General features: G+C 36.7%; 1 protein-coding gene and 2 long non-coding RNA genes across 7 annotated transcripts; 1 reads left to right on the top strand and 2 right to left on the bottom strand.

Moving 5' to 3' along the window:
* Positions 1-552: 552 nt before the first annotated feature.
* Positions 553-3,209, bottom strand: LOC139140691 (cyclin-dependent kinase 5 activator 1-like). The gene has a single exon (XM_070710072.1). The coding sequence runs from the start codon at positions 2,942-2,944 to the stop codon at positions 2,039-2,041; it is 906 nt and encodes a 301-aa protein (XP_070566173.1). The 5' UTR covers positions 2,945-3,209; the 3' UTR covers positions 553-2,038.
* A 2,309-nt stretch (positions 3,210-5,518) lies between these two features.
* LOC139140692 (uncharacterized) lies at positions 5,519-20,922 on the top strand. Of its 5 annotated transcripts, none has more exons than XR_011554046.1 (5): positions 5,519-6,091; positions 11,908-12,069; positions 14,482-14,577; positions 18,948-19,078; positions 20,853-20,922. It is a non-coding gene; the product is annotated as an uncharacterized lncRNA (long non-coding RNA). The 5 variants fall into 5 exon arrangements; XR_011554045.1 differs by lacking the exon at positions 20,853-20,922 and adding an exon at positions 19,484-20,716; XR_011554044.1 differs by lacking the exon at positions 20,853-20,922 and having other exon boundaries at positions 5,535-6,091; positions 18,948-20,716.
* Positions 20,923-28,770: 7,848 nt separating this feature from the next.
* Positions 28,771-30,748, bottom strand: LOC139140690 (uncharacterized). Its single transcript, XR_011554042.1, has 2 exons — positions 30,160-30,748; positions 28,771-29,688 (listed from the first exon to the last, which is right to left on the bottom strand). It is a non-coding gene; the product is annotated as an uncharacterized lncRNA (long non-coding RNA).
* Positions 30,749-60,948: the final 30,200 nt, after the last annotated feature.

Raw genomic sequence — 60,948 nt, 5'->3', positions numbered from 1 at the left:
GCCACTTAAGTTTGTCCGATTTTACCTTGCTGGCGAGATGATTACACACTGTGTAACACGATATGAATACATGATGAGAGAGGCTACACATAGGTTATACGCAATGCACGACAGTGACACTGTCCGCACCACTGTGGTTTCCAGAGGATATGCAAAAATAGCCAGTCCTTCCATCTCTATGGATTCACGCTATCTTTAAACCCACGTATCCTACAAATGAACGGAAGCCACTCGAGTTGGGCTTCCTCTTTGCCAATTAAACAAAAATGTGGGCTGCCCGCAAATATACCAGCTAATTTGCAATGAAATTGTCTATGAGGCCTTGATGTCTGAATCGTGATTTTATTGTACACAATATTTATTGATCTGATATTTTTACGAGAACATGTTGAAACACGAAGTGGAAAGAGTGGCGTTTGTTTTAGTTTCTGGGAATCAAGTTAAAAATAAGATTTTTTATGTAACATGACGTCTGCTACATTATACGGTACGCGTACCAGTGCCCCGCCTCAACTGAGGTTATATTCACACTGAAGAAAATACCGAACACGGTTTTACATTGATATCAAGCCAGCTCAAAGACCAGCAAATTTATTCATATCCAGTCTTCATTTTCATTTGTCTTTGATACGAAAAAAAATTAAGTAGTCGAGTGTAAAACGAGACAAAGTTACAAACTGACATGTGTAATATGATGACATCCATATCCAATGGCTGGACTATGACATATCGGAACGAAATGATACATTGTAGCACGAGGTGAACCTGACCTCTTGTGAATGATTAGCATATCCGGCAATTAACAAAATCAATTACTACATAGTAAATGTGTTTTTTGTAAATCAATGGTATAAACGGACACATATAGATTTTTTTCTCATAATTACGTCTCTCTTTTAAACATTGCACTTGTTTGTTAGAACTGAAAAATATTACAGAACTGATACTCAACACAAAAATAAAGCAGTGGATTGATTATGACTGAGGTGGCAAATAGAGAACACGGATGTCTGTTCTTGTGATATTGTTTACGTTGCAATTGCAAGTGTTACAGGATCACTTCACAATAATCACTGCTGTTGTGAAATACCCAACGATGCCCCCCTCTTCCTGTAATACCGACGGGGAAGATGCCATCGTCACGAAAGCTCGGCGTCTTGGCCTGCCAGTTGGCACGGTTGTGCCGCGTGATATATTCTCATGTTTGGAGCACCGTTGTACTCTCGGTTTCCGCGCAGACGGAAAGCGAAATTTTCGGATGTGAAAAGAAACGTCAAATTCATGTGGATGTCCGGCAGACATTGACAATTCTCAAGGCGTAAGTGTATGTGCAGTCGTGACGTTGGCACCTCCCCCTTTCGTGTGCTAGTGACGCACTCGATTGGCAGTGGCAAATAATTCGAATGCTTCCCGAATAAAAATTTGGGGGTGTGAAAGTTAAAACGGAATGCATGTTTTCTCGAGAAGCTGATCGTGTCTCACGAATGAAAACACAACGTATTTGAAACGTCTTCAATTTAAAAAAAAAGGTTAAGCTTTCAATATATATAATAACAACAAAATGATGAACATGTAACAAAAATAGAAATTCTGTACAAAAAATTTAAAGTCCTGTCACTGAATTTCGAGATACAATAAATAATGTCTATACAGCATCGTTTTGTTTATATTTGTTTTGTTTTTTTTGTGACGTAAATGCCAGACGTATTTCTCATCGATGGAAAAGTTCACACACTTGCCATGGACGAGCGAAATTCAATCTAGCTGGGGAAATATCTGCTAACTAATGCGCGCCATATTGGGCGGGAACGACGTCGAACGAAAGAGAAAATGTCAACATCAAGCACGTATCGATTGTCGCAATCTCAATGTCTCGGAACATACTGAAGTCCTCTGATGTCGCGTTTTCTTTCCGTTTCAGGGGTGTTTCCGATGGCGTCCATTATTTTGATGCAGAGGATTGCAAACTTAACCCCTTTTCAGTCCGTGTGTGTGTGTATCTTACTCTATTCTGTGTAACTACGGGTCTTGGTTATCATTATGAATAGGATTTCAGTTCGGCAAATACTTCAGAGAAATACGTACTCTCCTTGTTAATCCGTAACATATTGGCACTACAGTCATTAATGATTTTTAAGCTTCTGTCCCAGAACCTGTCTTTGTCGTCTTCAACGAGGAATGGCTTCAGCGGGTAACTAATCTCGTTGCCCATGTAACTATAGGATAAGTATAAGCACGTCAGCACAACGGCTTGAAGCTCTGATTCGGAGGAAATTTTGTCATCGACCAAGTCCCGACACAGCATGTACACGAAGACAAGGTTTGCTGGTGTGATGAACGCAATGTCCTGCCATCCTTGCAGCAGCAGAGACCTGTCCACCGAACGCAGCCACATAATGGCATCGTTACCCTCGAAATCCCGCAAACAGGAACATCGGCGGCTGAGGAAATTTCCCAGACATTTCAGCAGTTCCCCGGTCGACGCCTGGATGGTTTTCTTGGCGTTGGGAGTTTTCACCGCGCTGCCACTTTGTGATTTCTTGATGACGTTGTTGTTGTTGCCCTTGGAAGATTTGTCACAGTGCGAATTGAGATTGAAACAGGAATATGACTTTTTGATGCTGGAGATCACCCCGTTGCTTGTGGCGTTGTTATAGTTATTCTGTTGCTCGATGATGTTCGTATTTTTGGTCCGAAGTACGTTGTTGTTGTTGTTGCTCGGTTTATTCTTCTTGCTCGAAGCACTGAACATTTTCCAGCTCAGCGCGCTGATGAACATAGCCGAATGTTTCCTCATAGGTTTCTCTATCGATGGTTTGGTAGTCGTGTTTATATTATTGTTCTTGCAGTTGTAAAGAGCGTTCAGATTCGCCATGCTTACCGTGCAGTCTTCGTGAAGCGCCGATTTACGTGGCTTGGGAGAAAGAGATAGTACCGTACCCATGGTGAGAATTTGCAAAGAACAGATGTTCAGCCCCTGCACCAGGAAAGAACGAAGAGAAGTTACCCGAAAGGAGTGGAAAAGACCGCTGACGGTTGAGTCTCGTCCGCCTTCACATCGGCGTCTGAGGCGACACTGTTGTTCGGTAGGAAGCGGCGGCTGTAAGTAACCCCAAATGCCGCTTGATAAGAAACGCTAGCACTGCATCGTTCGGTTACTCGTTCTCCAGGAAATTGTGGCGACTATTCAAATGCTTGCACACTGCTCTTTTTAAACGAGTCACATTGTCATCTCATTACCTATTCGCCGGCTGCATTAGATTTTCACAGATAACTCCTTATATGGTATATTTATGTTAATAATAGGCCAAATAAGGAAACTGTATCTCCTTATATGAAAACACTTATGTCATATTGCGCCAATCAAATTCCACTTTCATTTTCACCTGCATTGTACGACAGCAATTTGATTGTGGGGCGCGCGGAAGGTGATAAAGTGATCGTAGAATGCGGGTGTATTTCGCCGGCAAAAGCCGGGTCTTGAAAAAATGGAAAAGGCACCGAAATTTAAGCAACAATTCTCCAAGGGAATATCCTTGTTATGATGAATGCAAATATTCAAAAAACATTTTGAACTTTGAAGGTGGTGATAGGGGTAGCTAAAAAAGCGCGCTCGGATCGACGGCAGACAAATTCCCTTTTGCGCGCAGATCATGGTCGGCCAAGCGAAACGAAGGATGGTAATTGTCGAGAGTTTACCGGTGCGGACAAGAATTAAGCTGGGGTGTAATTGCAGTGTAGATATATTATTTCTCGGGTGAAAAATACTGGTTATTCCAAGCATAAAATGCATATAGGTTTAAGGATATTAATTTCAATCGCATTCGCATGAGTCAAACTCTCATGTTCCGAACCATCCCTCAGCAGGAATTTTTATGCGAATTTTGATCTTCCGGCATGTTCTTGCGGACGCAACCTGCGTTCTTCCTCAGCGTCGCTCGAGGTTGGACATCGTTGACCGAGAGAGAGGATGTGAAAACATCCCGGAAAACACTGATACGACATAATATAAAATGATTCAAACAGAAATACAAAGGAAACTAGAAGAATTTATACACACACAAATTAAATAGCAAATGGGTACATAATTTAACACACATTGCACATTACAAATACACGTACGACGAAAACAGTTCAGATTTTCGATCGGATTCGAACTCACAACGTACCGCACCCCAGTCACTTAACGAAGACATCACAGTCACAACCAACTATGCAAGCGCACGTGTGCCTCGTATGAGTGCATATGAAAGAAATAAGTGATTCAAATATACAATGTAGGCCTAAATATAAATGCATATATGTAAATGTATGTATGCATGCATGTACATGTGTGTATGTGTACACATATACAGACACGCACACTGTCTCTAAATCACTTATTTGTACAGCCAAAGCAAAGGCACGTATCAACTCGAATAGACGGTAACTTAAAACATTCATTGACGGGTAAATAAGTTCAACACAAATACTGTCAGATCATTTACACATGCCAACTTCCTTACATGAAATGTCTTTGTGAGATTTAAACAGATGTAATTTCTCCTAAAACATGAATTGATGCTCTCATGGGTATTGCCCGGACGTGATGGTAGAGTGCCGGTTGCTATAGTGACCAGCATGATGGAAGATGGGAAATACATATTAAAGGGCATCTCCTTTCGTTTATTATTAATGATGAAAATAAACCTTGAAACCGTTCACGTACTGTTTCTTTACAAAGCTGTGGAGCATGGAATTGTCCATAAGAGTGAAGCTTTGGGTTTTTTTCATCACTTTTGGCGACATAAAAGAGGACGACTGCTTGCTATGTTCCTAAATCTGAAAATCATTGCCATGGTAACTTGTCCATTCGTTTATTACTTTGTTTGCTTTGACATTAAAACTTCACGAATGACGTATGTGACAGGGACTGAAATACCTGAAGTTGACATATGACAAGGAAAATCATGCAAGACAACACCAATCCAGCACTGTGGTCGCGTAGTCAAGACCAGCTTGGAGACTGGAGACGTGGAGACTGTTTTTGTAAATTTTCTTCATTTTAGAGTTTGATTTTTAAACAAACTTATGCCACCCTTCTTTAGTTTATCATTTGTGAAAAGGATCACCAACATGAGATCTGCTTCTAATCAGTCCACAAAATTGTTACACTTCAACCAAGGATTGCCAGTGTAGAATCGACAGGTTTTTGTCACCTGGAAAACATTAAGGGTATCCAGCCAATCCTAAATAAATTTTAAACTTCATATTGCCTGCTTCAGTAGTTCGTAGGGACGGACAATGCATTAGCGCTACTGCAGCAAATACATGTATGCGCCAAGGGAGTGCAGAACCCCGGTGCAGAACGTGATCTGGACCACGTAAATGTATTTACAAGAATATCATTTTTACGGGACAAAATGACCTTGCAGTATAAGCTAAGACATACTGATGACATAGCTGGCATAGTATGCTTGTAGCATAGATAATTCAAAGTACAGTACACACAGCCTACACTTGGAAGATTTTTAACCTTCGCCAGCTTATCAAGGTGTTTCTTCGGGCAGGTTAGGGAGCCTTACTACGCCGACCTGTATAATATTTAACCGGACCGGACGGACGACGGGCACTCGACTCAATGCAAGCGAAACCATCACTGATGCAACCAGGTTATTCGTCTGACATTGTCGTGTCTTGTGCACAGGCTCTTGACTCTGTTAGTGTTTACTCATGCAGGCGAACCGCCAGCCGTCACTGATGTAATCATAGACCCTCGAGAAAACGGCTTTGGCGGTTATACACACCTTTATTCTATTGCATCAGTGACGGATGGCGGTTCGCCTGCATTGAGTCCAAGAGCCTGTGCACTGCGGTCTTGTGCATTCGCTATACATCGTCACCATCTAGTCGAATTTACAAAGCCTGCTATAAACGTCTGGTCTTCATCAACTCAGGTCGTCGGACCGAATGAACACCCCTAGCTAGCGAAGTTGCAAGCTTGCATATTCTGCTGCCCTCGGCAGTATATGCCCCACAAAAATGATACCTTAGTGCAGTACAGATGAATAACATATGCCAACCAATTAATGCTTGATTTCCTCAGTGAAAGGTGGGTAGTAAAACTAGTATTCATAGCCTATGCAAAGTGGTAATCAAGATAATGGCACCTTTTTTTCAATGTATGCAAGTTAAAATGTTGGTAATGTCTTCTCTAACGAAGATTCACTGGTTTCAAATCAAGCCATATCAGCTACTTATACTGGGCTGCAAATATTTCAAGAGAAAGAGATCAAGATTAAATTTGGAGGAAAACTGCATTAAAGAGAATATGTCAATGTTAAAATTAAATGGCCAGAAATGCTAACTTTTGATAATTTTTTCACCATTTTTGTTTTGAACCACAATTCCTTGTTCTGCATCCCAATTTAAAGCGCAGTGGTCGTCGCGCTGCGCATGCTCCTGAGGGGGTCCCCCCTGTTGTCAACATATCCAAGAATGCCGCACTATACGTTACGCGTTGATTATAATGTTTGCGATATTGCCGCTTGTTAAAATGGCGGCTGATCTGTCACAAGCATACCAATTTACCAAATCTAGTAATTACACGCCGGATTGAGATCACATTTGATCATGATTTTCTTGGAATCAGTTGAATGGGGCTCGGCTACTGTTATCGCTCAAGTCATGTAGCTAAACACTTACCTGTACGCCTGTGTATGCCAACAGACTATTAATGACCGGGCGCTAGTCTACGACATCGCTAGCAAGAACGAGAGCTTTCATTTCAATAGGCCCAACAGGAGTATAATGGACAATAACGCAAGCTACAGAAATATACAGCTGTCAGAGCAATGCCCCCTGCAGCAAGAAGCATTTGTTCCGTGGTCTGCATGAACGTCCGTGTCAAGAGAACCCGGTATATGGCGCGCTACACTCGGCTGTGGAGAATCCAACTCCACTACAAAGTTAACCCCTTTCGGGGATGCAAACGAGAATTCCGAGCACAGATATCAAGTCAAGCGAAGGACCTTTCATAGGTCTTCTTGTTATGTGGGGGTTATCTCAATTGAAAGGGGATTCAGACCTACCCAGCTATCAGGAGGTACAACAACGAAGTTTCCGTAGCACCGGTAGGCCAACACTAGCTAGCCGTTGGATCTCTGCAATGACCGTGCACAGGATCTCTCAATACGTCCCTATGTGTAGCCCTGCAATTTTCCTGCCAAATGCCGCGCAAACCCGCTCGTTTTGTCTATTGTTTCCTGTCATTTGACTATTTCTTGCCAGGTATTACTAGAAGAAGTTAGAAATGGTGATCAACAGTAGGTCGTGGGCCAAGTCGTCGCGGGGCCGGTACGTTGTGGGACCGGATTCTCTTATATCCGTATGTCAACGTGGTGACCGTCTCCCTTATCGAAGGAACAGCATCTCCCGTGCCCTACTTTGGCTTGCCGATCATGCTCTTGAGTGTAATTTTTGTGTTAGGCGTTGTGCATGTTGCTAGTCTACATATATAGACAATGTTGATCATTTAAGTGATGTATTTTTACTGTACAGTACATAGCATTGTGTACAACCAGCGTGACCGTGCGCGATCAAACCCATTTGTTCACTATGACTACGTGCAGTAAACTCAACGACATACTATGAGCTGAGTGTAGTTTCTCAATGTTCGTAGCCTTACATGAGTTTATAAATAGAAATACACCACTCAGAAGTTCGTTTCCGATCTTAATATTTTACTATTGCATGATGTTGAGTCTTACAAAGTCGTTAACAAAGTGGGGGACCGCTCCCATCTCACTCAGATTGAAGTTGAGAAGACTTGTGTTTACAAAAATTCATGTTTATCAACAAAAAATCGCGCACGCGCAGCGCGACGACCACTGCGCTTTAAGTATCGATATACATGGTGTTCAGCTTCTCAACTCAGCCTATACGTGTGTAAACTGTATTGTTTATATTGTTAAAAAGTGAATTCTGCTCCAGACTAGCATTCAAATGTAAAAAATAACAATGCATTTTTATAGACACAGCAAAGGTAACAAGTGAAATAGTGGGTGTGTCAACATTCTGTGGGGGAGTAGAATAAGAAGTCGCAATTGATACATATAAAAAAATAATGAAAAATTCATCAAAAGTTAGCATTGGTGGCCCTTTAATCTTGCTTTCATAGCAGTTTAAGTGCCACAGTTGTATGTTCACATAACAAGGTTCAGTGCACCTGGCAAACAGGTGTGTCAGATGGCAGAAGTACAATTCAACAAATAAACTTTACTATAGGGTACAGTGAAACCTGTCTATTAAGGACACCTTCAGGAATGGGAAAAGTCCTTCAAAGAGAAATAAACATCAGAAAATTGAGCGATTGTGCCCGTTTTCTGGAGAACGTCAAAAATGGTAAACTTAACACATACATGTATATAAATTCTTAACTGGAATTTGCGCCATTGTATCTGTAATCATGTGACAGTGAAAAACAAAAACCTCAGCTTGAGATCTCACTGCCACTGAACTGCAAACAGCCCCAATATGAAAGAAAGCAATGTGAGCACAAAAAGGAAATATGAACCATTTTCGAAAAGAAGCATTTGCTGCTCTGGTTAATGGTAACATTTTTCACATCAAGATGTTGTTGGGAATTTCTGGAAGAAAGCTGCATGGTTTGATATTGGAACCAGGCAACAGTAAACTTCAAACTGCTTTCAGATTCATTTCAGTGTCATATTGCAGTCATTACGATAATTTTCAGGGGTTTTTACATGATTGCAAGTACAGTAACAAGTGTTAAATACTCATCCCTCCTTCAGGCTTATCCACTCCCACCTCTGCACACTGATTCACCCCAGGGACTCTGCTCAGCTCAGAATTCTGTACAGATTTACCCTAGTCCAAGTTCAAAAAGTACAAGGCACAAGTTAACACTACAATATTTCTTTTAAGTGGGGCCAAAAGTCATTTTTGGCCAAGTGATCTCACACTCTGCTTTTTTTATATATCCCGAAATGTACAGTACTAAGTCAAAAATACTGTCAAAAGTCCACTGTACACACAAAAAGTCACTTCAGGAAGTTTGTGAAGATTATATCAAAAAAAGTTCCTTGGTCAAAATATGTACGTGAGGTGGAAAGTTTTGGGGAGGGGGTGATCAAAGTTGAAGTACATAACTGTATACCTTTCCAAAGGGAATTCATGCCCATCCAGTTTAGGTCCGCGCACCCCTCAAAAAAAAATGAAAAACAGTCGGAGTAACCAAACTCTGACTGTGAAAAGGTCTAGAGAAATCAGTTGCAAGCGTGTGCTATGAAAACACAATGAATGAAATCAAGAATAAAGTGCTAAACTATCGGCAAAATTACATAAGAGACACAGAGAGTGAGGAGAATTTGTGTCATGAAGTTGCCTTTAGGTAAGTAATCAAGGAGCTATTGTCCAGTGTCCTGAAAAGGGGTGACCCTTACAATAACAAGAGTTACAAAAATATACAACCTATTATAAGTTGAATCAGACAAGGATATGGTCGCATTCTAAGACTACGTCATTGATGTTATATGTAGCTTAAATTGTATGTTTTCAAAAGGTGCATCAATCATTTGCATACCCTCCAGTTTATATAATCGTAACAGTTTAAAAGAGAGGATGGATCTGGAAGTAGCTCAAGGATAAACTTTTACAAACGTTCCAAGAGAATGGTACGTCTCCTGTGCCTCGAGGGTTTAAGTCCTGTGTTATGGGCTATGTTTTTATAACATGCCACTGTTTTTTCACGCCAAATGTTCATTTTCAAATGACAACCATATGCTTTATCTCCCATGTTAGATGAAAATACGTTGAAAAATAGAATAATTTCATCATCAAATGGCAAATTGATATTTGAATGACCATAGGGCTATGTCATCAACTTAAACTTACTCTGAATCCTATGGGATGTGCAACATTCAATATATGACGCATGTACGTCGGTTTGTCCATTTACAGATTGAATACTGTGTATCTTAACATGCTTTGGAGCATAGAACCAGAGACTGAACTTGACATTCAAACAAAAACAGTGAGAAAAATCATCAAATTAATTACAGCGAAAGGCCTTTTAAATGTTAGGCATGTTGCACTAAATGATATTATGGGATGGAAAAATCATGAATACCATTTGTTGTTAGGAAAGTGAATAAATGCATGTATGCCAAAATTTGGTGGGTGGGTATTAAATATTAGTATAGATGTATCGTAAGATGTATCGTAACACCTTTGTTTAAATTATAATATCTCACATAGACCAGGTAATATATCTCACATAGACAAGGTTGAGATAGGTTAACTGGAGTCTCATTTATGAAACATGTGTACAGTGATACCCAATAAACAACTGGAGTATAATGAAACGTGTAACATATATCCGATAAACAACGAGAATCTCATTTACGAAATATTTGTACATATCCGATAAACAACTGGAGGCTCATGCATTTATGAAGCAATGTGTACATACCTGATGTGAATCTTGGTGTGTAGTTAAATCAGAAAACCTGGTGTCTGTCATGGTCATCAAAAAAACATGGCACAACATCCTTCAAGATTCAAGGTTGAAATCACAAATATAACACATATTGAAGCTCATTGCATCTATATATAAACAGAATTTTATGGATTGTTTATCATGTGTATACACTACTGACTCAAGGTTAAAAACATCCATAAAATGCAATTCCAATGTCACCGTGACGGTGTTTTTCCTAAAAAACGAAACAAGACCAGTATTTTTCTCTTTGAATTCTTCAAAGATATCGATAGAATACTTTGTGTGTCTTCCAGGAAGTTACAATCAAGCCTCCCACTTCAAGTATGGTATAAATGTATTGTTAATATGGACACAATGAAATTAAAACGCTATTGTGCACTCTCAAGAGTGTCAAAATTTAATGGTAGTATTAAATGGTTTTTAATTTGTTGTAGAATGGAGTATGAGGACCGGTTATAAAACATAAATTTTGCAACTGGTGTCAAGAAAAATGAGGAAGTTTCCTCATTTACAAGAAAAGGTGGTTGGTCATGCAAAAATAATTGTCCAGATGTCGATACAAATGTCAAAATGGCTGATAATTATCTCAAGTGCAGAAATGATTTGTGGGTATTACTTTTATATGTCACACTAATGAGACTAGAATCAACATATCCGTGACTGCCATGAAAATAGAACAAGGAATTAAAGAGGAGACCATCAGCAGTTGCACTGTACAGCTTAATTTGGTACTCCTTCATGTGACATTAGCTTTACCTTTGGTATCATTAAACTTAGAGTTGTTGACAAACTATAGCCACAGCAGAACTTCATCGACTACTAGTTGAACTTCAGCTTCAATGCTTTTACCTGTTGTACAAGATGCAATAGTTGCTGCATTATGCAAAGCTGAGTACACAGCAATTTGTTCTGGGATAATTTGGAAAGCACATTTTTGTTTCAGGTACAGGGCTCTGCTAAGTGTACAACATATCAATACAATTTTTAACCAAAGATAATTGGATCACGGAAGTGAAAAAGAGGATCTTTTATTACATCCATGCCTGAATACAATTACAGACTGAGGTATATGGTCAACTTTGGCCAAATGAATTGGCACTGCAGGGTCTCAAAGGCATATGTTCAAGCGTCAGATTGTCTTGCCAGAAAATTTACCTACTAGATTACAATTTCAATGGAAAACAAAAGGCCATGACACCTTCATACTCCTCTTACAGACTAGAACAAACTCGATCCCTGGGATCGATTCCCCTACCTTTAAAATTTCCTATATAGTCAGGCTAGTCGCAACTTACATCCATAATCACTTTATTGCATGACAACACACTTCAGAAAGTATAGCAAGAACATTAACAATACTAAACATTGCATCAAACACTAATTGTTGTCAATGTCTTTACCTGCAGCTGGTGGGGGAAACAGTGTGTTTGTATACCCAAAAAGTATTTCCTGCACCCACCCTTCAGCAAAAGGTCACCTTGATATAGTTCTAATACATTTTTGTGCAACCTTAGATGACCACTATACACCAAGGCTTGACTGGGAGTCACGTTTTCAGAACATGACAAGTAAGTTTGAACATGGAGGGTTTATTGGTTATTTATGTATGTAGGATTCTCTCTAAGCTTCCGTGTATAATCCCAAAGAACTGGAAATCTGCTCTTCCAGTACCATACCCTTGCAAACAACCACCTGCAGCCGGAGTTCTTGGACGGATGCCCAACAACTTGCCGGGCAGACTTGAATAAGGGATGTGGTGAAATATGCCAATAAAGAGAGAGCTGAGGCCATTACAGGGAAAATTGTTTCCTGAAAAATTCATAATGTCTCAAGCAATGTGCATGGAGACGCCTTTGGGTTATTCTAAAATATTGATAAAAGTCATAAGAAATATTCTGGCCCAAGATAATTTGAATAAGTTTGATTTGAATGATTTATTTGACCAATGGATATAAGAATATGAAAAAGAATGCTCAGCAGCTCAGCAGAGCATGATATATTTTAGGGAAATCTATCATGTGTTTTAGGTTTATATTGTTCAGGAAAAGTATATAATATTTGTAAAGAATAAGAGAGTGTTTAAAATATATTATATGTAGGAAATTTGAAAAACACTGTTAATTGGAAGGGATATTATAAAAGAGGCAAGGTATCGATGTATTTGTCAGATTGATCCGAAAATTTAGGTAAAATACTGTTTAAAAACTTAGAGACAACATACTGGCTGTTATAATAACAAATGAAAACAGTGAACCAATGAAAATTATTATGTGTTTCCTGTGCCCCTTAACTTGAAGGAATAAGGTGGGTGGGTTAGGTAGGTAAATAGTTATCAGGTCTGGGGAAACTTTTCCAAAACGCATCTGTGGGCTATATTGTGAGCAATCTGAGTTCTCTGGGAAAGTGATTGAATTTTTCATAAGTCTAAATTTACACTACTTGAAGAGCATGCTTGTTCATTGAAGTAGAAATTGCGCCAGAAGTTTTTTCCACTTCTCACAGGATTTACTCATTATGAAAACAAACTTGAGATTGAGAGTTACAACCCCTGATGTTACACATGTCAGGCTGCCACAGGTATATATATGCATGTACAAAAGATCATGAATTATCAAGGGACAACGTCTTTTATATATTGTTTTATGATGTTTTTATCATTTTTTTACCCTGGAAACTGCAGCCAAAATATGTTGTAATACAAAGTATTGATCCAATCTAAAACTCACTGTGTACACTCTGCAGTCTTTATTGCTGACAAATGAATCATGGTCCAGGCTAAAATTTCATTTTCAAAAATAACATTAGACATAAATAGATGCCTGCATGGGGCTGTGTTGACAAATTGAACACAGGCACTGCAACAAACAATCAAGGAACTGTGTTATACAAACAGAACAAACATAGTGGATATACATTTGATGATTATAGGAAAAAAAATTTGCTATAGTCATGGTTTAATGTGGAGATTGAGGATCGAGGCACAGAGACCAAGTCAAGGCCATTGATTTTAATGCAGTCCATTTCATCATATCTTCAATCATAGGCTATGACGTAACACATTAAACATACATTTCTTTGGCCCTCACTGATTATCACTATCAAATCTACTGGTACTTGCATCATATCTCCTGTGAGTCATCAACAGTCTGCATATCAACACTGTCAATGTCAATACAGCCACTCCAGCTCATTACTACGCTCAAGTTCACATTGCAAAACTACCATCCACACACCACTTTAAAAAAAAAAGAGGTTGCTGCTAGGTACCAGCCAGCAGATAAAGATTTAAGAGTGTCATTTAATTTCTGTAAATTTGGATGACTCAAAGCTCAATAAAGATTTCATGCTGGGTTAGTGTGGTGCTTCAGGTACGATGTGCGGCAAGATCCCACAAGTGATCCAGTGTCAACTCCCAAGTCACTCAGGGACAATGCCTTGTTGTACTTGCCGTGGCAGTTAACACACTACCCTCCCTTGATGTCCTTCAAATCTGCAACTGGCTTCATCCAAAAGGCCAATATGATGCCTGGTATGCCATCACCCCAGGATTTTGGCCAAACTTTGTCTCTGTGTTGTTTCTTTGTGTTTTATATAATAATAAAAGTTAAAGCCAATGAAGCTTTAATATTTCAAATAAGGCACTTTAAATAAAATTCTTTGTTTGCCGTCCACATGCTGGTAGGTTTTCAGAGAAAATTAAGAAAACAAACACAATGTTAACACTATTACAAACAAAAATATTATTTTCAAAAGAAATCAAATAAAAGGTGAGCTTACACTTGTGTTTTTTATCTGTGTTTGTTTTTTTCTCTGGCTGGCTATTAGGTTTTTCAAAAATCCAAGGACGACAAACAATGAATTTTCTTTAAATGGCCTAATATTTAAAAACCAAGCAGGAGCTTTGCTACATTGTGCTTTGTAATACTCAAATCATCCATCGGGGAAACAAAACTAACTTTTGGTACTTTTTTGAATTTCAGAAAACACTACACTTCAGCAAGGTGAAACTTGGAATTCTGTCCTGTGTCCAAAAGTTTCAGTTGATTTCATCGAAATTGAAATCTCTACTTATCTGGGTATAGGTATCTTTACTGAACTCGGGTTGATAAATGGAACATGCATGAGAGAGGTGGGGGGGGGGGGGGCAGTGTGCTCAGGTGCTTGCAAAATAGATGAGGCGAATGATGAGAAAAATGATGCTATGCATCACTGAGGTAGGTTTCCATGGGAACCACTGCTCGCTAAAAATTGTTGAACACCTCCAGCCAGGTTTGAAATGCATTGTGGGAATAAGCCAAGGAGAGGAAATGTACAGCACCTAGAAACTCGATAGATCCTGGAAGCAATGAGTGTTGATTGAATAGAGTTCATTTGCAGGCAAGGATCAAAGAGAAAGACAAAACACGAGATGTCAGGGAAAATCAGTACTTTGCTTCTACGACAAGAAGAATCGATCCAGGGTACCTGTAATTCATTTGCTGCCAACAGTAACCATGATTATCTGACAATTTTTCTCAAAATGAAGTCAAAATTGCATGTATAGATAAGGTAATGCACAACGGAAAAATTCAAAAAACAGAATGTGTAACCTCATGCAGGTATTGATGAATCAGTTTACATGACAATGCAGTGAATTTGTCTATGCAATTTTATATGTGGCCAACCCGAGTTTACAATTTGTGCCTGCAGCGTGCATCTATAACATAGCAGCTGCAGTACCTTCGGTATAGTCTGCATATTAAATATTGTAATATCATCAGTCAATTCTATGTACTGCCTACATGTAGCTTGCAATGGTCTCTGAACAATTATGAAAAAGTGAAAGATAAAAAAACCCACACATTTACATGCAAATGGGTGTTGTCTGAAGTTTAATCATCTCTATAGGACTTTGCTACTGAGCATGTATATTGCAGGTATAAAGTTGTAAGTCAATTTTTTGTGTTTATGTTCATTATACAGCTGATTGAAACATGTGTTGTTCACATCAGGCTGAAAACATATAATCCATATATACATTTTCTGCCTGAATAAACTGGCCAGGTTTTTTTCCCCACTTCCATGGTGTAATTACTTCCGTCAACATTGCAGACATTGAGTGTATTGCTTTTTTAGAACTCCCAAAGTTCAGTCAACAAGACCTTTAATTGAAATTGAGAGGTGAATATAACTTGGGGCTGTTATCAGGAACACGATATTCCCTGGAATCGTGGATGTGTATAAACAGAAATTCAATCTTGCCAGAGAGAGGTTGGGTTGTGCGAATACAGTGGCGCTGGTTGAAAGTAGAATGTTGTTTTTTTTTGTTTTTTATATATTAACAAAGAACAAAAGAAGATCACTCAAGTGCGCCCTTGTTGATTTCATGTTGTATTAGCCTGAAGCCAAAGATAGTTTTTAACTCAAAACATATCAGCCAGACAGTGAGAGTGCGATTGTCAAGGCAGAAAATATTGGAGTACGTGACAAACAGCATGCATTGCATCTCCATCATGAAAACAACTCTGAAAGATGATAATAATCATTATAATCAAATGACTACACTCAGTAATATGGAAACCGTTTTCTCCAGTGCTGTCAATTTTCAAAATCTATAAAAACGAAAAAGAAAATAAGAAATAGAGAAATCAAATATTTAGTGGGAGTCAAATACCAATTAAATGAATTATGGAAAATATTTTAATTTTAATGTATAAAGGAAAAATAAAATAGATGCTTCTGAAAAGTTATCGTTCTCAAAAAATTTTAAATTACTGAATTGAATGGCCAAGACTTAGTACAAGTCTTTGAATAAACTGTTTTGTGAATGCGAAGTAATATTGCAATGTAACAGAGAATATATGTCATAAGGTTGCAGCTCAAACCGACCCGACACTTTTACCGCTACACATGCGCAGATGCCAAGCCATTCATACAACTGGGTAAAAAAATGTTACAATAGTGTTGGGTTCATCAAGGTCAAAGCATTTCATATAAAAAATAACATAATTTGCCAAAATGCGTTATATTTTAACAAAACCAAAAACTTGAACTAAGTCTAAATTTACCTTTCACTAATTGCTTGGACCTACGGCAAGGTGAAGTACACCTGGGAAATTTAAAGAACCTCACTGCGTAGAAATTGCTGACGCAATTCATTGTTCCCTATGCATACCAAGTAGCTGCACAGCCAAGAATAACTTAAAACCGCTCCATTGAGCATGTTGCCTGCGTCAAGTATTCTATTTTCACCTCTTCATGTATATTAGCAGATATGTGACAGGTTTTTCAAAATACGACCCATTCTGTGTGATTTACGTACACAGTTATTTTACTTCAATGATATTTTTAAACTCTTAGCGTTTTAAGTAATGCAAAGATTATCTGTGGGTCACACACTTGGGAATAGGTTCGGGTTTGAAAGACACAATGGCCAGAAACAGGCTTTGTGTTGTACATGTGTCTGAGAATGACCAAATCAAGTCTTGTCTTTATGAATATCACAGGTCCATGTATACTTTGTAGTATGAGTAATCATTAGGATTAATAAAGGACACGCCTAATTAATGACACGCCCAATGTATAATTTGTTTAAACGGGACCTTCCCCCATAAAAGCCGGATTATAGTAAATCTATATGCAAATGTGAAAATTTAGCCACACTACTGGGTGATCAGGTAACATGCTGTGCTGTGCTTGGTTCCAAAATCCTATAATTTTGCCATGTTTCAGGCGTTCTGTCATTGAATCTTGCATGTGATGTCTGTGAATACATAGCAACTGAACTTGAGTAAAAAATAAACTGAAAAATGTTCAATTTTTTATTGGCGAATGTGTATGTTTCAAAATGTGTTCCCTACGACCATTTGAGCCCTCTTTGCATATGTCACAAAAGTGCCCATCATGGTTATTCAAATTTCTCATATGGTCAAAGCGATGCTGTGAGAATTCAAAAACTCCCGCCCAGAGTATGCAAGCTGTGTCATCAGTAATCCCGCTATTGGTGCGCCCACGGTCCCGAACTTCCCGTTTATTAGGAGAGGAGTTGATGGGTGGAGCTACACCATACACGTGATTCCCAACATTATCAAAGAGGTGGTAGTCAGGTTCGGTTTCTTATTTGTTAATAAGTTGATTTTGTCAAAAACTAAAGAGTTGTTTCTTTTGAGAAATATCTTCACTTTTGATCAGAAAATTATCTTCTCCAATATCGTCGGTCAATCGTAACTTTCAAATCTTGATTGATCTCATTCAAGTTTTGATAAATGCTAGGTTATCTTGAAATTTGACTTGTTAACCCTTTGAGTGCTGTAATTTTTCCCACCAAATTTCAGTGCAACATTTTACCAATTTTTATGAATTTTTCTGTAGTTTTTTTGATAATTTTGGATCAAATGGACATCACATTTTATTTGCTACAGTTTTTCACCAAAATTTTGGCAAAAATCTTTAAAAAAATTGACTGGGGCACTTTTTATATAGGTGACAAAAATTGACTTTAGCGCTCAAAGGGTTAAACTTTTATTGTCAATTTGTAATAAGTTTATTTCTTACTATTTAGATTGATACTATATAGTTTAGTTCTGGCATAGCCATGGTAGGTGTAATTGTGATTTTTTTTCAACAGTATATTTCAGAAGGCTAATTCTGATACTTGATACATTGAAATCCTTCCAAGTCTAATGCAGAGGTGACATATATATACTCTCTATCATCATCTAACACGGTATGAATCTTCCAAAAGAGAAACTTGTGAGTACATGAATGTGGATGCCCATTGTGACATATCAGTTATTAACTCGCTGTTGCATGTTTACATCGAAGGGAATATTCCACAGTTTTTTTCTAGCCCTCACATATAGCACACTCTGGAAAATAAACTGGTACTTTATAATATTTTTTTTAAATATGTTTACCAGTTTTGATATTTTCAACTTATCAAAACAGATAATCACGCAATAGCAAAATATTCTCATAAAACTTGTGAGAAATTCATGTTTGCATCACCATAAGTTTGATTTGATTCGACATGTAAAGCTGTTTATTTACTTTTGCTTTATCTATTCATTGAAGCATTCTGTATTGGTAATAGTCCACCACACTAACAATAGACTGTTGTTACACATCAGATATTGTTACCACACACATGGTGTACTGCTGGAGTTTCACACTCTGTGTTTATTTATGGCTTGTGTATTTCCTTTCACTGAAGTGAGAACAAGTGTTTCTTTCATGGTAAGAAACAAACGCTGGGGAGAACTTGTAGGTTTGAATTTCTTGGCCTGTAATTTGAGAAAGGTGTCATTATCCATGGTGTCAATGCCCTTTGTCAGTTGCAAGACTTTAATAATGATTATGATTTATAAATCTACGACTGTATACATATTATAGTGCAACAGCAATACAACTCAAAATTCCACAATTTGAGAATAAAAAGGAAAATGAGCTGAAAAATACATTATTTCAGATTTGCAGTGGTGGCTTTTTGCTCTTTCCGCACTGATTTCAGAAAAGCGACAGAAGTATGAAAGAACTCACATCTGGCAAAAAGAAAAAGTGACATTCCTTTGTACTGAGCTGCAGAAATGTTCAAATTATGTAAGTTTTTTATCACTTTTTTAAGTTGAATTTTAGTCATCGGTTGAAGACCTCATGTTCATGTATCAAGTTCACAAATATATATCTTGTAAAAATATGTGTATCAGTATTAAATGTGAAAAATCAGTGAGCTCTCTATTCAAGGTGAATGATTTTTTTTTTTGCATGATTTCTTCAAAGTTGAAAATTCAATTGAAGGAATCACTGTGAATTACAGGAAATATGACATATCTTGGTCGTGGAAGTTTAAATCATTATATTCAAACTTGTCAAATGGAGCCAATATGCTAGTATCATAGTATATTTGACTGTCTGAGTATATAGTCAATCACTAGCTGGGAAACTTCCATGTAATAGAGTATAGTCACGTCGTATTTTGTCATAAATATATTTTTTTCTTTTCAGAAGCACTATTATTTTCACTGGTGGGTTTCTGACAGGAAATTGTTTACAATAGAATGACAGTTTCAGTCAATTAGTGACGAGAAATCAAGGAAAGTTCCTGGTAACAGCAAAATTGCAGTGCCATCATTTCCTTAAATCTCACAGGGAGTTGTTCATCCTGCTGCTATTGTTTTCGACATATTCATGACATGCTTTTCCCGGAGGTGAAGGAGAAAGAGACTAACAATCTCAGTAAAACGCACATATGTGACAATGTTGTGAGGATCGCCTGGAAGATGAGTTTTTCAAACCAGAAGAAAAATGGCAGCTAGATAGGCGATCCATGATGCAAGACAGAGATCTTTTGAAATTAATTTGAGAGATTATGCTCAGAATTTGTTTTCTTTTGTTTATTTAAACCTTCATTCTTATGTCTGTAAACAAAATCTACAAATATAGTAAAACCTGTATAAAATGAACCGTTCAGTGATTGAGAAAAGTATTAAATTTGGAGAGGTGTTTGGTTATATAGAGGTCCTTTTATCATAGAGTCCTATTGGAATGGGACTGGGAAACAAGTCCAGTTTAGACAGGGTTCAGACAGGTTTCACTGTATCAAGATCTCAATACTTGATCACGCTCATGTGATTAGCCCATCAAATCAGCGATGAAGCACTTTGCTACTTAATTATTGCCATAAAAGAACTCAGACTGGGTGAACCTTAATCCAAATTCAAAAAAGTAAAGTATTTTACACTGAAGTATGGTTTTAGTGAATGTTTCATTTCAGAATAACTGTGTGAATATGTGAAAACAAACCTAGGGTAATAATTGATGAGAATTAATGTGGGTCTATAATTAAGCAAAAGTCATTAAAACAATGGTGATGATTGTTCTTCAGGTCATGTATGACTGGGATATCAATCGGTGACATAATCTGATGTCTGTGACCAACCAGCCACAACAGAAGTATTAAGGAGTGGTCAAAGGCTTGATATTCCACATCCTCTTCTGCATTAATGCATCGCTACCACTTTCCTGTGGTTGCTAGCTGACACCCAGTGTTTCATCTAGAGAGGGAGATGGGGAATTCCCACTGTGTTGACACATAGGCACCCCCTGGTAATTTGTCAAGGGGGGACCAATCCCTAATGAAATGGTGCCAGTCATGCACACCGTAGAGATGCAAGTAGCTAGGACACATGAACTGGTGAAATCATCCCCTAAATTGTCTAGTAAAGGGGATAATCCCCCTGTTGATGCCATCCTGGATGAAACACTGGACACGGGTCAAGGACTTGCCAAACAGTTTTTGAAGTCTTCTAAAGTTCAGTGAATCTACACAGCTGCTCTGCATTAAAGCACATTTTTCTATACTTTAACTTTCCAGATCTCGCATTCCAGCAGAAAGTTTTTCCAAGTTTTACACATATTAGGAAAATGCTCTTGATCACTGTCTACCGGTATGTAGTATTTTACCATTTAAACCTGAAAGCAAAGTTGTTCAATTTCTGGAAACCCTGAATTATTTGGTGGACAGACGTGAAAAATGAGATTAAAACATCTTGCTTTACCAACTGTAACTCCCATGTTGGTGTGATTAAATATATATTAGTGACAAATTGGCCAAAGTAGAAGAAACTATGTAATTGTAAGTTTTGTGACAAAAATTATATTTTTAGTCTTCAGAGTTATTTGTTTTTAAATTTCATGCAAGTTCAATACTGTCAACATCTTGTTTATCATTTTAACATTTTTCATCAAATTGAAAGTTACGGAGAACACGTTTTGAAATCAAGATGTCATCACTGTTGGAAGTTTTGTATAAGTGCTTGGATGTGTTTGAAAATACACAAATGGTTGTTTTTATAGGAATTGGCTGCCTCAGAAAGCTTATAACAAACATGATGTATAGCATCTGCTGGTGTATATGCCTGACACTATATTTGACAAACAACAAACTGCTAATGGTATATACATGGAGAAAATACATATATTAACCTAGATTTGAAATAAGGGTGGGGTTTTAGGCATCTTATGGTAAACTTTCAGTGAACTTTGAACTTGGTCATATTCAAATTTTACTTAATGTACATTGAGCTGTCTATCTTGACCAATCACAATCTCTCTTTTCAGATCTTGCAGATCGAGTAGCAGAAAATATGCTACATTATGAAACTGAAGTTCGTTCACCTCATGAGATCCAGGTATTCACCTTAAAGTTCAGAATACATTCAAAAAAGTTTCTTTTGCTCTCATTTTCCAGCTTACATCGGCTGCAGAAATGAATCTCCGAACGCTGTCATTTGATGACCTCACAGCGGTTATTGACAGGGAAAATCTCACTCGATACTTTCCTTAAAGGTTGATACACTGCAATGTGTTTGTTATGCACAACTGTTTGTAGCAACAGCAAATCTCAGCTCATCAGACTGATAGCTCTTCAAGTTTCTTATAATGGGCTACCCTGGGAATCGTAATAACCTGATTCAAATCAGCAAATTGAATACAAAAGTTAGCAATGCAGATCTTCTCGTACAGTGGTTTGCATTGAACCGTAGGCAATACAGAAACTATACATATTGCCAACACTTTCAGGTGTAACATCGCAGTGGTATACTATAACTTAACAAAAAGAAATCAAAACTGCAAAGGTTTAAATATTATCTGGAAGGCAGTCAGAATCAAATAATACTGCCAGGTCCGCACAAAACCAAACTGGCAAGCATGCATTCTGGACAATGTGGGGTGTGTGTGGATGTGTGGTGTTGTTTTGAATATACACGTGACCTTTCAGACAATGTTCCATATTACTTTCGCTGAGTTGATTTCTTCGTCACTGTCTGATATTACCGCCGTGAAAATAATTATTACACCTGACAATGTTGGCAATTACCTCATCAATTGGACAGTTTATGTCAAGTTCAAATGCCAACAGTTCCAGAAAGCCCTGTATTCAAAACGTGAATCACTTCTGGATTGATTCCTGGCTGGCTCCTAGCTGCAGTAGCCTAGAATCCTATTCGTCTGCTTGCCTGGGAGTGGGTCGAGGTACGGAGGCAAGCGGACGAATAGGATTCTAGGCTAAGCTGTAGAGACAGTTTCACAGCTCCCTTGCTAGCATAGATTCCTGCATGTAATGGTCGCAATACTGACTGGTATAAAATATTTTGCCAAGATCATGATGCTGTGAATGTCTCTACAATCGATAAATTTCAAAGAAGCAGGCCTGGGAAATTAATAATCATTTGTTTGACAATTTCACCATTTAAATGCCTGCAATCCTGATCTGTTTTGTGCAGTCCCCGTTGACAGGAAAATTATACTCTCCATGAAACTGTTAATCGATTACGTTTAGCTTCCGCCTAATACCAGTATAACTAGTTGACCAGATAATGACATCAGCACAGATGATAAATTGCATATCAAATATCAGAAAAATTCTCAAATTTATCTTGGAAGGGAATCAGTTAACATAAACTTTGGAGTAAATATACTCCACAGAAAGGCATTAATAACAAAGCATTCTGTGTGACAGGTCACTGTACTCGCTGTGTGTATGACTGCAGATCCAATCCATGATCTGAATTATAATTAAAAGTCCTTTTATGTCGATCCTTTATCAATCACAGAACTTTATACGTCAGGATCAACATTCTCAGATCTGTGGACAAATTGTTGTTAACTCCTGCAGGGCACTGTAAATTTATACCTGGCTGCTTGCATGATTGAGTCAACAAGGAATCACTTTGAGGATTTTTCACGAGAAGATGACTCTGTGGTTTCCTCACCGGATGATGATACCGACTAAAGGCTCTATAATTAAAGAAGGAAGTAAAAGTCATGTCCCACAAATCAATTTCCGATGAAATGACCATGACTTCAGGTCAGGAAGGCAGGACATCAGACTGTTACAAGCTTCCTCATGTGTGTCATGAATCAAAGGAAAAACTGGCCGCAATCACAGAGAGAAACTTTCACAAGCCCCAAGTTGGGTTTAATCCGAAGGGGTATCTCCTAGCTGACCTTTGAACTTCCCCCGGAACAGCAAGTAGATGCATCTATCTTTGGAATGTGTCAGTGAATAAATCAGTGATACAAGATATCAACAGCGGAATTACATCACAATTACTTTACGACATGGCGGTCTTAGTCACATTTCTATGATGAATTGTTGGGTGATGTTGTTCCAAATAGCATCTCACGGCTACTTTAGATCATGATCCTAGAGAATTCAAGGTTCCCATCAAAGGTTATCTGTTTAATCCTTATAAAAGCTGAATATATCTTGAGAATTTTTCTCCCCTGTTTACAAGAAACCAATGCAATACAGCATGCAGGCAGATACAATCAGTTAAACTGTACTCAATTGCAGTTGCTAAAAAAACAAAGTGATTCGGCAGTTCAATCAATATGACCTACATGCATGCACATGTTCATCCTCGTGGATGTTTAAATTACAATTTACAAAATTCAATTTGGGCTTGCTGCCAGACAATTCACGCTTTGCTGTGTTTGAAATCTAAATTTAGGCTGCGGCAGTAAGTTTGATGTCACGCCTGAGTTTTCGAATTAATACATCACGTTGGTGTAACCAGATACCTATCATGATGTCAGACTGACTGCTACAAGCCATGGTTGACCTCGGATGACCTCTGGTGCTGATTGGTGGTGGTGGTGGTAAACCTCGACTGACCTCCCGTGCTGATTGGTGGGCTCTGCGACCCTTACATGTGTGGTTAGATTACATGGTGAGATCTGGACACAGTCCAGCACTGGGATGACAACTGCGGTAATTGTTGATGTGCATGTAATATCATTGAGAGGGTTCAATGGTCTTCTAAATTCCATGTGGTGTTGTCCGAGTATGCGTCAGCCAGGAGATATGAGATCTACGTTTTGAGTTGACGTCAAGCCTTCAGGGTTCAATAATCTTTTGGTCAGATCTCACGTGGCCGCGTCACGTTGACTGAAATACAGCATTCCAAGAGTTATGAAAAACTGGCATCTTCCCAGATGGATGAGTAAACAGCTGAAATATTCCTTCAAAATTTTACTTTCTTTCTTGCTAGCTAGCTGTTTTATGGTCCTTGGCATTAATTATCAAAAGATTTTACTGAAATTCAATTTCTCCATAGTTATATACAAATTGACAAAGCTTCCTTTTTGGAAAAGGTGAATGTTGGAATGATCTATAATCCAAGAAGAAAAAGTTGTTGGAAAATTTCAAAACATCATAGTTTACAACCATGGCACATATATATAATAGAAAATCTCTACAGTTTTCAGGCTAAAATGTAACTATATAGACAGACTTGCCTCTGTGTTCTGTAGAGGTGCTTTCTTAGTGAGCATAACGCAGGAATTTACAACTTACAATTGAATGTCATTCATTCATTCCACTTGGTTGTAACTGCTAATTTGAAGAATTTCTACAACCATCAAATACAGATTTTTAATGAAATCTAAACCTCTATGATTTCAAGTTTACCTTTCATTATACATAATTTTATAATGGTATATGAAATGATCGACACATCCATTCAGAATCTGAACAACATAAAGTAAAATTGATATCTAACGTTGATAATGAGTCGTTTGCATATGATTTGCATAATATAATATACTATTATTTGAGTGTCGTGCATCAGATTTGATTTGATAGCACTATGACGTACGCAACTGAACTACACAGGGCAAGGGATTGAATACATAAACAGCTCAATCTCAGTTTATCAGTCTTCCTTGATAATTACTACACCGTTTATAGATTGTTCGCAGACTGTAAATAAGATTAGAATGTGCTCAGATTCTTGATATGCAGCATGTATCTTTTGTAATATAAAAATGTAGTGCTGTCTATGGTACTGTACTCCATGGTATAAAAACAGTATGTTGTTAACCCTATGAGTGCTGTAATTTTTCCCACCAAAATTTTAGTGTAACATTTTCCCAATTTTTATGAATTATTCTGTAATTTTTTGGACCAAATGGACATGAAATTTCATTGGCTACAGTTTTTTATAAAAATTTGAGCAAAAAATCTGAAAAAAATTAAATGAGGTATATTTCATATAGGCGACAAAAATTGACTTAGGCACCCAGAATGTTAATTCACATATTATGCTTTGATAGGCCGAGCAGTTAATGTTTTTATTGATATGTTTGCATATTTAATTTGGTAAATTTACATTGAATTTAAATTTTTATTTGTTGGCAGAGCTGCATGAGCTACCTAAAGAAAATGTTAAAAAACAGTAGAGTTCAACATCAAGACATCCACAGGGACAAGACACATCACTTCACAAGGCCCCTACCAGGGAGGGCCTCCTTAAAAGCTACATTGCGACTGTGGTCCGGTCCACACAGCTTGGTTAGATAGATTTGGGAGGTGGGGGGGGGGGGGGGGGGGCCGGGTGTTGTTAGAGGGTCCAGTACTCAAATAAACATGGCTAGAAGATAAATACACCTGTAATTTTAAAAATGTCCACATATTTAGCGATCATTTATTATGAAAAAGTTGTCTGAATGCAAAAATCTATTTTTGTTGCCTTTATAAATTAAATCATAGACCCTATAATATAATAACCCAGACAATCTTTTTAGCAGATCCAACAATTTATCTTCAGATTTTTTTCCAAAATTTTGATCTAAAACTGTAGACAATAAAAAGTTATATCAATATCAGAAAGCGTACAGAAAATTACTAAAAATTGGTAATACTGTTTGTTGCACTTAAAATTTGGTGGGGAAAATGCTGAAGCAATCAAAGGGTTAGAATACTTTCCTTTATGACATTTGGATTAGGGAAAATGGTATAGGCACTCATCAGCCAATATATGTAAATGTTTTGTAATTGAAACTTGGGTTGTTAAAATCTCTTGATCTCTCAGACATCTATAACATCAACAGTGTAATACAGCAATTACTTATTTACAATTCCTCCGTGTTGTTTATTTTTCCTCCCTCATCACCTAAAGTCTGCTGGCTAATGCACATTTTATGTGCTGTTCAAAATATTTATCAAATGTGCATGCATTGCATATAAAATGTGTATAAACTTTTGAAGTGCTTTTGCCAACATGGTTTATTTTGTTTTTCAAATGTTATTGTACATGTTGTTCGGCAAATTATCATGTTCACGAAGAAGTGTTTCACAACTGATCAACAGAAATGTTTACAGGCCTAAATTTGTAAAAGGGCTATCACCTATACTGTCAAAGGGTTTCCACAAAGTTTTCAAGTAGAGATCGTATAAAGCCTGCAATTTTCTGGAAGGAAGCACAACATTTTAGCTCTCAAAGAGTATTAGTTTTCTAACAGCAAAATTGTTAAAGTAATTGGCCATTTTTGCCACCTGCTGCCTTTGAATGAAACCCCTATGTCTAATAACTCTCATGCACACAAAAAAAATGTACAACAAAAAACCAACAAAAAATATAAGTATTTGAATTGACGTGAAAACTATTTGGCAATCTAAAATATATATAAACTACATGTACCGTACTATCCATGAATGGGTCATATACAGAAAATACTGGACTTGTAATTACCATCTCAAATCTGTCAATCACCACACATTTATGAATAATGTACTTAATTTGTTTATTGTTTTGGGGGATGGGATAGGGGGATTATATTTAGTCCAGAAATTAGACACTGCACTGTGAGACATCGTCTGACCCAGAATGGAACGATGTCAAGCTGAGTACCATGAAAAGAGTAATAAATAAATGAGAGTTTACAGTTCAGGGACAATAATTCCCACAGGGGAATCATAGAGACATCTTGTAGAGAGAGGAAAATAATAGTCTTGGATCATGCATGTACCTGATACTTATGCATATTTAATGGTATCTCATTCTCGATTATTTCTATCAATATTCGATACAAGGTATGAAAAGACCAGACTGTGAATGGAGATAAAGCATTTTTTTTCATGTCGCTCAAAGCTAGGGCAAATAAATGTTTTTTCTTCTAGAAAATACTCTGCTTCAGCATAAATTTCTTCTGAATTGAGCGCTGATGTACTGCGCTGCCTGGGGTACTTTGATTCATCGAGTAATCAATGCATGGACTGGGTTTCTCTACGTCAACACGCTGAATACAAAAAATCTGGTTCACTGAAGGTTGTTCGATATGTTTGTCGCAATGTGTCTGTAGTCTTTCAATATTAAAACCAATGTGGTGTAGATGGAGACTGACGGGCTTAAAAGATGGCGCAATGGAGAGGGTTCATCTGTCACCATTCAAATGCTAGAAAGGGATACTGTCAGGGTCAGGGGGACACACACACACACACACTTGTGACGGCCATGAAAATTATATACTGATGACACACAGACACCTTGGCAGTGCATTACCAGTAGCCTGTCATTCACCTTGTTACGACCATGACAAAATGTCAAGGTGATGCAGACAAGATCAAAGTCATCAGGGTCACCCTAGTGTCATTTCAACAATTCTTTGGTCACGTACTGCATGAAAGTTTCAATCATCCATGCTAGATCGTGTGATATATCATGTGACATATTAGGATTAACTGAGGATTGCTGTTACAGTATCATAGAAAAGGAAAGGTAAAGATACTAGAATGGGCTGTAAGAAAAATTTTATTCAACTCATGAGTATTATTTCTTTATTTGATATATATTTTAATACTTGATAATTTGATATATATTTTAATACTTGATTATATAGATAATTATACATTCCTCAATTTTGATTGAAAAAGTCAAGCAGCACTATACCTTTATCGCTACGTGGAGTTAGTTGTACAGGTATAGGATTCAATTAATTTATTATCGCAATTGAAAATATTGTTTCAGTTTTTAGATTGTTTTGTTGCGAAAGAGAGCAAACCTGTGGATTGCAATGATGCAGCATTCATTTCATCCACTGGCAGATCATTTGCAATAGTTCCAGGAAACAAAACTTGAAAGAAAGAGGAAAAATAATGCACACTTGACAAACTCAATGTCAATGTCACACCCATCCATCAACAGCCAATATCAGTCCATGTGAATCTATGATATCTGGCATCAGTATAATCACTGCCCAGTCCTGAACTCACATCCCCAGGAAACATAAAGTTATCCACACATGACACCCTTCGTAAATCTTACATCAGCACCAGGCTAATGTATTTTCAAGCAGGTATATGTCACCCATAGGCAGATCCTTGAGGTTCTTTTGAGAAGCAAATGATACATAGAAAAATTGGAACTGACTTCACATTACGAAGGATAATATCATGCAATCGGATTTTTTTCAGATGGCAATTTAATACAAATGAAGCACAATCAGTCTTTTGGGGGAAATATCATTTATCATTTCAAAGCATACAGATAATCACTAATGAAAATTAAATTATTTTTGATTTCCACAGGGCGAAAAATCATGGGTGTAAAATTGAATAAAATCATTATACAGCTGTTATTCGCCCCTGTAAGAGTCCTTGAGGTAGAAATCATCATGTGGAATATTTCAAGGCAGAAAAGATGGCATTAATTATATCCTCAAGGCTTGTCAAATATAAATCAATTATATCTAAACAGACAAGATTACATTAGTGATGCCCGTTGGGGTGTGGTGGAAATTTAATGATTCCTTCATACCTGGAAGAATTGTAAGCTGAGAACATTTTATGCATAAGATATACACTAAGTTTCCGGTTCCATTAAACATTCATACCTGCCTGGATCCTTCCCGATAAATTACTTCATTATCCCATTTCTTCAACGATCATGATTTGCTGCTGATTGAGTTTGCACGGACCAACTTTCCTGATAGCAACACAACTTTAGAGTACTCCAAGCAGATTAACTGGTATTTAAATGCTCTCCCATTCACATAAATTAATATAACAGCAAAATTCTATCTCAATTATGTATTTAACTTTTGACAATTCCGTCTTGTCTTTCAGATGTCTTACATTCACATGGGCTACTGTTGGCCTGGGACAATGTATCACATTTCAGTAATCACTGAAACAACAAAAAATATACACATATAAAGCAACATCTTGTTTTTTCAACCAGAAAATAAAGACAGTTCATTTCCTTGGAGTTTCCTTCCTTTCTATGCAGCTCTTGAAAAACTTTTCATCATGGCTCTACAGAATAAGTTTAAGGTGGGATGACCTCGATCGGGGACAGATATCCAGACTGTCAATTTTTCCCATTCTTTCATGGCTTACAGCTTGATGTGTGGATTCGTTTTGAATGCTGTTGAATTAAGAAAAAAATCACTGTCTTCGTTTTTTTTTAAAATTGAAAATGTTATTTTGCCTAATAAGGTTAGCACTGTGAAGTGGCCATTTGGAATTTCATATATCAGTAACTGTATATTTCTTTCTCTTGTACCAAAATTTTGCATAATGATCCCTGATGTTTATATTCAATTTGGTAAGAGAATAGTTGAAAACTTTGTGGAAAGTTTGAGCAAAAGTTTAACTGGTAATACTAGTCAGTATAGTGTCCCTATAAAAAGTACAAAATCTATCGGCATTGCCAACACAATACGACTAGCATAAAATACTGTGAAACACTTTGAATTAGCTGCATGCTTTTTTTAGCGATTTTGAATTTTACTCAATCAGCAAGTTTGTAATTTAGCTGAAAAGTCATCTGGACTATAGTCAATATGGAGAAAGTTTAATTTAGCAGCATCTCAAATTTGCTAAAAAGGATGCTTACTAAAAAGAATTGTTTTACAGTATGCAAAATCTGTCATTCTTCACAGATGAATGCTGGTCTTGATTAATTAAACCCAGAAGTCAACAGCAGTACTGGAGATCAAACATAAGAAAAGAACAATTAATTCAAGCCATTTCCGCATGATTTTAGGAATAAAACAAGACAGTATATTTTGCAAACAGAACCAATGGAAAATTAATACACAAAATATTACAGCCTATGGAATTTACATAAGTAACTACCGGTGATCTCCTAAACTTCAAGGGCTTAGAGATCAAGTCATTTAACACCAATGTGATTCTAGCGTACTCTTTATTCACATTATCAAAAAGTACGGGGACTCAAAGTTCAAAGCAATAAAAAATTCACACAGAGTACAAAGTTATAAATAATTAACAAGGTTCTCAGGGTCCTTCCACTATGAATTTATGATACGTTGACTGTGTAAGATATATTGCATGTAAGCTATAGGTTCTCTGATTTTAGATTTTTTTGATTTGTGACAATTGAAAGTTATACATCTTTACTAAAATGAAATGTTAATTAGTTTCTCAATGGTCAACACAATACTTGTAATAAATACAACCATGTGAACGGCCACACAATGTTAAATAATATTTGAAGTTTGACCTTGGGATATGAACATGACAGACTATGGTGAAGTTGTTCGAAGCTGATGCACAGAGGCTGCAGTCAAGACTCTTGTATTGACGAGATTAATTTCAGTTTTTTACTCCGATAAGAGGATATGTTACTTTCAAACCTTCAATTAGACAGAAGGGACGAGGGTGGCAAAATGTAAATTAGTAACTTGTAAAATATTTTGAGCCTTTTAACTGATAAAATCACAAGATCACCTATAAGGATATTTATTTATTTATTTATTTATTTATTTATTTATTTATTTATAATATAATACAATATAATATAGTATTCATGACATAAAAATTGAATATAAATAAATGATGGGGGAATCGCTATGATTACAGTGGTGACAATATCGCCAAGTATATAAAAATCACACACAGGAACTTCTTCAGCCACATAAAAAATGCAATTTGAAGCTTATATATTTAAAACTACTCCAATTCCAGAAAGTAGTTTTTGAAAGGAATTTATCCATTTCAATGGCACTATTCATCACATGGGGATTAATGTATATTATAACAGATGCATTTTTATTAGATATTACCCTCTGTGCTGATTTCTGTACTGTATCAATGACGCTTGTGTTATGAACAGAAAATTGCACCACTGCTACAATTAATCTTCCCGCAACTACCAAAGTACAGCGCTTGTCTTTTTAGTGTGGAGTTTCAGGGTTTGGCACACACGGGTTTCTTGACTGTAACGTACAAGTTGTTGTCTCCGACACACAAACATCAAAGGATGCGTCGATTGCCGCACGTTCTCTTATCATACAGAATGTTACGGAGCTATAACACTGTAGCAGAACTTTTACCTAAGAGTGACAGTAATCTTTCCCGATACAGGCGTATGATTGGTTCACAGTCCCTCTAGAGGGACTGTGATTGGTTCAAACCTTCGGAGTCTCGGTCAAACACACCGGAAGACTATTCCATTTAACATCAAGGGATGTGATTTGCACTAAAGGGCGTGATTTTTACCGGGAATATTAAAATAAATGCAAAAATTGAAGCTATTTGTTATGAAATTGACTAAACATTTATTTGTATTGTACCCTGAAGGGTAACACTCACTCAGTGTAGCCAGGTTTGACTTCCATAACGGAAACCACCTGTGTATTCAGTGTTCATCAAAACTTGCACATGAAAACTTGTTTCCGCCAACTTTGCTCTCTGAGAGCAGCGGCGCAGATAGGCAGGCACAGATTGAACTCATTGCAATAAACAAGCATGAGTCTGGTACCAAGTCCAAGTCCAATACAGGGGAAAACGCAGACAATTTGGACTCGTACCACGAGTCCTAATTAAAGGACGTTTGCATGGATGTGGCTAAGAAGTTTGTGCACTGGCATCTCTGCTAAACGAATAAACTTAGTGCGCCGCGTACCGGAGTTCAAATCCAAACCGTGCGGGTAAATTTGACATATGTGTTTTGGTTATTTTTCATCGGGGGGGGGGGGGGGGGGGGGTCATCAAATTTTTTCGTCTGACAAAGGGGGGGTCATCTTTTTTCACGAAAAATGCAGGGGGTCTATATTTTTTTTGAACACCGGCGACAAGATTTTGCCGGCCCCCAAGGCCGTAAAAACTGAACGGTCCCTAACGGAGGGCTTCTCAGATTTGATGGCTTCTATGAACTCAACTTCAACGTCCAGGAACACTCTTTGTCGACCACGGCGATAGTTTCTAGGGGATTTACTGAACCGGTCTTGCAAAAATGTACCCAAATCTTCTTTTAATACGGTCGTTGCTGCCAATCGCAATTTCTTCGCTGTTTGTACATATGATCCACGAGGTACAAAACCAGTCGCCTTATCACCACCTATCTCCTCTATTTCGTGAACTACTTATCGCCGGAGATCACTGCTGGTTGCCTTTCCACGGGTGTAGGTTCTTCCCTGTGTATTTTGCATTATTTCGATAGATTACTCCAAGCTATACGAAGATACAACGATCAAACGTGGGTCTTTTTCTGTTCAGACCGACAGTTGTGACCGTTAAAACAACTCGCTTAAATTTTCATGCAACAACACTGCACTGTGCGGCATTCTCAGACGAAGACAGAAATGAAAACGTGTCGTCTGTCTTGGATAAAATGTTGCATTTCCGTCTGGTATTTCTTTGTGTCGAACTGTAAACCTTGGCTGTGCCAAACAAAAAATCCGTGTGTGCCAAACCCTGAAACTCCACACTAAATGACAAGCGCTGTAAAAGTGCCAGGGATTAAAATTTGGCTCATTCAGTGGTTGTGTGAGAAAACTGATAAAAATGAAAGCCTGGTCTGAAAATAAACCAAATAGCCCTGATTTGATTATAAAAAGTGGGTTATTTCTGGAAACAAAACAAACTTTGTCAGAGATGTAAAGCACTTTTTTACCCTTTAAACAGGTAATTAGAAACACTAGCCTCCGGGAGGGCTCCTGATTCGATCTAAACAAGTTTATTTTGTGTGCACTCAGTGGATAAATTTAGACCTAATAATAGCAACATGATAGATCTGCCCAGAGACAAAGAGACTGTAGTTCAGAGAATTCAATGAGTGAAATTTGGTGTTCTGTCGTTGAAAATAGATGTTGAAACATTGACCTTGAGCATGTTTTGTCAGGGAGCCAGCTACAATTTGCAGCAAGGTCGGCTCAGGTCAGGGTGTTGCCACGGTAACTGATTCCGTCACATCCTCATGTTTCATTCAGTGAGGACTGAGGTAAGTGTTTGTGTAAGGCAAATGGAAAACACAGCATGATGTTAGCAGATAATATCACGGCCAATTTATGTCTTTCATGGATAAAGGGAAATGCAAAGATGGTATATCCATTCGGCTATTCTCTGTTTACTTGGTTGAACTTCACAGATGGCAGCTGAGATGATGTAAGAGGGTTCTGATGCAGTTGTTCCTGACAGGTGTTTTCAGAAAAATTTGATTGAAATCTGCTCATCTGTGTAATGACTTGTACTGTAAATTGTTAAAAAATATACACACAGCCTGGCAAAGTATATGTGTTTAATGAATTCTCTTCACATAAGTGCTTGATTCTCAGATTATAGTTACCCAGTGTTATACACCAATATTTACTTAATTGCTCTTTAATGAAGAAGACATGTGATAACTGTTCTCTTTAATATTCAACATGTAAATTGATGTTTGATAGTCTTGCATACAATTTATTTTCCCCTGGAGCCTAATTTCTGACAAACTTTAAATATCTACAGGTTTTGTGAGATTTAATTTTCATTCAAATATACAGACTTAATGTGTTAGAAAGGTTGAATTGGTTGACCACAATTTATTGGTCACAGTTGTAATTGTCAAATGTGGATAAAGTTCCAGACTGAGGCATATTATACAAGAAATTTTCCAACAGGAACAAAATTTGATTTTCTCTCAGTGTAAAGGTCACTAAGCGCGTATTCATGTTAAAGTTCCAAAGGAAATAAGTTACACCAATTATACAGGACAAACCATTGGTTGGATTTTCACTGATATTTTACTTGAGCTCTGATGAATTACATGTGCATGCAAAACAGACACCCTTCAAATATTACCTTGGCTGACATTTTATGGGAGAAAAAAATTCAAGCATTACAGGATTCCAACAGAAAATGAAAACCTCTTCTGGGTTGATCTGTCATGTGCGTAAGTAGTTGGGTGAGTGGTGTAAGAACTTGCAGTCATGATGCAATCCAACTCATATTGATTTACTTGCTGACGTCAATACAATCACAAAGTCCCATACATGCAGCCATGCTTACAGCAGAAACAGTTCTTTCATCATAAAACCACTTTCTTTTCTTTACAAATGTTGCTCACTATACACACTAGTAGAGCTTCATTTTTGCATCACAAAGAAGAATAATGAAACAAAATCTGACATATCAGATGTAGATATCTTTGGAAGACGAGAAGCCAGCTCTTCTATTCTCCAATTTCCACTATTATTCGTGAATCGAAACTGATGACGGAGTTTGATGTCAATATGTAAGGATTTGAGGAAAAAAAATTCCGACTGCAGGGTCAACTTCAAATGTCAGAATGCATCGAACAGGATTGGACAACTTATGGAGATTTGGTGACGTGATAAAAAGAATATCTACGTAATGAAGTCTAGATGAGAAATGGAGAACTGACGCAAAATGATTACATAACTCTAGCGCACATAGCACATATGCCTATGATATATAAAAAATTCAAAAGTTTCAACTAATGCCTGTCAGTTTTTAAAACATTGCCATATTTGTAATAATTCTGAAAATTCTTAAGTGATTATGGTACCTATATTTGTACAAAATCAAAAAAAATCAGGAATTCTAAAAAATTTTGCTATGACATTAATTTTCAATTTATTGATTTTGTTTTTAGAATAATCTGTAGACATCCTATTAAAATGAAAAGCAGTGAGATGTTTTCAATGTATGCTTTCATAGTACAAAGAATCATTTGTCCATCGGCAACATAAAATTCAATATTTTAGATATGTACTGTAGATTTGCAGTATTTTAAACAAGTGAGAAATATTCTCTGCTAGCATCACTTTATGGCATAAAAAGATCAAGTTGATTAATTCCTGATGTGGCTTTTGGTTTGCATACAAATATTTTTTTCTGAAAAGGTCCCTAAAGGCACCTAAAATTTACCAATATTTGAAATTTACCAATATTTGAAATTCAAAATGGCCGCCATCTCAGTATTAACTGTATGGGGAAAATAAAATTTTGAATTTTCGAAAAGTAAGACAGTGAAAATTTTACTAAAACTTTAAAATGAGCCTCCACAAGTGTTACTAAGTTCAGTAATAGTAAAAATTTGAGAATCCAAATCATCTGTATCTGAGGTAGATACTACCATAATGACACAATGTATTGCAACATTAAAGTAATTGCTGCTTTCCCCTGACAGTTGGAGATACCTGCAACCTTCTAATGCTATCACAGATATGGCTGTTCAAAATCCCACAATTCATGCTAATATTTGTTCGACAATGCATTTGTTCAGTGAAATCTTATAAAAGATTTAAGTTTGTCTGTGGACTTTTGTGATTATATATATATTTGATAGATTTTTAATGTTTTCTTCAAAATAATAAAAGCAGATAACATAATGGAATAGATTATGAAATCAAGAGTAGCCCTTGAAAATATTAAAGATCCCCTAAGGATATGATGAGTATACACTGAGATGACCACCTAGGCAAATAAAAACTAGTCAAAAGTGTACTTCACTAATAAAAGGGATGGCATAGACCATGACTGGACTTGAAATTTTAATTATCATTAGTAAAGTTACAAAATGATAATTTGGATAATGAAGGTCTTTTACATTGTATCTACACCTACTTAATAACCAGTTCTTAAGGTAAACCTCACCAAGCTTCAATTTCTGTTCATGATTCTAATGTTCCTACATGTTGACAGTATACAATCAAATCAGACACCTTTTTGGGATATCTTGAGAACGGCATTGTATCTATTTGCTGAGATTTTTATGATAGAGTATTAACAGCTCTATAGCGTGGAAAAGTATGTCTTTTTTGTAAGAACCATGTATTTACATTATTTGTTGGCTTACGTGAACAATAATGTACTGTTGCTATAGCAACATATTAAAGTTTTGGGGTCACTGACTTAAAGACAACGGCGCGGCTTGCACTTTCCTGTTATTACAGATACTGATCAAGGCGTGATCGTCATTCCATAAAAGATATGACACTGTTGAGCAATGAATGTAGGAAAAGGTCTGTGAAAGTGATGTAAATGTTATATTGACAGTCAGGGAATAACCAACTCCAAATATAGCCTGAATTGATGCCTGCATGTGTTCATGCAAGAAACTGCTTGACTGACGTACTAAAAATTGAGTCCAGCTGCATGATAGACATTGAATACAGCTATTAGTGACACAGTCTTTGTTTAGCTTGAAGAAACAGGGAGTTTATCTCACAGCTAGCATCTGCATTTTGAATGATATACGTGGCTGATCGATCTCAATAAATTTTCTCTGTGGATAATATCAGGATTGTAGCATTCGCTGCATGAGTGATGTGAAAAGCAAAGGCAGCTAACCCTTTGAGCGCCAAAGTCAATTTTTGTTCTTTATATTAAAATACACCCTAGTCAATTTTTCAGAGGTTTGCCAAAATTTTTATAAAAAACTGTAGCCAATGAAATTTGATGTCCATTTGGTCCAAAATTATCCCAAAAATTACAGAAAAAAATCATAAAAATTGGTAAAATGTTGCACTAAAATTTTTGTGGCAAAAATTACAGCAGGGCAGTATTTCATCCTCCCTGTTTTGAGCAAGCTTGCCTGGCATGTGCACCCAGAAATTTTTAACCTCAGAGAGCCTATATGAATTGTTTGCCCTACGCGAAGCAAAACTTTTCAATTTGTGTATTACTCTGTATACGTATTTTAAAAAATATTTATGTAGCTGTATGTCATTGTGCTGAGTCAGAGTATGTGTGATTCAAGTGAACTATATATCCTATTTCAAGGTCATTTACATATCAGAAACTCTCAGCAATAATTGTATCTATAAATGAAAAATTCTTTATTCATTCTTCTCATTGCACCCACCACTGTGTTAAAGGGATATAGTCGTCGGAACTGCGCTCAAAGGTCGTATGGGACCCATACGACCCATGGCAACAATGTATCTAAGGCACAATGGTGATTGATGACAGTTTAAACATGTTTGTCGTAATCTATCATCGTATAATTTAAATGTTGCAGCTATGATGATGAGGTGCATCTTGATATCGTGCACGAAATACATTGTTTGTAAACAAGATACTCGCACAGGCGCAGTTCCGACGACTATATCCCTTTAACTTACAAGTTTGCAAAATTACAAAAACAGAGTACGTGTCGTTAAAGAAGATATTTCAATTCAATAGATTCTGCTGAGATGATATGTCACGACTACATTAAAGGGAGGGGTCATTGGAACTGCACGTGTACGACTTTCTTGTTAACAAACAATGTATTTCGTGCAATATATCTAGATGCATCAAGTCAACATAGCTGCAACATTTAAATTTTACAATATTCATTGTTAACAAACATGTTTTAACTTTCATCAATCGCCAACCTACCCTAGATACAGTTTTTACATCAGTATAGGGGTCCCTGGCAACCTTTGAACAAAGCTCCGATGACTGCCTCCCTTTTACAAGTTAACTTGACCTCTAGCTTCAATTCAGTACGCAGCTTTGTCAGCAAGTAAGTGATAACAATCTCTCTTGTTAAAGGTAATTGAGACAAAGAAAGAAAAATAAATGGATATCCCCCACATCGAAATAATATGTGCATGCATGCATCTGAAAACATACTTGAAGATGAAACGAGAGAAATTATGGGTGATAATTGAGAGGTTGATACAGAGATGGACAGCTGCCATCATCCTACGGAGTATTAATACACAGGTGGTTTAGGGTAATTTAAGGATAATTTGTGATAACACGTGCAACACAGCTGATACTATATATAACACAGTCAAGAAATTCTGCTATATGGTACTGGCTTTAAGAATAATTTGCTGAATAAATATATACACAGGAGTCTGCATCAGACCTTGAGTTGGCAAAACATTTAGTCAATTTTAAGTCTCCTTTGTTTAAGATAATTACGAAAAAAGAGTCATTATATTGTATAGTCCCCAGCATGCCATTGTCTGAAAATAGGTCATTTCAAGGTAGAAGTTCCTGCAAAGAACAAACGATTGAATTGAATCTGGGAATTAAATGAAGGAAATTTCCTAAAGATTCTTGGTAACGTTGTTGTATTTCCTAGTTTTTAGGGACCGTTCAGTTTTTACGGCCGGGGGGGAGGGGGGCTGGCAAAATCCAGGGAGGGTCATCGTAATTTTGGAATCCGCGAAGGGGGGGGGTCATCGCTTTTTCACTGGTAGGAAAGGGGGGGGTCACCACATTTTCAAAAACATAATACCTACAATAAAGTTCACTTTATGCCATGGCCATGATCGACCCTCTTTACCGGCGGGCTACCTTTGCTAGCCCTCTAGAATAAGGTTGACTTTACGTAATGGCCCATGACCCTCTTAACCAAAGGGCTGCCTTTGGCGAACCACTCCATTAAGTTTACTTTATACAATGTCCATGGACTAAGTTGTCTATGGAAATGAAGTTAAAAATTGCCTTACAGTCGTCCTGATTAATAGACGTTTGCATGGATGTGGCTGAGAAGTTTATGCACTGGCATCTCTGCTACACGAATAAAGTGTGCCGCCTACCGCAGTTCAAATCCAAACCATGCGGGTAAATTTGACACATGGGTTTTGGTTAATTTTTCAGCGTGGGGGGAAGGGGGGTCATCAAAATTTTTCGTCTGACAAAGGGGGGGGGGGGTCATCTTTTTTTAGTCCCCACGGACACCGTCCGGGGGGACTTATAGGTTTGGTCGTGTCCGTGCATGTGTGCGTCCGTGCGTGCGTGCGTGTGTGCGTCCGTCCGTCCGTCCGTCCGTTCACGCAGATATCTCAGAGATGCAAGGAGCGATTTCATTCAAACTTGGTACAAGGATTACTTCATATGTCATACAGATGCACGTCAATTTGTTTTGTGATACGATCCAATATGGCCGCCAGGCGGCCATTTTGTAACGATTTTTTCATGTACAGAGCCATAACTCAGACACGTTTCAACCGATTTTATTCAAAGTTAGTACAAGGACATTGACCAATGTCATAGATATGCACGTCAATTTGTTTTGTGATACGATCCAATATGGCCGCCAGGTGGCCATTTTCTAACGATTTTTTCATGTACAGAGCCATAACTCAGACATGTTTCAACCGATTTTATTCAAAGTTGGTACAAGGACATTGACCAATGTCATAGATATGCACGTCAATTTGTTTTGTAATACAATCCAATATGGCCGCCAGGCCATTTTCTAACGATTTTTTCATGTACAGAGCCATAACTCAGACATATCTCAACCGATTTATTCAAAGTTGGTACAAGGACATTGACAATGTCATAGATATGCACGTCAATTTGTTTTGTGATACAATCCAATATGGCCGCCAGGCGGCCATTTTGTAACGATTTTTTCATGTACAGAGCCATAAGTCAGGCATATCTCAACCGATTTTATTCAAAGTTGGTACAAGGACATTGAACAATGTCATAGATATGCACGTCAATTTGTTTTGTGATACGATCCAATATGGCCGCCAGGCAGCCATTTCTAACGATTTTTTCATGTACAGAGCCATAACTCAGGCATGTCTCAACCGATTTTATTCAAAGTTGGTACAAGGACATTGACCAATGTCATAGATATGCACGTCAATTTGTTTTGTAATACAATCCAATATGGCCGCCAGGCGGCCATTTTGTTACGATTTTTCATGTACAGAGCCATAACTCAGGCATATCTCAACCGATTTTATTCAAAGTTGGTACAAGGACATTGAACAATGTCATAGATATGCACGTCAATTTGTTTTGTGATACAATCCAATATGGCCGCCAGGCGGCCATTTTGTAACGATTTTTTCATGTACAGAGCCATAAGTCAGGCATATCTCAACCGATTTTATTCAAAGTTGGTACAAGGACATTGAACAATGTCATAGATATGCACGTCAATTTGTTTTGTGATACAATCCAATATGGCCGCCAGGCAGCCATTTTCTAACGATTTTTTCATGTACAGAGCCATAAGTCAGGCATATCTCAACCGATTTTATTCAAAGTTGGTACAAGGACATTGACTTATGTCATACATATGTACGTCAATTTGTTTCATGATATGATCCAATATGGCTGCATGGCAGCCATATTGGTTACAATTTTTTCGTGTCCTTAGCCAAAACTTGGGCACGTCTCAACTGATTTTATTCACCGATTTTATTTAAACTTAGTACAGGGTCATCGACCTATGTCATACATATGCACATTGATTTGTTTTGTGATACAATCCAATATGGCCGCCGTGTGGCCATTTTTTCCGATTTTTCATGTCCGGAACCATAACTCAGACATGTATCAAGCAAATTTATTCAAAGTTGGTACAAGGACATTGACTTATTTATACATATGTATGTCGATTGGTTTCACGAGATGGTCCAATATGGCCACATGGTAGCAATTTTGTTATGGTTGTTTCATGTCTAGAGCCATAACTCTGGCAAGTCTAAACTGATCTTATTCAAAGTTGGTACATGTACATTGACTTATGTCGTACATATACTTGTTGATTTTTTAAACAGTAAGATCAAATATCGCTGCATGGCGGTGAATTTGTTACAATTTTCTTATGTACAGAGCCATAACTCAGACATATTGCCACCAGTATCATTCAAAGTTGGTACAAGGACATTGACCTATTTCATACATATGCTCCTCAATTTGTTTCACGTCATGTAGCAGTAACACGTCAATTATTGAAGTTTCGTAAATAGGCTGATATGTCAAGAAATACTGCATCAAATTCATGAAACTTTGTACAGATGTTAAGCTCACATTGCTTTAACATTGAAAAAGACATTTATCAGTGTCATTTTAATTAATTTGTAATTGCATAAGTAATGAACTTTCCTAATTAGGGTGATATAGCCACAAATTAAGACAACGTCAAATGTGATGAAACTTGATACAGATGTTGATCTCATAGTGTTGTAAATACTGCACAAACTTTATGAAATATGGTACAAGTGATAATCTGTTAAGTGTTAGGATTGTATGCAAAAATGTTTTGCAACATCCTGTTGATTAATTCCTAGTAGACTCATTTTATGAACTTTAGGATGGTGGCCTACTTTGGTTTTATGTTTTCATCACCATGGAACTCATTCTTGGCCATTGAGTGCCATCTGTATCAAAGTATTTTATCACAGACCTAATTACTGAAGAGGACTCTATCCTCTCTGAGGACATGTAATCAAAGTACCCATTAACAAGTGGGGACTGTGTCATCAACGATGACTTGTTGACTAAAATGCAGGGGGTCTACATTTTTTTGAACACCGGCGACAAGATTTGCCGCCCCCCCCCCCCCCCACCAGGCCGTAAAAACTGAACGGTCCCTTACAATCATTTTGCTATATATGCATGCCCAGGAGTGAATGCATTATGTGAACTGTCACTGTCTGCACAGATTATAGGAGTTGTGTTATACCAGCTTAATTCTCACATTGAGTCTGAACTTGCACACTAAAATGGTAATTGTCACATATGCATGGCACTTTATACACTAACAGATTGATTGCACTAAGGCTGCACCAAATGGCACCATCGATCAGCATCAAAACAAAATCTAGAAGATATTCCATCTTGCAAGTTTTCTACATTATTGGATCACGTGACATAATATGATGTACATAATGTTTCCAAAATTTGACAGCTGACTTGTAATATATTGCAGTGTATGAATAAGATATGGCCGATGGAGACACTGTATCATATGAATTCTTTGCTTGCCTCTATGAATTCAAACTAGATTAATTAATTGGTAAACCTGCCGACATGCAGCTGTGCACACTTTATTTCAACTATCTGTTAGTTTTCCAAACTCAATTACACAATGATGCAATTTCTGTGATTTCTACACATAAAAATGTGGCATTAACTAATTTGCATATGAATGAAAAGTAGCTAAGTACTGAGTTTTACTACTTCGCGAAATATTGGCACCATTAAACAAACTTTATAGCAGAACCTGCATGTCCAGGTCTCATGTGAGCTGAATAAAACAAAAGTGGAGTCTGGTAGTTGAGTGATGGTATGCAGAATAATCATTTTCTAGGAAGTAAACTTTAACTCTTTGAAGAGAATGGGAAGAAATATCCGACAATCTGCATTTTACACACTGTATAATTATTACACATTGGACACTATACCTGTAATACCTCATTGTGACATATTTCTGTGTGAATATTTACAGGCAATTAAAAGTCCGACTGCCCTGTCATCTTTTGTTCACCATGCTATATGCTTGATGCAATTCAAAAGCAGTACTATTAAAGCATAAAGCACATGCACCATGCAGCAACAGTATACCGTGAGATTTTGACCAGTTTACGACATATATGCACAAGCGATAGTGTAATGAAGTGAACTGGTCAAAACCGAGTGGTATACAGTCACGAGGCGTGATTTATTGCTGTGATATAATAACAGTACATGCATAAATTCTATCATGGACATCAAAAAAAGGACCATAATTTGCTCATGCCAAGAGTTTGTGCGTGACGTGCCAACCCCACTATATGTACTATATCACAAATATACCACAGCTCACGTCTCGACCGATCAGATCGCTGTATTTGTGCCATCTATGTATCAGATTGCACATTACATGACAAAGGTATATGAAATCTACACTACAGGGAAACTTTTAACAGTTAAATTAAATATTGTACTCAGCCTTATAAAGCTCCATACAAAGCTTCTTGCATATATACGGTAGTCTTAAATATCCTTAGGGACTGGTCAGTTTCTTTGACCTGGGAGGGCCGGTGGATTCATGGGGGGGGGGGGGGTGGGTGGGGGGGGGGGGGGTTCACCCTGTTTTTGACTTTGGTGATAGGGGGGGGTCACCATGTTTTTGAAATACCCAAGGGGGGGTCAGTGTGTTTTTGAATTTTGACACAGGCTCATCATTGCCTAAAATGCATCGTGTCAGCCACAAATTTCAGCATTCAGTTGTATTTTTCAGCGCGCCCTTCGGGCGCGTAACTTTAATAATCAGACATATTTTCAGCACGCCCAACTTTAACATATCAGGCATACATATATCAGAGATATCTGTATGTTCAATATTTTTCAGCATGCTCTTCGAGCACATGACTTTAATATATCAGACATTTTTCATCACGCCTTCCTGTGCATGACTTTAATTTACAAGAAATATATATCAGAGGTATCAGGATGTTTCATATTTTTCTCCGCGCCCTTCGGGCGCCATACTTTAATAAATCAGAGATATATGCCAGAGATATCTTGATGTTTCCTAAGTGAAAGTGTAACAATTATGAAATCTGCATTTCATATGAAAAGCATGACAAATTCCTGATACTTTTCTATTCTCTGTATGAGAATTCAGTATGAGAAAGCAACATGCACAAATATTTCATAATATATATTTGATAAAGTGACTTATTTTAGAGAAAGAAAAATGACAAGATATCTTTTGATGTCATTGATGCAACTGTTTTCCTTTATGTCTCAGGTTTTCTGTAGAATGATGCTTTTTTATGACCAAAATAACAGTTAAAAAGGCACTTTTTGTCATTATTGGCTGTGCTTTTATGGTTTCAATGTTACAAAAAAGGTCATCTCAGACACTGCACACATCAGATTTAGGTAAAATGCCTCTCTATGGCTCCTCAGGAGTTAAATTGGATGGCAGGCAAGTCTTAACACCCATCAAAATTTTTGATTTACTGCTTTTTCCTCTTTGATATTAATGATTGACATCCATTTCTGTTCAGGACATCTGGTTAAGCATAGAAAATGTGAAATACATTCACAACTCATTCAAAATGTACTGTATTCAAACTTCAAGATTGACACTTTGAAATTCTTATCTTACAACTGACATGTCAACAATGTCATTAAAACACAGAATGACTGTTAAAATATAAATGTATGTAAAATATAAATTATATATATATATATATATATATATATATATATATATATATATATATATATATATATATATATATATATATATATATATATATATATGTGTGTGTGTCCAACTTTTGTTTTACAGTTGTCGCGTGTGGGGGGGGTCACCTTGTTTTCGAATTTGGGATAGGGGGTCACCCTGTTTTCAAAATTTGGAATGGGGGGGTCAGCCACTTTTTTACGTCGGCAAAAAGTAATCCAACGGCCCCTTTCAGGCCGAAGAAACTGACCAGTCCCTTAGCAAACCTATTTGAAATTCATAAAATCTCTTGAATTCAAGGAAAACCTTTAAAAATTACCACTAAAAACCATTTGATGAAATAATTCTGTATTTTATAGAAAATGATGAAAACTAAACAATCCAACAAACAAGATGAAATTTCTTCAATGAGCATGAAACAAATCTAGATTAAATGGTTGTCAGTTACAAATGAAGAGCTACCCTCGAAAATTGATCCCCTAGGTCAATAATGAATTACATCCATCACTACCTAAGCAAATAAAAACCTGTCAAAAGTCTATTTCACTAATCATCAATAACGACATGAAATTTTAATGTAATATTATCAAGCAGATGTCTTTGTGAAATGCCCATTTGTATTATTAGGAAGACATATTGTTTCATCACATCCATTCCACAATGTTGTCAGCAGTTACATAAACCTCACCGTGGTTCAAATTTTATTTAGTTATTGGTGGGTGATTCTTGATCAAGCAGACGTGTATGATTATGTAAAGTCTCACCCTTTACTGCATGCATGCCTTCATTGAGATTCTTTACAGTAATATTAACAGCTCTATCAGTGCATTAAAATATGTACTCTATGTAATAACCATTTACATTACAATTTGTCAGCCTATATGTGGATAATGGTGTACTGTTGCTATAGCAACATGTCCAACTCAGTTTTGGGTCATTGACTTGGAGACATAAATGCAGCTTGCACTTTTCTGTCATGATTTTGACACATGATAATCGAGAAGTTGTGCAGTCCATCAAATGTGACACTGTGATACAATGAAACTGTTTCAAAAAATTATTTTGGAAATTGGCCGGGCGGCGACGCACATCACCCCGCCGTGCCTGCACTCAAGTGAGCTCATATAATCTATAAAACATATTGACAGCTTGGGAACAACCAACTCTGCATTGGCATGGTCAATAAGGTGACATAAACCTCAAACAAGTGACCTAGCGGCCGATATGGCTCCGCTGTGTTATGTAGAGAATAACTATTTTTGACACGTGCTGATGAAGAAGGCAGAAGTGGCCAGACAGAAAATGGCAAAGATAGCTGCAAAATGAAAATTGAAGATTTCATCATACTTTGAACATATCACATCCCTGAGAACATGTCAACCAAAGGTATATCACAGAGTAGTTTTTTTGAGAATCAAATTTTTTGAGTAGAAATGGCAAAAATTGCCTTAAAAAACCAAAATTGTAGATTTTATCATAATTACAATCGATCATGTTAAAATAACAAAATTGCATGTTTCATCATAATTTCAATATATCACATTTTTTTCAGTAACACATTTTTTGACCAAAACATGGATATTCCTACTGGGGTCAAGGAATGTTTTTACTATATATTCACATTGATGTTCCTGGAGATTCTGTGAATGTACTGGGTATACAAGATATGTATGGAAACAGCTAGATGGCAGTATTTTACAATCTCTTTTCATGTAATGAAATAATTGGCCAGCTCCAGGATTACTGTATTCTTGCATATAACTCTGTGTAGAATCAAGCTGAGCTGTTAATGAAACCCCCAGGTATGCCCTTTTCATCCTCTTCTGTTTGAATGTGAACCTATTTGAAACTCTTAGCATTAATACAGTGTCAGTAATTCACAGAAAACAACAGCATGACAATCAGGACGGGTGACTTTGAAAAGTTACCTGCCTATGCAAAATTGTACCTGCCTTAATTGTTCTGCGGACTGTATGTATGGTATACCTGCCTCAGATCTCAGCAGTTATTGCAATCACCTGTTTTAGCAATAGACTTCACCTCAGCCTGTCCAAAGCAGTTATTTTAGTCTATGATTGGTAAGTTGGTTAAGGCATTCAATGTCTTTCAAAAAGATATTAGACGTATGCTTTTTCAAAGGTGGACTGAATTTCCTGAATTCCATAAGCCAACTAAAACTGAACAGGGTAACCAATGGTTGAAAGTTTGGATCTGACTGAAAATATCTGAATTCAATTACCAGGCTGTAAAGAACAAGTTTGTAAAAACTCTCAAAGTGTCGTGATATGGGATGGCCTCAAAGACGCATTTCTGAGATAGCCTTCATGTCAATATCACTCCCAGACTAAAACGCTCAGCTATACTTAGCTGACCTTATACATGCAAGTTTTAGTCGTTCAAGATAATTTTCAGACAAAGAGCTTAGTTAAATAGATGTCCCCTACGTGGTGTATCTGAAAAAAAGAACAAGGTAAAAGAGATTTCATACAGTTGGTCTTGATTATAGGTGATGCGCAATTTGAGTATACACAAATATAGGCTGCTTTGCATTATGCAAGGTATTTTCATAGCTACTAATAGCCTCATAACCTTACAGAGACACTGATGAAAACGTGAGTTAATTTACAATTATAGATGCATGCACAGTTATGATTACCACTTCATATAACAAATATGTCTATTATGCCTGTATACATTTAACTCACATTTAAGCTCCTTGGAACTCATATTGTATGATATGCTTGGCATTTGTCCCATGATCCCTAGACTTTGTTAATGTATAGACTTGTGCACCTATGGACCAGAAAGAAAGAACACAGACTCTAGAAGACCCAGAGTAGAACAGTTGTCCACATCACCCGATTTTATTTTTATTTTATTTTGTGGAAAAGTTTATATTCTGTACGTAGATGGTTCCTAAAATTTGACAGTTGACTTTTCGCACCTCGAAAGTGAAAGACTTAAACTTTTGCTAAAACTTTCCTTAAGGAATCTTTCAACCATTCTCTTTCATAATCAAGAATAAAAATCGGGGGTCACATGCAAATTTTGCTACTAGGGAAAAAAATAACTCAAGATTATAAACTGATATTTATAATTCAAAATGGCCACCATCCCTGTCTTAACTCTATGGAGAAAAATAACATGTTTCAGATTTCGAAAAAACTAAGCCAGTGGAAAGTTTTCTTACACCAAGAGCTTTAAAATGAACCCCACAAGTAGTAGATCTGAAGAGAATCGCAAACGTTTTTGAGTCCAAATTTGTGTCCCCAAGGCGTGTTCTACCTTAACCACCAATTTCTTTGAAGCAATATTTTTTATCAAAGATGACATAATAACCAGCCTGATCTATGTATTTTTAGACAGCAGAGAATCTAAAGTTTCGTATAGTAGCAATACTTTACTCAAAGGCTGAAGCAGTACATATTTTGGGTAAAAAACTTCAATTTTGATTTTTATGATAAATATTAATTCATAAATGTCTCATTTGAAACTAGAGTTGATGTAGAAAAAACATTTTAGCTTTGCATTATCTATATTGAGATTCAAAAACTTGATTGAAATGAAGATAAGCATAATTGAAATGAATATACAGCTAGTTTTCAATCAGGTTCGAACCCACAACATACGGCATCAGTCGTCTAGCGGAGAGGCCACAGAGAGAACATATCGCTCGGCTAAATCTCTACTCCCAAAAAAGTGTGGTTCAATAGCCGGCCTAGTTGTTACATTTTTCTGACTGAGACCGCTCCAAACGTTGTAGAGTTCGTGAAGCACTCTCTCACGCATGCTCACTATCATACATCGCACATACAAACTTTATCGAAGCGAAGAAACAAATTTCATCACTATAACTGGGCGAACAATAACCTCAGGACAATTCTGTCCACCAGCAGAGTTAACCAACCCAGGGTAGAAAATACGGCTAGTTTTCAATCGGGTTCGAACCCACAACAATGTTATTCAAAATGTAAGTATTGCCAAACAAAATGATAGTTTAAGCATTATTTAAAGAATACAATAAGACAATTTAAAAATTTGACCTGGTCAGAGTGCATGAAGCTAAATGTTTTTGAAATGTTAAAAATTGGAGAAAAAAGAAGCCAGGAAATAGGGTGATTTGCAGAAATGTACACTTTCTCCTTGTCATGCTAAATGGTGAAGCAATCAATATTTTTAATCTTGGGTTATCAAATTAATGAAAATTAAATGAGTCTTTGCAAAAAAAGTGATTTTGAGCAAAATACGCTGTGTTATGTTTTTTTGTAATGATTATATGCAAGAGAGTCAACTTAATAACAAGCTGTTAATTATTCTCTATTCACTTGCAGATCAGCAAACATAGATGCATGATAATTTCTTTACAACAACTGCTGTTTCCACAAACAAAATGAGGATGTCAGCAAAGTTGAACAAGAAGACTTGGCACTAATATGAGTGAACACAAAGAAATCAGATGACCAGAATAATGGGGACCCTTGACCTGGAGGTGTATGATTACTTTAGAACATGGCATGTAATGGACCCTGTTTCATGATAGATGGTGTAGATGAGTAGCTGAATAGCCAGAGAGGACAATTTACACAGTCTTACAACTTGCACTCCTGAGTGCATCTTGTTTCACACATCATTTACAGTTGTTTTACATCCATTCACTGTCTGTGTTTTTCAAAACAGCCAATTAGAACCAATTGCCAGGCCATCTTTGAAAAAAGTGTCCATTAATGGATGTTCCCTCTGTAGCGTAAGACTTGCATTTTGTGCCTTTCAACATTATATTGATAAATACACGTTTGTGATTAATCATAAAGATCAACAAAGATAAATAAAATGCAAAACAAAAATAACCCTTTCTCAAATAGTATGGCTGACTCGCAGCTTTGTATCTGGCTGAGCCTGTCTCCAATTGGGCCTAGTAACCCTCTAATGTTCCATATTTTAGCTTATAAAAATCTCTTCACCTGATATATTTTTACATATCAATGACACACAGAACTAAATACACACATAGAAAAACAATAAATATATGATCAATATTAGAAGTATCGCAGCAATGTTCTATAAGTAAAACCACACTGAATATTCAAAATGTGGCCTTAGAGTCATTCAAATTGTCAACAAATAGTCTACACCATCTGGGAGAGATGGTGTATTCCTTTGAGTTCGAGTTAAATATTTGAAATTGCTGTTGCAATTGGCAAAACACTACCCAGGAGAAAACATAATAGCTGCATTATTACTCTCTATCACATTCGAAATTTTCTCTGCAAAATTACATGTGGGTTTTCCAATTATATATCTCAGTAGGTGCCACTTTTGCTGGATACAGTATCCATTAAAATATGCAAATGCACCTCAAAAGAGAAAGGCTTAAACTTTTTGCTCAAATTTTCTTCACTGAAACTTTCAACCGTACACAAAATCAAGAATAATATCAGGGGTCAAAGTTCATAGATTTTAACTAGAGAAATAAATGTGACCTAACATTTACCCATATTTAAAATTCAAAATGGCTGCCATCCCTGTGTTAACTCTATGGGGCAAAATCAATCAGATGTAGAGTATGGCGACGTTTCTTATGTGGTATTCTCTTGCTGTCGCCTCAGCTCTCACCACACATCTGACCAACTCCCATAGAAGGTCCGTTCAAATCTCGTGGCAGCAAGAGAATACCACATAAGTATAAATGTCGCTGTACTCTACATCTGATTGGGGGAAAAATTAAAGTTTTGATTATGTTATCATACTCCAAAAGCTATAAAATGACCCTCCACAAGTGGTAGATGAGAAAAGAAGAAAATATTTGAGTCACAATATCTGTACCTAAGGTGCATTCTACCTTAATGTGGTGTATCCTTCCAGTCTATTCGGGTGGAAGAGAGAAACTTTTCTCTCAATCTCCACGGAGTAAAATGTTCCAATAGCATGTCACAAGACTTCACATAAAAAATAACTTATTCTTGCTGTTGGATGAAGTGTTTAAGATATGATCACCATTTTTGATGAGATGATTATATGTATGTAATTTAACATCCAATCATCATATTTCATATATGGTTCCAGAGAAAGTGTATTGAAAATATCGCAATCAGTTGGTTTTTCATATTGTTGAGAAATCTAGAACACATTTTGATTCATATTCATGTGCCTTTCGCATAAAGTTTGATTAACTGCAATTTTCCATCTGTTGTGGTACAGGTATACACAAGCGGATACACTTATTTATTGAATATTCTGCTCCAAGATGAGGATTTTCTCCACAGTACAATTGGACCTTGCTGCGGATCCGTAGCCCGTAACCACTCACTTTGCTGGTTGTGTTAATTATTGCAGCAAAAGTTTACAATAACAAATCACATTTTCGCATGATCTGAGGTAATGTGATTCAGACAAAGTGATACATGTCGATCACTTCTATGACCTAGCCTTGGTTTTGACATTTCTTGGGGGGAATAAAACAACAACCCCAACACTCCCCCAACACAACCAGCAAAGGGAGTGGTAGGGCTACGGATCCGCAGCAAAACTGGACCTTACTTTTGATGCATAGTGCCCTTGAAAGGATTTTACCTGCACAATGATAATAATATATAATGCAGGTATCAGATTTCTCAAAATTGCCCAATTAGGAAAGTCACTCATGCAGCCAAGGCCTGTTGTGATCATCAGAACTACTTCGACCCTCTTTTGGAAGTCACAAGGGCACTTCCTGTAATTTTTTACAACTGAAGAAAAACTGAACAGTAAATCCATACATCACAGATCTGTTTTCATGGCTTTTACATAAGGAAAACTTAGGATAATTAGGTAATTATACAGGACAGTAAATCAATCTTTTAGATGCACAAATGCTCTAATTATTGCAGCAAAAGTTTACAATAACAAATCACATTTTCGCATCATCTGAGGTAATGTGATTCAGACAATGTGATACAACTCGATCACTTCTATGACCTAGCCTTGGTTTTGACATTTCTTGGGGGGAAAATTACAAGGATGTTGTGATATGTAACTTTGGCTTTGACTCCACAGGGTTTTCTTTGACACAGATTGATTCACCCATTATTAATCTGAATTTCATCCCCCATTTCCTCCGAGGAGGTCCACCTCTAATGAAGAAAAAAATTGGTCAATTAACCTAAACAATGGCAATGAAGGGTTATCACTGTCAAGTTTACTGAACCATGGCAACAGTGTAAAAGACATACTTTTTGTGACAAAATCCAGCAATATATACAACTTGAAACTTATGCTCAACATGTTTTTTGTCCTATTTTTGTCGGAAAATACATTTTATCGGTTGTATTTTAGGGTAGCAATTCTGTGAAGATGCTTTTATATTACTATAAATAATTCTTTTAGAATGTTGAGATTTTTAAAACACAGTTCTCTGAAGTCTGATCTTTAAAAACATTGTATCTTTCTTTTGTAATAAGCCAGCTGGAGTACAGTTCTTTTGTTGGGAATCTTTGGCAAAAGTTACATATGTTAATTTTAGAAAGTATTCAAAGGAAATTTGTCAAAGGTTTCTTCTTGAAGACTCATACTGTTTTCCTTCCTGATCAGTATGAAGCTCTATGTTCTGTGTTCAGACTTCCATATTACAGAACAGCACTTCTATCTGTACATGATGTTTTTACATAAATGTGCCACTGTTACTTATAATTTGCCGCCAATCTTTTGTTGAGGTTATGTTTTAAACGTGCCTGATATTACAAACTCTGTGTACGTGCATGTGTGTGTATGTGCATGTGTATGTGTGTGTGTGCATGACCTGTGATTGTTACACATTTGTTGTTCAATTTTAGTTTATTTGACTTTTTTTCATGTAGTCGTATATTTATGTGTTTGACTTTTTTGGAACAAGTAAATGTTATGATAGATTCTGTAGGCATTCCTTAAATAATTAAAAAGTAAATAAATAAATCAATAAATAAAAACAAAAATAGATAAAAAAATAAAAACAAATATGAAATAAATAAATAGATAAATACATCAATATATTTATATATCATTCTGCAAACGCATGCAATGAACTTATCTCACCCAAAAGTTACTCAGAGGAACAGTGTCCTAACAGTTGTGTTGTGAAACCAATGCATGTGTCTTTTAAAGCCGATATGACTCATCTGGTAATATAAATCTAAGCTGGTGACTCACTGGCATTAATATCAATTTTAACTCTGACTGAGACGTTAAATAGATTAAATTATTGTCTCAATCTGGCAAAGATGTAAACAGAATGTTGAACAATGTTAGAAAACTAGAAGATTTTCAAAAAAAAGGAGCTGCCAGCAAAATTCAAGGGGAAACATTTGTCACTGCCAGAGGTGGGAAAAATTCAGATGCTTTGTGAAAATCGCCCTTGTGGCCTTATAGGCCTCTCATATATCTCAGCTGTGAGCTTATTTTCTGACGTGATTCTCGTTTGACCATAAATATGATTGCAATACAGAATTAACTGTGGTGACTCTAAATCAAATGGTTTTGCATCCATTCCATGATGTTCAATTACTGGTTATTGGACGTGGGAGAAAGACCGCAGACCATAAATTTCACTCTTCTTATATCAGTGGACAGCCCCTGTAGAGAAGGATTATACTAACAGTAAGGCGGTAGCTTAGCTGCTCAAAGATTTATACCCAAAAGATTACTTATGGTAGAACGAACCTTGAAAGTGAAAGACGTCCGCTTAAACTTTCCTCAATGAAACTTTCAACTATTCTCTTACCAAATCAAGAAATAAAATCAGGGGGTCACCTCGCAAAATTTGGTACTAGGGAGATCTAAATTACCTAAGATTTCACGATATTTGAAATTCAAAATAGTCGCCATCCTTGTGTCAACTGTTGGGAAAATAAAATTTTCAATTTTCAAAAAACTAAGACAAAATTATTTTTTACACAAAGAGCTTTAAAATGAGCGCCCACAAGTGATATACCAGAAAAGTATTGATAAAATTTGAGAGATTGACTATTTATCCCGAGGCGCATTCTACCTTAATTTCAACAAATTCTGTCAGATTACTGGGAGTATCTGTAATAAAATTTATGGCAATATCAAAAGGAAAATTGCCTAAAGAATTTTGAATGAAATTCTTTGTTATCTGCATCATCTTCACACAATAGAAGCAGACTCATTGATATAATCTTTGATATCTGATCATTATTCCCAGTGGAAGAATTAGCATAGCACAAGATGTACTTCCAGTGGAAGAATTAGCATAGCACAAGATGTACTTTGAAACATCTTGCAGAACAGAATTTAATATTCACTATGTGTTCTTTATGAGTCTGTATCATATCTTTTTCAACCTTTTCCAGTTTATCATATTGACAGAACAGTTGGCCTCAACAATCAGAATGAAAAACATGATATATAACTTGAGCCCATAATTCTTTGATTTTGAAATGTTTTGCGATGGTGGTAACAGAAAATTTTATAGCTGGATTTTTTTCTTGTGTAATCAAATTCTAAAGCTTCATGACTTGGTGATAAATTTTCTCTGGCAGTAAAACGGGAATTTGTCAGTCCTAACAGATCATATAATAACATTTTACATGTCCCTTCAAACTTCTTTGCAATTACTTCAGCTGTAATATTATTTTTGTCATTTCAGTCTGATACAATTTATCGGGTGTCGTATTGCTTCAACATGGTTTCTAGCGCACAAACACTTCCATAACCCACTCATTTTTTGTGTGTGTGGATGTATTCAAGTGCATTATGGGTGTGTAAGTACTTATACGGCCTGAAGGCATTACACCCACTCAGGCCACTTTGTTTGTGTTATGTTTTTCACTTTCAAAGGCAGCGTTCTCTGCTGTAATTAATTTGCCGGCAGGAACAATGCAAGTCCATGATTTCATACTAAATAAGTCAAGGTTTCCAGATTCCAGCTTGCTCTCAGTTTTACATCCTTTACTGTTACGAGCATGACATGCTGCAATTGCTTGTATATACCCTTGGATAACACACGATATGTATATTCAGAGAGCTAGAGGAATTGAATGTGCTACATACTTTTTGTATTTGACTATGTGATATACTCAAGCTCTCTCTATGACTGAAATAGTTGATAAGTACCTGTATCTACAAGTTGAGTTTGAGCAGGATCAAGTTTAGTTTCACCGGAAGTAAAAAGGGTTAAGAATACACACCAGCAGGCAACTCCTGCAGTCTCCATACCGGCTAGATCTATCGTGTAATGGACAACATTGAGACACCTTTATAGAAATTGAGTTGAAAGATAGAGCATGTAGGACAGGGGCACCAAATTTCCATCCTTGGTTTTTTAAGTTGACTCTGATGGTTTACAAGTGCAGTTTTTTTTCTGCAAGGCTATTTGAGGCCAATGGAGCAATGTTTACTTTGCTTTGATTGAATTTCATGCTCTTGCCTATCTTTGTGAGTGCTTGATTGAATTCATGCTGAAGGGGTCAAAATAGCAACAACTTGGCTCGATCATTTATTTAAATCTACTTCTTTGAGATAAGCATTATAGTAATGGAAGTCTGCATTCAATTGAATTTTTGACACTTTGCGAGGAAAAGCAGACAAAAACATATATAATCATTACAAGGCTGCTGTCCCAATTGGTATGAAGTAAGTATACCGGAACTGTAGTAGTATGTGCTATGCAAGTGGTGAAACTTGCCTTGAGCACAGTGTGGGCAGGACACTGGCAAATGGCATATGTGTACGCAAACGTCCCTGGTGGGCAGGATGAACACTTGATCCCTCTTGCTGCAGTGTCAACCACACAGATGAGATTTAATACACTCTTCATATTTGCCTGTCTAGTGAATAGAAGCCAGAAAGGTGCACCTGCAGGATTGAACTACAGTTCCATCAGACTGGCTAGTATGAAATCATCAAAGACTTCAGTAAAGTCTGTAACTTGAAATCCCCCACATCCCGAAACTTTAATTCACTTGCAGATCCATGTCTTCACTGCGTGATCTTGTAGTCGTGCGTCTGAGAAATATATAGCCTTTCAATTGTCTGTTTAAGAAGGATGTACTTTCAAAAATCCATCTGCAGATCTGCCAATAACCTATTTTAATTTTCTCACTGAAGTCCTTCAATGTAGTGTTCCCCACATGTACTTCTTGAGACGATCATGTTCCAGACATCCAGAGTCACATTAACTGAACTCAACTGGTTGATATCTGAAAGTCTACGCTGTAAAATGTGAACAGCAAACCCATTTGAAAGCGATAATCAATATACATCTTTTGAAAGCAACTTCAAGTACATTGAAAAACTAAACTTGTTACCACATCCCAACAGCATAATCAATGATCATTCTTAGCTACTCTGTTAAAATGTGTTTAGTTACAGTGTTTTTACATTGATGAAAAGGCATTATTTCACACAGCTCATGATTATTTTGTCTTTCAGAATAAATTAAAACCTAAAATAACGTATATCAGATGCATTAATTGACATGAAATGTTAGAGAACAGTTTTCTATTTATATTCCATGTTTTTGACATTAGATATATGGCAGGAGACTTAGAGTCATATGCAAACCAAGGAGGGAAATTGTTACACACACTTTAATAGTAAATTTACTCTTTATAAATGTATCCACTGACAAGATGTTACAGTAAGTTGATGACGTAACAAATGTGAAGTTCATTTCCTTTCCAAGCAGTGGTAGTTCATTTGCTAACTAACTAAAGGTGCATTCAAAAACACCTTTAGAGGGGGAGACGGGGATTCGAAAAATCAAGGGTATTGGGAAGGGGCATTTGAAGGGATCTGGGGACTTAAGGGGCACTCGACTGTTATGAAATATGTGTTGGATTGTCTCTTCAATAAAAAGTAAAAAAAAACCAACCCATATTCTCTCTGTTGTGTACTTATTGTGAAGAACACATACACAAACATACAGGTACTTTCTCACACTCAAATGCATCAACCCAGATCACATGAAACTGCTCCAGCCTCTTTATTTTATGTACCAACAGAAACAACAATCAAAATCTCATTTAGTTCTGGACTACCGTACAATTCATTTGTCATCATTCATTTGCCAAACAGAATATTTGTTATTCAAGCATGCTGCAGGGAGTAGAAAAAGAAACTGCAGGTGATGTACAGAACAAAATGTATATACAAAAAATTGGCAAAAATGTACAGCTGATATCCCTTCTGCTCATCATCCTTATGCAAGTCATCCTGTTTCCAAACCTTTTTATGTGATTGCTGTTTCTCTGTTTTACGAAATGAAGTTTTCTTGTAAGAGTTGTCAAACAAGTGCCCTCCTTGACTAGAAGGGATCGAAGCACTAACAAACACACACACACAGAAAAATCTGACCATTCTAAAATCAGGCCTGTTTTATTTTGAGGGGGATTTCAAAATTATAGCAAGTCAGAAGGGGCATTGAACGTGATTTTGAGTTTGTAAGGAAGGTATGCATTTGAAAAAATCTGAGAACATTTTTGGATTCCCCTCCCCTCAAAATGTTTGAGAATGCAGCCGGAGGATGTACTTATGTGCTGTTTGATTTCAAGCCTTGACTTCATTAGATATTTAACCAACCATATGCTATGATAAGAACGTCAACGAGGAAATGAGCACAAAGGGTTTTTTGTAATACTAGGTTCTTGTACCCTTGTATACTTATTGGAGCTCATTTGAATGCTCTTGGAGTAAGAAATATATTGCCACTGTCTTGCTTTTTCAAAAATCGAAAATTTCATTTCCCCCATAGAGTTAGCATAAGGAAAGTTTGAGCTAAATTTTACATCTTTCCCTTTCGAGGCGCATACTGTACCTAAACCCAAATCAACCCATGATAAAGCCAGATTGAGTGTCCGATTGAAAGGTCAAGAATATCAAAGCTACGGACAGACTAGCAATTCTCTTGAGCACAACTCAAATGATGAATCTCAGATGTCATAGGGAATATAGGGGTCACTCAGATCCAGGTTATCATGTTATCGATTCCACTCAATGTTTGTTCAGATTCCTGAAAAGCAGATAATTATGTGATAAAGCCTGAAATAAGAACTGCGAAGGCCATGTCGGTAAGAGGGAATTACGTTTAGACTAGGAGTATATAGCAGTGAGGCATTTTCTAAGAACTGCCTGTTGATTTGAGTGAATGTCTGGGAGCTAGCAGCCGGTGAATATTAAGGTTGAAGGGCCAGCATGTTAACTTTTGATGATTTTTTCACTTTTATTTCGTATGTCAATTGCAAATTCTTATTCTACTCACAACAGAATTTTGAAACACTCGCTATTTAATTTGTCAACATACATGTCTATATGTGTAGAATGCACTTATTTTCATTTGAGTTCTAGTCAGGACCAGAATTCAATAGTCAACAATAACAATGCAGTTTACACTGCATTGTTATTGAGTAAAAAAGTGACAAACTGAATACCGTGTATCTCAACATGCTTTGGCCAGTAGAACAAGAAATTATGGTTGACATTTAAAACAAAAATAGTGAAAAAAATCATCAAAATAGTGAAAAAATAATTAAAAGTTAGCATTAAGAAAAACAAGTGTTTGTACCATGATATCCTCTGATCTTGAATATTTAACCCTTTGAGTGCTGTATTTTTTCCGATCAGAATTTTAGTCCAACATTTTACCAATTTTTATGAACTTTTCTGTAATTTTTCTAATAATTTTGGACCAAATGAACACAATATTTCATTTGTCACAGTTTTTTATCAAAATTTTGGCAAAAATCTGACAAAAATTGACTCAGGTATATTTTATAAGGGTGACAAAAATTGACTTTGGCGCTCAAAGGGTTAATACTTCAAATCAAATATTTTGATTGAATATTTGTGCAATTTGGTTAGCAAGACGTAATTTGTTGGCTTTATCCACTATCAATAGTTCTCAAACGGCATCAAAAAATAAAGTAAAATAAAACGGAAGAAATGTCTTGATGATTTGATACTGTATTGCAAAATCAATTAGGCTTGGCTAGTGCTAAAATCATAATCGATGACTGTTTGTTGTGGAACATTAGTAGAGAAATCTGAACCAAGATAACATATTTGAACAGTGCATTTTCAGAAATGATAACATAAAATTGAATTGCACTATGCGCTCAGAGGAGCTGTACTGTTACGCATGTATATTCTGGAGTATTATTGTTTCTGCCTTACATTTCTTGACCCTCAGTATTCCCACAACACCACTGGTGCCTGTTGATCGACATAATGCTGTGATATGTTATTCCTTGTAGAAAATTAGCATGCACAGTGAAAATGAACATGAAGTCTCTACTGAAAGCCTGTAGAGATGCACTTAATTAGTACCACAGTGCAGAAAAAAAGAAAAAAAAACACATTACTGTTCTAGGAAAAAACAATTCAACCGTAGCTTCCTGCAATAAATTAGATGTCAACGATCCTGCACCCTGTGTACTTCAATGTGCTAATTTCCACCTAGCTGCTTCTTGTCATTAAAGTCAATTATTGTTTGACAGTGACAGACAGCTATACGGGCACTGAACATAGTCAACTCTTAGGTGATAAAAAATTATTCATTTGTTTTCTCTGGCTTAATTGACATTCATTTCTCTATTGAAAATTAGATATGCCCTGAAAATCATTTGCTGGTAGAGAAATTTACCATCCGTCCGCTAAAAATTTCAAACAACGGCAAAAATTTGAACCATCACTTCTGCCCTGCACCTCATCAAATTTCTGAATATTTTGCACTGTTTTAGCAAAAGATAAAATTCATAAATTGAACAGCCCGAGAATTTCACTTTATATATATTTGAAGTCTTTTTTTAAAAGCCTTAATTGTCCTCTATCTATGGTTTGCATTCACTTAATAAAACAGTATTGAGGGGAAGGCAAGTGACCTATAATGTCAAAAAAAGATATGTTAGTTAACTGAAAGTATAAATACCTTTGCATTTGTTATTTATTTTACTAATTAAATAACTATTTATTGGTTATTTATTTATTTATTTATCTATTTAGTATTTCTAGAACATTATTCACATCAGGTTCATACCTCAAGCTCTCCTTTGTGACAATAGTGAAAACTTGAGAATCAGTTTTTTTCCTTCCATTTGCATTTACATTTTGGTAGTTGTTTTCCAACACACACCAATTAACTTTGGAAATCATTACATTTCATTGGCCACATCACACATCTTAATGTGAATTAAGATCTTTGAACGTCAGAAACTGTGTCATACTTCAATCAACAGTCTCGCAAATGACGTCGTTTTTTGTTCCATAAGAAAGAATGTCAGTAGCCATATATGGATCTGTCTTAACAACTCCTATGAGGACCTCGCTGCTTGATGTAACTGTGTTGTATCCCCGGAGGGTCTGATATCTCAGAGTTTACCTTGTGTTTAAGGCTGTGCATGTATTTACGCAGCGATGATGCTTGTTGACTTAGATGACGTATACTACAGTGACTGCGCGGCCTTCTGGTCATATTATAAACATGTTATGTACCAGCTGAAAAACGGCAAAAAACGTAGCAGGTCACACTTTCAACAGCATGTGCAATAATATTTTACCTCATAAATCACTGTCTGCAATTTTGAGGTATTGAAGCCCAACTGTGGCCACAAGTTTTGTATAAACGGTTTTCTTGTGCTGATTGAGGATGAATTTAATCATTCAAAGATTCAATGCGACAAAATGTTTTGTTTTCAGCGATGAAGTCCAACTTTCAGATTCTGGAAAGACTCAAGAGTGAGAAAGAAATAATCTTGTACACTCTGACTTTTACTGACAAGTATCTTAATTCCTGTGATGACTATACTTCAAACAAAGTAAGCTCCTCAACGACAGTTACTGATGATAATGGTAGCATTTGTGCAATGTGTATGTAACTGCATGTGCTTGTGCCTTGCGAAGTAATTGTCATACAATTTTAATGTAGTCGTGTAATATTTTTGAAATTTTCATATTATGTCATTTAAATACTATACACCAAAATGACAATTTTGTCTGGCACTCAAGTTCTTACATTTTGAAAAAAAAAGTCATTTCAATATTGCTTATGATGATTTGAAATTTATTTTTGAATCTGGGACTTTCAATCTCTGACTACTCTAGTTTCAAAAGATATTAAATTTCATAAAATAGTATCAAATTTTCACATTATTTTTATCACCAGTACCAAAATTGAGGTTTTCTATCCCAAAGGCCTTTATCCTTCGAGTAAACTACCATACTAAACTTTAGATTCTCTGCTTCTATAATTAGTAGGGGGGGGGGTTTCATGTCATCTTCGATAAGACATATTGCTTTGGAAAAAAGTGTTTTGGTTAAGTGCAACACCACTAGATTGTTTTGTGGTGTGTATGCAACATCGATTACATGAGCAGCTTTCATTGTCAGTGTGATCGAGGCATTGGCAAGTGGCTAAGGTGCCGTGATTCTGTTGGTTCACCTTGAATGCTGTTACATTAGCACACTTCATCTAAGGCAGTCATAGAAGCTAGAATTCCCACGAAAACCTTTTTTTCTTTCCCATATCAGAAAATAACGTTT

The sequence above is a fragment of the Ptychodera flava genome, chromosome 9 (assembly GCF_041260155.1).
Source record: "Ptychodera flava strain L36383 chromosome 9, AS_Pfla_20210202, whole genome shotgun sequence".
In the NCBI taxonomy this organism is placed as follows: Eukaryota; Metazoa; Hemichordata; class Enteropneusta; family Ptychoderidae; genus Ptychodera; species Ptychodera flava.
This window is presented reverse-complemented; position numbering and strand designations above follow the sequence as displayed.

What these genes read in the sequence shown, in the direction of transcription:
- LOC139140691 (XM_070710072.1), bottom strand. Translation starts at nt 2,944, where the DNA reads ATGGGTACGGTACTATCTCTTTCTCCCAAGCCACGTAAATCGGCGCTT.